The sequence below is a fragment of the Bufo bufo genome, chromosome 2 (assembly GCF_905171765.1).
Source record: "Bufo bufo chromosome 2, aBufBuf1.1, whole genome shotgun sequence".
Lineage (NCBI taxonomy): Eukaryota > Metazoa > Chordata > Amphibia > Anura > Bufonidae > Bufo > Bufo bufo.
The window spans coordinates 741,333,320-741,405,408 of record NC_053390.1 but is presented as its reverse complement, the minus strand read 5'-3'; the positions used below and the strand labels follow the sequence as shown (position 1 = coordinate 741,405,408).

At 43.8% G+C, this 72,089-nt stretch overlaps 1 protein-coding gene across 5 annotated transcripts; it reads left to right on the top strand.

Moving 5' to 3' along the window:
• The first annotated feature begins 24,029 nt into the window (after nt 1-24,029).
• On the top strand, nt 24,030-63,240 carry FAM114A1 (family with sequence similarity 114 member A1). Of its 5 annotated transcripts, none has more exons than XM_040418984.1 (14): nt 24,030-24,253; nt 31,958-32,241; nt 34,453-34,540; nt 34,966-35,073; nt 36,932-37,026; nt 39,454-39,588; nt 46,801-46,953; nt 47,034-47,157; nt 47,623-47,708; nt 55,004-55,171; nt 55,700-55,839; nt 56,728-56,800; nt 59,105-59,158; nt 61,954-63,240. In XM_040418984.1, the coding sequence occupies exons 2-14, from the start codon at nt 31,963-31,965 to the stop codon at nt 62,047-62,049; spliced, it is 1,599 nt and encodes a 532-aa protein (XP_040274918.1). In that variant the 5' UTR covers nt 24,030-24,253; nt 31,958-31,962; the 3' UTR covers nt 62,050-63,240. The 5 variants fall into 5 exon arrangements, with proteins under 5 accessions (XP_040274918.1, XP_040274916.1, XP_040274915.1 ...); XM_040418982.1 differs by having other exon boundaries at nt 31,955-32,241; XM_040418981.1 differs by lacking the exon at nt 24,030-24,253 and adding an exon at nt 24,260-24,347 and having other exon boundaries at nt 31,955-32,241.
• Nucleotides 63,241-72,089: the final 8,849 nt, after the last annotated feature.

Genomic DNA, 72,089 nt, shown 5'->3' with positions numbered 1-72,089 from the left:
GTAAAGAAAAAGGATGGTACCCTGAGACCATGTCTGGACTTCCGTGAGCTCAATCGTATTACCGTCCGTGATCCTTACCCCCTTCCTTTGATTCCGGATTTATTTAGTCAGATTGTTGGTGCCAAGGTGGTCTCTAAATTGGATCTGAGGGGGGCATTTTGAAAACCCGGTCATGCACTTTGGGTTAACCAATTAAGTTTTTCAACACTTTGTCAATGACATCTTTTATCATCTGGTGGGGAGGTTTGTCATTGTATTCTTTGATGACATACTAATTTATTCGCCTAATATGGAGACTCATCATGATCATGTGAAACAGGTGTTACAGATCCTAAGAGAGAATAAGTTGTATGCTAAGATGGAAAAGTGTGTATTTGCTGTACAGGAAGTGCAATTTCTGGGTTACCTGCTCTCATCCTCAGGTTTTCGTATGGATCCCGAGAAGGTCCGTGCCGTGTTGAACTGAGATCGACCCGAAAATCTGAAAGAGCTTATGCGGTTTTTGGGGTTTACCAACTACTACCATAAATTTATCTTGAACTATTCATCGGTGGTTAAACCTTTAACAGACATGACTAGGAAGGGTGCTGATATTTCTATCTGGTCTGATGCGGCATTACAGGCCTTTTCTCCTATTCTGGTGCAACCGGACGTTTCTCAGCCATTTATTGTTGAGGTTGACGCGTCAGAGGTTGGGGTAGGAGCAATATTGTCGCAGGGTCCTTCACCCAGTAAATGGCGCGCATGTGCATTTTTCTCTAAAAAACTTTCGACTGCTGAAAGGAATTATGATGTGGGGAATAGGGAATTGCTGGCCATTAAGTTGGCATTCGAGGAATGGCGGCATTGGTTGGAAGGAGCAATTCATCCTATTACGGTAATTACGGATCACAAGAATCTGGCCTACTTGGAGTCCGCTAAGCGACTGAACCCAAGGCAGGCCAGATGGTCATTGTTTTTCACCAGATTTAGCTTCATCGTCACTTACCGCCCTGGGGTTAAGAACGTCAAGGCGGATGCTTTGTCACGTAGCTTTCCTGGGGGGGGGTGAGTCTAATGACCCTAGTCCCATTTTATCTGAAGGGGTAGTTATTTCCGCTCTTTATCCTGATCTCGAGGCCAGGGTGTTGGAGGCACAGGAGGATGCTCTGGACTCTTGTCCTCAGGGGAAATTGTTTGTTCCCCCCGAATTACGTCACAAGGTGTTCGAGGAACATCACTGTACGGTGCTTGCTGGGCACCCTGGGAGCAGATCGACTATCGATCTCATCCCTCGCAGATTCTGGTGGCCGGGGTTGCGTAAGTGTATTGAGGACTATGTGTCAGCCTGTGGTACCTGTGCACGTGCTAAGGTGACACATACTCGGCCTTCCGGATCTCTGCTTCCATTGCCCATCCCGTCCAGACCTTGGACCCATTTGTCCATGGATTTTATCACGGATTTACCGAATTCTTCAGGAAAGACCGTGATTCTGGTGGTTGTCGATCGTTTTAGTAAAATGGCACACTTTATTGCATTACCTAGTCTACCCAATGCTAAAACTCTTGCGCAGGTGTTTGTCGACAACATTGTGAAACTACATGGCATTCCCTCTGATGTGGTGTCCGATAGAGAGACTCAGTTTGTTTCCAGATTCTGGAGAGCGTTCTGTACTCGTCTGGGTGTACAATTGTCCTTCTCTTCGGCTTTTCATCCTCAGTCGAACGGACAGACGGAGCGCACTAATCAGAATCTGGAGACTTACTTGAGATGTTTTGTTTCAGAGAATCAGGAAGAGTGGTCTTCATTTTTGTCGTTAGCTGAGTTTTCTATAAATAACCGTAGACAGGAATCCACTGATAAGTCGCAGTTTTTTGGGGCATATGGGTTCCATCCACAGTTTTGTACATTTTTTGGTGCTCATAATTCCGGCATTCCTGAGGAGGAACGATTTTCCTCTTCTTTGTCTTCTATTTGGCGGAAAATCCAAAATAACCTGGAAAAGATGGGCAACAGGTATAAGCGTGCGGCTAACAGGAGACGTATGAGTGGTCCAGACCTGAGAGTGGGTGATTCTGTGTGGGTGTCTACAAGAAACATTAAACTTAAGGTACCTTCTTGGAAGTTGGGACCAAGATTTATTGGTCCATATAAGATCACTGCCATTGTTAACCCTGTAGCCTTCCGTCTTGAACTTCCTCAGGCATTAAAAATCCATAACGTATTTCATAAATCGTTGTTAAAGAAATGTGTTGAACCTGTTGAGTTGTCCTCCTTGCCTCCCGCTCCTGTCAGGGAGAGGGTACGGACCAGAGGAGAGGATGTGGGTTCCAGCGACCGATGTTAATGCTAGTCGTCTGGTGAGAGCATTCCACAGAGCTCATCCTGATAAGGTTGGTCCTGGGTGCACGGAGGTCACCCGTAGAAGGGGGGGTACTGTCACACCAGTGACAGGTTTGAGAAGGTCTGAAAGATTATCTGCTCATTAGTGATCTGACAGCATCTTTTGGTTTCACTTTGTCTGTGTGTTTCTTGTATGTCCACACCTCCTGTTCAGGTGTGGATCATGTGACCTTTACCTCCCCCTATTTAGTTTGACTTCACCCATCACTCCTTGCTCTGGATAGCTTCATTTGGTGTTGGAAGAGCTGGAGTGTGGTTCTAGTTGAAGTCCTGATCATCCATCATCCATCATCCTTAGAAGTTAAGTGTTCCGCTTGTTGTGTTTTGTATTCCTTCCCCCCCCCCCCCCCTCTGTTGTTTACTAGTCCTCAGTGAGATGCTGGTTCCTTCACCAGGGAAGGAGCGGGTTGTCTCTGCCCTGTGATTAAGTCTAGGGTATCTGAGGGCCACCAGGGTTTTCTAGGTTACTGTGTATGGGCATCTCTACCATCAAGAGGTGCCCATACGGATAGGACTTAGGGCCAGGAGCAGGGTTTCATAGGTGGTGACCCTTTTCCTTCCCTAGCGGTGAGGCCTAGTGTCTTTTCCCTTCCGTCTTGTTGTCTTTTGGTGATCTCCCCTAGTACATCCGTGACAAGTGTATTATAGAGATCTTCAAGAACCAAGTGGGCCTGGGTCAAAAAAATGTAAAAAATAAAAAGGAAAAAAAAAAAAAATGTCTTCTTATAGCTGCACATTTATCACTGATTTAAAAAAATAAATAAATACACTAGACATGTTTGATATCACCGCATCCGTAACGACCTGATCTATTAAAGGGTCATGCTACTTTCCTCGCAAGGTGAACGCCAAAAAATAAAAACTATGAGGAAATTGAAATTTTGCCCTCACTTCCCAAAAAAGGTAATAAAAGTGATCAAAAAAGTCGTATGTATGCCAAAATGGTACCAATCAAACTGTCACTCATCCCGCAAAAGATGAGCCCCTACATGAGCCCATCGCCCAAAAAATATAAACAATATTGCTCTCAGACTATGGAGACACTAAAACATGTTTGTTTGTTTTTCTAAAATACTGTTATTGTGTTAAAGTAAAATTAAAATAAAAAAGTGTACATAGTAGGTATTTCCGCATCCGAAAGAACCTGCTCTGTAAAAATATCACATGACCTAACCCCTCAGGTGAACACTGTAAAAAAATAAAAACGGTGTAAAAAAAGCTATTATTTGTGACCTTACATCACAAAAAGTGTAGTACCAATCAAACCATCATCTCATCCCGCAAAAAATGAGGCCCTACATAAGACATTCGCCCAAAAAATATAAATAAACTATGGCTTTAAGAATAAGGAGAAACAAAAAATAATCTTTTTTTTTTCAAAAGTGCTTTATTATGTAAAACTGAAACAAACAACCAAAAAAAGTATACATATTTGGTAGTGTCGCATCCGTAATAACCTGCTCTATAAAAATACCACATTATCTAGCCTGTCAAATGAACAATATAAATAACTAAAAATAAGAACTGTGCCAAAACAGCTATTTTTTGTTACCTTGCCTCACAAAAAGTGTAACATAGAGCAACAAAAAAACATATGTACCCTAAAATAGTACCAACAAAACTGCCACCTTATCACGTAGTTTCCAAAATAGGGTCTTTTTTTGGAGTTTCTACTCTAGGGGTGAATCAGGGGGCCTTCAAATGTGACATGGCAGCTTAAAATGATCCCAGTTAGATCTGCCCTCCAAAAACCATATGGCGTTCCTTTCCTTCTGCGCCCTGCTGTGTGCCCATACAGCAGGTTACGTTTATGTTTCTGTAAACTGCAGAATTAGGGTAATAAATATTGAGTTTTGTTTGGCTGTTAACCCTTGCTTTGTTACTGGGAAAAAATGATTAAAATTGAAAATCTGCCTAAAAACTGAAATTTGGAAATTTCATCTCCATTTTCCATCAATTCTTGTGGAACACCTAAAGTTTGTAAAATCTGTTTTGAATACCTTGAGGGGTGTAGTTTCTAAAATGGGGTCACTTTTGGGTGGTTTCTATTATGTATGCCCACAAAGTGACTTCAGACCTGAACTGGTCCTTAAAAATTGGGTTTTGGAAAATGTTCTTAAAAATTTTAAGACTTGCTTCTAAATTTCTAAGCCTTCTAACATCCCAAAAAAAGAAAATGTAATTTACAAAATGACCCAAACATAAAGTAGACATATGGAAAATGTAAAGTAATAACTATTTTAGGAGGTATCACTATCTGTTTTAAAAGTAGAGAAATAGAAATTTAGAAAATTACAAATTTTTCCAAATTTTTTGTACATTTGGTATTTTTTTTATAAATAAAAATGAAATATTTTTGACTCAAATTTACCACCGTCATGAAGTACAATATGTGACGAGAAAACAATCTCAGAATGGCTTGGATAAGTAAAAGCGTTTTTTCACCACATAAAGTGACACATGTCAGATTTGCAAAAAATGGCCTGATCCTTAAGGTAAAAAATGGCTGTGTGATGAAGGGGTTAAGGATGCAGCTTATTTTGACATCCAGAAAGCAACTATTTATATATATATTTTTTTTATCACTGCATTCTGAGTCATAATTTTATTTTTATTTTTTTATTTAGAGCCATTTAAAGCTTTATTTTAGTTGTGGGGTGACATATTTTTCATTGGTGCAATTTTTTGGTAATTTTGGGGCGAAGAGACAAAAAATAACATTAGTTCACCAATTTAGTTAAAATGGAAAGTAGTGTAGGAAAGTTGGGTTGTTTGGTGGTGTTATTCCCAAGATAGTAAGGTCAGGAAGACTATCTCTTCTTAAGTTTTTGAAGTTAGGGTTAAGCCTGAGGAACATTCACATTCTGAGAGCCATAACTTTTTTATTTCTCAACTGAAATACCTTTTAAGGGCTCAATTTTTCCAGGATGACATATGTATTTCAGTTGTTACATTTTGGGATCTATATAACTCAGTGATTTATATTTATTCATTTTTATGGGGGCTAATGGGAAAGACTTCAATTCAGTTTTTTCCTGCTGTCATTTACCTTGTATTAGAAATATTATTTAGCTAGGACACATACACATTGCAAGCCTCTGTCAAACTATTGAGGTACCATGGTAATTATTGACTGCAACATCTAGGGAGTTAAACTACTGGGAACAGTTATCACCAATCCCTGGCTATTACATTGGGTTGTCGGGTATTAGTTCCAGCTGACAAACACTAGTGATTCTGCAGGTACAGCTTTTGTGCCCACACCATCACCACAATGTAACAGTACTCAAAAACTGTGAACCACTGTGTGGTTCACAAGAACAAGCCACTCAACACTTTGCACTATCAAGCCAAGTCCAGATTTTGGGCAAATTTTTTATTATCTGCAATAACCTAAGGAGGTCTGCCAGCACATGCACTACACTACTGACAGCACTTGGAAGTGGCTGGGAAGAGCAGTACAAACATACCTTTTGTAGATCTTTTCTCATCAGGAGTAGTATGAATATTATGTTTTATTCTGCAAGACTCTTCACCATTGACCATTATGGGGCTTCACTCTGAAGTGCTCTCTGCATTGAGTTGCTTCACAGCCCTCCCCTCTGAGTGACAGCTATAACATAAAACAAGGAGACCACTACAGAGGGAAGGGGCCATAACCACTTTACAGTGAAACTCTGCCCTGTGTACTTGCAAAAGCAAAATCTGAAAGAATAAAAAGTTCTTATTCACATTACTCTTGATTAGAAAAGCTCCACAAAGGTATTTTTGTACTACTCTCCCCAGCCACTTCTAAGTGGTGTCAACAGGTCACAAATGCTGCTTAAGAAAGACTGTGGGAGCCCTACTGATCTCACTAATATGGGACAAACTATGGATATGTTCTGTGACCGCTTGAGCAGTTGACCCTGACCAACTGCAGGTAAATTGCAGTATTACATGTTAGCTCCTTGGCTAATAAAGGAGGTTCTAAGTAGTAGTCATCTCAAAAAGCTTGTCTTTTGGAGAGGTTTCACTGTATTAGTGTTGCATACAGGATTGTTGTTTTGCTGAGAGAGTAAATCCAGTTATTTAGTTGATATATATTTTGTGTGGTAGGTTCCCCTCTACTCTAAAGTTACACTTACTTGGGGTCCACATTACCTGAGGCCCAAAAAGGGTAATAAGATTCCTATTTATGACAAGTAGTAGACAATGCTCACAAAGTGCAGGGGTGAAAATAAGAAGGCAAGGTTGACAAAAGGTGATGGTGAGTGAAGTTGTCATAGTGTATAACACTCTGCTGACCGAGAACTATTTTGCAAAACCACTGAGTGAGAGAATAGTTTAGTGTGCCAACTCTAGATCTAGTCACAGCTGCAGTATGAGGGATTACCCTCCTTCACCCTTCAAAAACTTTTCCAACCCAATTTCTAAAGGCTATATCTCCCTACCTATAGTAGCTTCCATCCTGATATTGCCTTAAAGCTTAGATTATCAGCTTTCAAATAATACCAAGCACACATCTCTAGCTGCTACACACCCCAAGATAAGAAGGGTTAAAGCAGCCCCCCCCCCCCCCCTTCAGCTGGCTGTAATCTCAGCTAGCGTGGAGGAGGAGAGGGGTGGCAGTAAGGGAGACAACAGGTTGCAGGGAGGAGAGAAAAAAACATCCTCTCCCATGACCCCAGGGAAAAGGTAACATGACTTTTGTGCATGTTACCTATCCCCCTTTCCTCCATCAATTAAAAAAAGCATACTTGCCTTCTGTCACACATGGAAGTCTTTTTTATCCAGAAAATGAATGAGAAGATGAGTGATTGCCCTTCTAATCACTCCTCTGCACCAAATTAGGCCATTTATTGCCATGACCCAGATGTTTACCAGAATCCAGATCACAGTGGTACATCTAACACTTGTACCCCAAACACAGAAACATCAATAAAGTTACCATTTTACACTGCTCTTCCTGTCTCTATCCTATTACACAATAAGTAGACCACTTCTCCAGTGTTAGCATTTACATACTTCAGTAATTGTGATAATGCATATAATATTAGCCCTCACACAGTTATGTCATCATAAAAATAAAAATGTTCTGAGTCTTGGAAAGCAGCGACACAAAAACAGAGTATGTTTTAAAAACAAGTGTTTCTATTGTTTAAGTAGTATAACATAAAAACCACAGACATTTGGCATTATCATTATCATGGTATCATGTTATTTGTACCACACAGTGAAAACCTTAAAAATAAAACCACAAAGTAATGTTAAAATTGTTGTTTTTTTATCTCCCCCCCTGCAAAAGAATAAAAGTTATTTACCACATTATGTGTACCCCAAAAAAATATAAAAGAAAAAATATAAATGTTTTGACTGCTGGAACACAGAGAGGGAACATTTTTTACTAGTCCTTAAAGGGGTTGTCCAAGTTAATTTGTTGTTCCTTCTCTGCTTCTAAACAAATGTAAGGGGTTTTCAGTTCACTTCCTTCATCTACAGTAGCCCCGTTCTCCTAAGTTAGCTGAGGGTCGCATGACCTGTGATGTCAGCTTCTTTCCCTGCTCTGGTAATGTTCTGTGCACAAGCCTGAGGGAGCAGGTCTGCCTCTGTGCAGGGACCGTCTCTGTGGGCTGTGCTGGTTGGAGCAACAAGCCACGCCCCCTGCACTGCCTGATCTGCTGGCTTAGCTGTCTGCCCTGTGTGTCCCCTCCCACTGGATTCTTTAGCAAAGTTTAACCCCTTCTATCATCAACAGCATAGATTCAGGGTTGGAGGCTCTTCCTCAGGTACTGAGCAGCTACAGGGTTTCCTCTTCTCCAGGCACTGAAGAGATAAATGCTGTGCACAGGATCTCCTCTCCATACTCACCCTGCAGACACAGAGCTGACAAAGACTGGAGGAGTCCTCTCCTCTGTACTCTTCTGATGGCTGTAAGGAAGTGTCTGCAGACCATTGCATAAGAACAGGCAGGGGAAGATTCTGTGTGTATCAGCAATGTCATTGCACTGTACAGCTGGGACTTGTAGTCCCACACATACAACATGTGTATCCCAGCAGTCAGACTGCAGACTTGACAATAATTTTATTCACTCCTTTTGCAGAGCAGGGGGAGGGGAATACAGTCTTTGTTGACACCCACAAATATTTATGAGGAAAACCTTAGAGATTGTTGTTACACATCCCCACAGCTCTGCAACTGCATGTAAACAAAGGGCCAGAACTAGGGAAATGAGTAAATATATTTTTTTCCCCTAAAACTTGCTTATTTATATATTGCCAACCATCAGATTTACAGTGCTTTATTTTTTTTACATAACTTGGACAACCCCTTTAAGAATAGAATTAGTTGTGTCATTAAGGGGTTAAAATGCACTTCAGGGACTTGAGTTGTGCAGCAACTAGATTTTCTTCTGACATAAATTCAAAATCTACAATAAAAAAGTGACATTTTTGGGAGGGATTTTTCCAATTTTAACAGTTGGGTTAATGCGCTGTGTAACGCACACGAAATATGATTTAGTTTCTGTAAAGGTGATAATAGTTTAGAGTCTCTTAGTTACGGTATTGCTAAATCTTGACCTTGACGAAAATCATTGTGAAAACCTTTGTCAAATAGAAAACAATGTGTTATTTTATATGGTGCATACCAACCCTGGCCAAACACTGAAGCTATGCCAACATCTGCAATAACAGTCTCATGACCTCACACACACCCAGTTCCCTTTGGCTCTGAACCATCAAACACTGGCAAATGACAGTGCAATATTGATCAAAGTAAATGAAGAGGAACAAATAGCTAAATGTTAAGAACGGTTTATTAAATGTTCGCAAGTGCAATCATATATACAAACATGTGAAGCTTGATATGTCACTACTTATTATCCCTGTGCAGTGATATCACTACTTATTATCCCTGTGCTCTGACATCACTACTTATTATCCCTGTGCTGTGACATCACTACTTATTATCCCTGTGCTCTGACATCACTACTTATTATCCCTGTGCTGTGACATCACTACTTATTATCCCTGTGCTGTGACATCACTACTTATTATCCCTGTGCAGTGACATCACTACTTATTATCCCTGTGCTCTGACATCACTACTTATTATCCCTGTGCAGTGACATCACTACTTATTATCCCTGTGCTCTGACATCACTACTTATTATCCCTGTGCTGTGACATCACTACTTATTATCCCTGTGCTGTGACATCACTACTTATTATTCCTGTGCTGTGACAGCACTACTTATTATCCCTGTGCTGTGACATCACTACTTATTATCCCTGTGCCGTGACATCACTACTTATTATCCCTGTGCCGTGACGTCACCACTTATTATCCCTGTGCTTTGATATCACTACTTATTATCCCTGTGCAGTGACAGCACTACTTATTATCCCTGTGCTGTGACATCACTACTTATTATCCCTGTGCCGTGACGTCACTACATATTATCCCTGTGCCGTGACGTCACCACTTATTATCCCTGTGCTTTGATATCACTACTTATTATCCCTGTGCAGTGACATCACTACTTATTATCCCTGTGCAGTGAAATCACTACTTATTATTCCTGTGCTGTGACATCACTACTTATTATCCCTGTGCTGTGACATCACTACTTATTATCCCTGTGCTGTGACATCACCACTTATTAGCCCTGTGCTTTGATATCACTACTTATTATCCCTGTGCAGTGACATCACTACTTATTATTCCTGTGCTGTGACATCACTACTTATTATCCCTGTGCTGTGACATCACTACTTATTATCCCTGTGCTGTGACATCACCACTTATTAGCCCTGTGCTTTGATATCACTACTTATTATCCCTGTGCAGTGACATCACTACTTATTATCCCTGTGCAGTGAAATCACTACTTATTATTCCTGTGCTGTGACATCACTACTTATTATCCCTGTGCTGTGACATCACTACTTATTATCCCTGTGCTGTGACATCACTGCTTATTATCCCTGTGCAGTGAAATCACTACTTATTATTCCTGTGCTGTGACATCACTACTTATTATCCCTGTGATGTGACATCACTACTTATTATCCCTGTGCAGTGACATCACTACATATAATCCCTGTGCTTTGATATCACTACTTATTATCCCTGTGATGTGACATCACTACTTGTTATCCATGTGCAGTGACATCACTACATATTATCCCTGTGCTGTGACGTCACCACTTATTATCCCTGTGCTGTGACGTCACCACTTATTATCCCTGTGCTGTGACATCACTACATATTATCCCTGTGCTTTGACATCACTACCTATTATCCCTGTGCAGTGACATCACTACATATTATCCCTGTGCTGTGCCATCACTACATATTATCCCTGTGCAGTGACATCACCACTTATTATCCCTGTGCTGTGACATCACTACATATTATCACTGTGCTGTGACGTCACCACTTATTATTCCTGTGCTGTGACATCACCACTTATTATCCCTGTGCAGTGACATCACTACATATTATCCCTGTGCTGTGACATCACTACTTATAATCCCTGTGCTGTGACATCACTACTTATTATTCCAGTGCAGTGACATCACCACTTATTATCCCTGTGCTTTGACGTCACTACTTATTATCCCTGTGCTTTCACATCACTACATATTATCCCTGTGCTGTGTCATCAATAATTACTAATCTATCCTGAGACATCTCTACGTAGATAATTCCTATACATTCAGCTCAGATGGGGCAGATTTATGAAAGTCTCTGAAATTAAAATTGTCATTGTTACCCATAGCAACCAATCACACTGCAGCTTTTATTTTTCAAGAGAACCACGAAAAATTTAAGTTGAGCTGTAATTAGTTGCTATGGGCAAAAAAGAAGTTCTTCATTTTTTTTTTAATAGTGTTTATTTAACATTTTGCATAAAAATACAACACTCCCATGGGGAGAACAAGGAAGAGAACAAACTTCCATGATACAACACTCACATCAGCAAGTCCGTTATTCACGTATATCTTGACCATAAAAGACATATAAATGGCTATAGTACAAAGTGTCACTGTTGTCTCTAAGAGGCTTCTAGAACTTGCTCCACCCATACACTCACACATACATACAGTGGGTGATACATTTGCCACCGTTAATGACTCAAGTCGTGCCTTCAGCTTGGACCCAAAGGCCCCAAATATCATCAAATCGGTCAGACAATCCCCTCGCCTCATATGTCAATTTATACATTTGCAGGTCGTTATTTATAAGGAGTACCCATTGGGCCACTGTAGGACACTTGGGCGGTTTCCAGTTCAAAAGTATATTTTTCCTCCCATAAAACATCAACAGTCTTAACAGTATTCTATTGTATTTAGAAGGGGTGGCTTCAGAAACTAACCCTAGTAGGCATATTACAGGATTACAAATCCCTGGGAGCCCTAACCTAGCATTGATAAAATTACAAATTCCCTTCCAGTATGTCTTTATCACCGGGCATAACCACACCATATGGAAGAAAGAGCCCCTCGCCTCTCCACATCTATCACAACCCGGACTCGGTAATTGTCGCATCTGATAGAGACGCAGTGGGGTCAAGTACACTCTGTGCATCCACTTCACTTGGATGAGCTGATCTCTCGCACTTATAACCGACGACCTCCATCTCAGACGCCATTCCTCCAAATGAGAATCCTCCAATTCTGGAATATCCTCAGCCCATTTAGCAAAGGAACGCTTAATAGGAGATTCTTGCATTTTAACAATTTCAACATAAAAGGAGGAGATAGGTTTGCAAGGGATTTTCCTCCTAGCTATTGACTCTAATGGGCCGCATTCTAAATTTAGGGATAGGGCTCTAAATTGTTTCTCGCAGGCATGTCTCAGTTGGAGGAAGCGATAAAAACTCGTCTGGGGTAACTGGAACTCAGCTCGCAGGCTCTCAAAGGAACGGAAGGTTCCTTCCTGAAACAGTTGTGTTAGATATTTAAGGCCCTTCCTAGGCCAGAACTCAAAGTCAGGAAGATGCAAGAGCTCTGGGAGAAGCTTGTTACGCCATAGTGGGATATAAGGGGACCAGGTGCCACCCTCCAGGCTTTCCGTATGTATCTCCACAAACCTCACCCAGGCCTCGCTAACTGTTGCCATAGAGTCCGTATACGTCCCCAGTCCTACGGGTTTCCTCCCCCTGTATACCAGATTAGTTAGCGCTTCATATGAACCAGCCAGCGCCGCCTCTAGTACCACCGCAGGGTTATTGGCATCCGCCCTAATCCACCAAGATGCATACATTAGGCGCGTGGCTATATAATAAATATACATATCTGGTAGCTGCAAGCCCCCCTGAGTGTAGGAGGCCTTCAGCGTCTTTCTCGCTAGTCTGGGGGACCGATGGAGCCACAAGAAACGGGAAAAGGATCTATCTAAAATATCAAAATGTGACTTAGGGATCCTCACTGGGGCTGCTCTATAAATATACAGAAGTTTGGGTAGTAGCACCATCTTGATAATATTAGTTCTCCCCACCAAGGTCAGCGGAAGATTCTCCCAGGCTTCCAGCTTACGCGTGATGTATTCCATGGTGGGCCTCAAGTTCAATTGACAGAACTGTCTAGGGTCCCTATGGATATATATCCCTAAGTAGAGAAATTTATCTACCACTCTCAGGGGAGATATCGGGGAAATATCCACCTCTTCATCCATGTCTATTACACATAAACTAGACTTGGCCCAATTAACCCGTAAACCCGAGTATTTCCCATATCCATCCACTACATCTAGCAGGGTTTCTAAGGAGGGGCCAGGGTCCGCCAAGTAGACTAACAGGTCATCTGCGTATAATGATACCTTCTCCTGAATCCCCGCTACCGTCCACCCCTCTATCAAAGAGCTGTTATTGATTAATTGTGTCAAGGGTTCCATTATCAGGGCGAACAACAATGGGGACAAAGGGCACCCCTGTCTAGTGCCTCTATGCAACCTAAAGGGCCGGGATATGACTCCATTCACTCTAATCCGTGCTATAGGTGTCTGGTATAACAATTGAACCCACTTGACAAAAGAGGAAGGAAAACCAAGACGGAACATTGTCTCCCAAATAAAATTCCACTCCACAGAGTCAAAGGCCTTCTCATTATCTAGGGACGCCAAGACTCTTGAACCCGCATTATCGTGTCTAACCTGCAAATTAGTGAATAGTCTCCTAAGATTTATATCAGTCGTCTTCCCGGGCATAAAACCAGATTGGTCCGGGTCAATAACAGACAGTATCACCTCGCCAAGACGCTTAGCCAGGACTTTAGCCAAGATTTTCGCGTCCGTGTTTAGGAGGGAAATCGGCCTGTATGATGCACACTGATCCGGAGGCTTCCCGACTTTGTGAATAACTACGACAGTCGCTTCCCCAAAGGAAGAAGGCAACTTCCCGGACTCACACGCATACTCAAAAAGTCCGAGTAAGCGTGTAGATTGTAAATTAACGTCTAACCTGTACCATTCAATCGGGAAGCCGTCCGGTCCAGGTGACTTCCCAGGAGCCATGTCCTCGATTGCTGCCCTTACTTCTCCAACATCAATAGGTCTCCCTAGATATCTATTATCAGCCGCAGCCAAAGGAGAAAGAGGAATGGATTGAAGGAATGAACGGATCCCATCTGGGGAGGAGGTGGACTTAGAACTGTATAAGTCAGTATAAAACTGAACAAACTGTTCACAAATGTCCTCGGGTCTATAAACCTTCAAGCCATCCCTGCAGGTAATGTGTGGGACTACCGTCTGCTGCGTCTCAGTCTTAGCCAGGAAAGCCAAGGCTCTCCCATTTTTGTCGCCGTCTGCAAAGACCAGGCGCCTCTGGAATAGCAATCTCTTCTGGGTGTACTCTGTGAGATGCAAGGTAAGTTTCCTTTGTGCCTCATCCCATGAAATACGGTTCTCATCATTAGGGTCAGCGATGAAGGTCTGCTCCTTATCTACTACCTCGTTTTCTAATTTAACTCTGGTGGCGCTTAGCTCTTTTCTGTAAGAAGCAATTGCCTGAATCAACGTACCACGCAGGACAACTTTAAATGCCTCCCACTCCACCAGAGGGTTGGTAGAGCCCTCATTGAGTTCCCAATAATCTTTCATCCCCTGCTGCACCGCCCAAACCACCGGCTGCACCTCAAGCCATTTGCTATTCAGTCTCCATTGCCTTTCGGCAGGTGTAAGCGGCTGTCTCAGAACCACCAACAGGGGGGCATGGTCAGAAATGCCTCTTGGCAAGTATTCCGTGGCTACTAGCGAGGGTAGCAGCTCCCTACTGAGAAACGCTAAATCAATCCGGGAGAGTGCTGCATAGGAAGCCGAATAGCAAGAGTATTGTCTAATATCCGGGTGCATATATCTCCAACCCTCTGTTAGGGCAAACACCTCTGCCCAGGAATTCAACGCATCAGTATGTGACCCCCCAGGACGAAGCCTATCCATTGTCCGGTCCAACACCGCATTATAATCCCCAAGTACAATCAGAGGCACCGGAGGCAGCGCTGCCACTCGCTTCATAATTTCATCCAACACATCCCTCTGAAAAGGGGGGGGGACATATACTCCTATCACCACGTACTCGATGCCCCTGATTGCAGCATGAAGGATCACAAAACGTCCCATCATATCAGTCTGAACAGAGCAGGAACGAAAGGGAAGGGATTTCGCCACCAGAATTGACACACCTCTCGCTCTGGAAGTATATACCGCATGGTAGGCTGCTCCCACCCAAGGCTTTTTCAACGCTAGGAGCTTCCTCCCCTGCAGATGTGTCTCCTGCAATATCAACATATCGGGGTTATGTTTCTTTATAAAATTAAAGACCAGTGATCTCTTAATTTTATCATTTAGTCCCCTGACATTCCAGGAGACAAACCGACAGATAGCCATTACGGCGGAATGTCAAAGTTATACCATCCGAGGAAAATGCACCACCCAAGCCATACAAACACACAATCACACCCATACATCAAGAATACAGTGAGAACAACCCAACATGCCCAGAACAGCGGACAAATCCCCCCACCCTGCCCAGATAACCCCAACGTATCCAAGCTTGAGTTTCCCATGAACAATTTCTTCTCTAATAGATCAGGACGGGGAGGCCCGTATTGCCACCCACCACTCTAGGTAAACCCAAGAACTGAACCTAGGCAGTAGGGCAATACAATTTTAGCACAAACAGCTCCCCATATAAAGTGACCATCCGCAACCTAAAATAAGACTCTCAGAACATAAGTCCCGTTATACTCAGCCCCTGCGATCAAGCCAGTCAGACGCTTCCTCTGGGGAGGTGAAGAATTTCACCACTTCACCATCCTGGATTCTGAGACGTGCTGGATACATCATGGCATAAACCAGGCCTTTCTCCCGCAGCCGAACTCTCACAGCCGTGAACTGTCTGCGTTGTTTCTGCACCTCTGTAGAAAAGTCCGGGTAGAAGGAAATCCGGACGTTGTCCAAATGAATGTCCTTCATACGACGGGCCGTAGCCAGGATAGCGTCCCTGTCTCTATAATTTAACACCTTAAAGATAAAAGGACGTGGCGGGGCTCCAGGGGGCAGAGGACGGGTAGGGATCCTGTGCGCCCTCTCCACTGCAAAAGTCCCTGATAGGGTAATTGGGTTCAGGAGTTGCTTGATGAGACGCTCCGTAAATTCCTCAGGGGAAGGGCCCTCTGCTCTCTCCGGTAAGCCCATAATCCTAATATTATTTCTCCTGTTTCGGTTTTCAGCGTCCTCCACTTTTGCCGCCAGGGTTTTAACTTGGTTTTGCAAATCACGGATCACCGAATCCTCACGTTGGACCGTATCCTCCACCTCTCCCAGCCTCCTCTCCACCTCAGTTGTCCTCTCACGGATCTTGTCAATATCCTGTCTGAGGAGAGTTAAGTCGGCCTGTACATGGTCAATTTTGACCGTGAGTGTCGTTTGGCAGCTGGTAATGGCCGCCATGATTTTGGCAAGGTCTACCTCCGGACGCTCAGCAGAAGTTCCAGAGTTGTGGCCATCTGTCTGGCTCATATTGTCAAGCATCAATTTGGGAGGGATAGCAGGCCCAGAGGTACCCGTTTTTCGGCCCATAAAAGCTTCAGCAACCAGCTTGTGGCTTAATATAAGTGCCAAGTCTCTCTCTGCTGAGGATAACGCAGACACAGTGACCCCAACTAGTGTCACACCGCCCCAGGTGAATCCCTATAACGGCAGAGTAGATGAAGAAGTTCTCTACCTGGGTAACGGCCTATAAGGGGAGAGGTATAGCCCCCTGCAGCTCCGCAGCCAATATGGCGCCCGCAGCGCCTAATGTCCCGGGGTCACAGGTTCGCCGTCCGGTCAAGGATAGAGTGAAATGAACCCACCGGATTAACGTTCCAGATCCCGCTTGGCCTCTGAAGTAGGTAGGTATGGCAGGGAACCTCCTCTCACCAGTTCCCCCACCGATCGATCCGGCCAGCCGGCAGGAATGGCGTCAGGAAGTGCCGTCTGGTAAGTAGGCCCAGACCCAGGGCTCTTTATCCAGCAGTCACCGCAGGGCACCGGGACAGGTAAAACTTACTGGGGGCACTCACAGAGGTTCACTGAGGGTCTTTAGGCAGAAATTCACAGTTTATCCAAGCGGATGGTCAGGATTCAAACAGGATAGAATCGGAGCTGAAGCGATCAGCGTCTTCACTCCATGCCGGTCAGGCCACGCCAGAAGTTCTTCATTTAGAAAGGTTCCTAAATCTTCCCAGATGTGTGTAATGACTATTTCTTAGGACCTCTCACCGTTTATGATCTATATATTGTGACATCACTGTGTTTATTATTCCAGAGGTAAGATATCACTGTGTGCTTTGTCGGCCCGTCCTCTTCCCCTCCCCTTTTTTAGACCTGGCGTGAGCGGGGAATAGTAACAGATTGCACCAGAAATAACCTTTGCGCTGCAGTCTGAGACAGATGTACACCAGGAAACTGTTGTATATCCCTTAGTAAATGACCCCCTATGTATTACTCATATTGAAAATCTGGGACTACTCGGGCACCATCCTCTGGTGTCTGTTCCTGTCCTGCATTGATGACCACATGCATGTGACGGCTGCAGCCAATCATTGTCCGCTGATTATTTGCAGGAGTTACCTGCAGGTAGTCACAACCTCATCAGTGCAGGACGGCAACAAAGACGGGCGGAAGTACTGGAGTAACAGTTCTTTTGTTATTTTATCAAATCCCCTGCTATTTGCTAGATGTAAAGTGTCCAGACAACTCCTTTAATGCACCGTGTAAAGGTGTTCATACAAGTTTTCCACCTCTCCCCTTTGACAATCCATTCACTGGCTACCCATTGCCCAGTGAGTTCAGTTCAAAAAATTAACAACGCCATAGCACCATCAATGACCTATTCCCTCCATACGTCTCTGACCTTATCTCTTGATGCCACCACACATGCAAATTCTGGTTCTCACAAGACCTCAGTCTCTGCTCTCCTCGTCTGTTCCTCACAAAATCATCTCCCATACACTAAACCTCGCTATCCCCTCACACCAGACTCTTTCCCCTTCCAAACATTCATAAGCATCCTGAGAACCCCCTCTTGAGAAACCTTCTACAACTTACAGGACCCCTGCTGCCACTAAACTACCACCTGAGCAGCTTCTGCCCTCACCTACTGTCCTCTTCCCCCTTCCCTTGGTCCTCTCCCTTCGTCACTCATTTAGTGAACGAGCTGGATACTGAAGTCTGCTGTTCGCATCCTTATGTCTGTTCCACAAACTATAGAATGTGTCCGATTCTGGTCTGCAAAATGCGGACCATGGACTAACTGAAGTCAAGGGGTCCATAAAAAATGCAAATGGCACATGGACAGCATTTTACAGAAGGCATGTGCAGGAGGCCTTAGTGACCCAGTGATGTCTAACCTCCGGCATTCCAGGTGTGGTGAAACTACGACTCCCAGCATGCTTCATTCATTTCTATGGAGTTCTGAGAACAGCCAAGCAAGTGTGCATCTTGGGAGTTGTAGTTTTACCACAGCTGGAGTGCCGGAGGTTAGCCATCATAGCCTTAGGCCTCTTGTACACGTTTACGTTTTTAGTTTACGTTCCGTTTTTTGCGTTCCGTATATGGAACCGCAAAAAAAACGAAAGGTTCTCCGTATGCCTTCCGTTTCTGTATTTCCGTTCAAAGATAGAACATGTCCTATTATTGTCCGCATAACAGACAAGGATAGTACTGTTCTATCAGGGGCCAGCTGTTCCGTTCCGCAAAAAATGGAATGTACACGGACGTCATCCGTATTTTTTGCGGATCAGTTTTTAGCGGACTGCAAAATACTGAAAAAGCGATACGGTCTTGTGCAAGAGGCCTTCGGGCTGGTTCACACTAAGGTTTTTTGCGTTCCGCATACGGTCAGTATACAGAACCATTCATTTCAATGGGTCCGCAAAAAAAACTGAAGTGTCTCCGTGTGTATTCCATTTCCGTACTGCAAAAAGATAGAATATGTCCTATTATTGTCTGCAAATCACGGTCCTTGGCTCCATTCAAGTCAATGGGTCCGCAAAAAAAACGGAATACATACGGAATGCAGCCGTATATTATCCGTTTTTCTTCCGTTTTTGCGGAACCACCTGTTCTTCAGGTTTAGGCCAGCCCACTTTTGCCATGTGTTTCTTGTTTACAAATATTGGCAGAGCACATGACCTGGAAAGTCCCTGAGGCCTTTAGTAGCTGCATGTCAGAAAAGTGAAGATGGATGTGGAGAAGCTAATCACATAGATCCAAGAAAGACCCCAAATCTGGGACACCCGGTGTGACGGTTACCATGACCGTGTAGCCAAGGAGCGGGCATGGGAGGAGGTGGCGCAACATATGATGCCCAGCCAATGGGAGAATTTAAAAAAGCAGCGTGACTAAGGCTCCATTCAGCGTGACTAAGGCTGCAAATTGGCGATCCGCAACACACCCACCCGGCACCCCTATAGAAATGCTGCGGACAAGAATAGGACATGTTCTATCTTTTGCGGAGCTGCGGACCCGAAGATCGGGGCCGCGCTCCGCAAATGCGGATGCTGACAGCACACTGTGTGCTGTCCGCATCCATTCCATCCCCATAGAAAATGAATGGGTCCGCACCCGTTCCGCAAAATTGCGGAACGGATGCGGACCCATTTGCGGACGTGTGAATGGAGCCTTAGGTAAGACTACCCGTGCTTAAGTTTTTTTTTTGTTAAAGTATATTTCAGTGTACATTTTATGCAGCAGCATAGCTATAGGGCCCTTGCAGATATGTGTTGGTCATGCTGCAAGTCTGCAGCGCAGCTCCCGGCCTGACCTCCCAGCGCTGCCGGGGGTCACATAGCATTATATTGATTTATGATGCCATGTTAACCCTTTACAGTTCTGGAATGTAACACTGGCAGCATTATGTCTGTGTTATCCAATACATTCCAGAACTGTTAGGCCCCTTTCACACGAGCGAGTTTTCCGCGCATTGAACGTGAACGCACAGCACCCGCACTGAATCCTGACCCATTCATTTCAATAGGTCTGTGTACATGAGCGTTGTTTTTCACGCATCAGTTCTGCGTTGCGTGAAAAACGCAGCATGTTCTATATTCTGTGCTTTTCACGCAGCCCTGGCCCAATAGAAGTGAATGGGGCTGCGTGAAAAACGCATTGCATCCGCAAGCAAGTGCGGGTGTGATGCGTTTTTCACTGATGGTTGCTAGGAGATGTTGTTTGTAAACCTTCAGTTTTTTATCACGCGCGTGAAAAACACATCAAAACGCATTGCACTCGCGCAGAAAAAACTGAACAACTAAACGCAATCGCAGACAAAACTGAATGAACTTGCTTGCAAAACAGTGCGAGTTTCACTGAACGCACCCTGAACGCATCCGGATCTAATCCGTCACGCTCGTGTGAAAGAGGTCTTAAGGTATACATTAGATCATAAATCAATATAATGCTATGTGAACCCTGGCAGCGCTGGGAGTTCAGGCCGGGCGCTGCGCTGTAGACTCGCTCGTCTGCAGAGGCCCTATAGCTACGCTGCTGCACATTGGGGAAGCAGGCCTATTGTGCAATTATCAGCACAACTATGAAGGGGGACATCCAGGGGTGTATACCTTTTTTGCAAAGAAGTACCTCCCCCTCAGTACTTGTTTGGATATTAAACGTGTAAAATAGCAGAATTTGTAGGAAGTTTATGTTGTATCTTATACACTACTCACTTTTTGTCTCTATTGTAAAGCATATCAGTGATTTCTTACGTAATTGAATACTATGTTTAGTTGCAGCTAGTGTTGAGCGAACTTCTGTTTTAAATTCGGCGTCTAAAGTTCGGCTTCCGGTTAGCGGAGGATCCCGATATGGATTCCGAATTCCGTTGTGGTCCGTGGTAGCGGAATCAATAATGGCCGATTATTAATTCCGCTACCACGGACCACAACGGAATTCGGAATCCATATCGGGATTCTCCGCTAACCGGAAGCCGAACTTTAGACGCCGAACTTAAAACAGAAGTTCGCTCAACACTAGTTGCAGCAAGTTACATGTACATGCTTCCAAAGTATATAAGGTCAGCCCCCAGTAATGTAGACGTTTTTTCAAAATCTACTGTGCCATTCTAGTATTTTATATTATGAAGTAATATTCTTTATTTGGAAATATGTATATTATAATTAATTTTTTTTGTATGTTGTGTTTTAACAGTTCAAAGAGTAAAGACAAAATGGCAATTATGTCGTGACCAATTTCACCGTGAATTAATCCTAGCAAAGGGTCATAGTGGTGATGGCGGTTTGCGTAAAAAAACATATGTATACCCGGCAGCTACAATTTCTGCAGATCATTTTGGAATTAAGATCATTATGGACCAAATATGAATCCCACCTAATACCGTGCGGATACCGCTGGATCAGGGATAAGCAACCAAGCACAGTCAAAAAGAGAGGAAAAACACGTGTATCCGCAAACCGAGGATGCATCTATAACAAAGTTCAACTATACTAGATCCATAGAAGCATAAACCCATATACGGGAGGAAAGATAATAAAACCACTGACTGTGAACTAACAAAATACTACAATGGCCAGAGTCCAGATGACATCATTGTCTGCCAAGAACTACGTCCATCTGCCACGGTAACGATCCCTCAAGGCTGGTAAAGTAATCACCATAGAGGTCTCGAAATGCAAGTCCTGCAGATCCAGGCCGTCCATGACGAGTCTGTTCCAATCCTGTGGAAGAAGAATAGGTACCAGACTCCTCTAAACCAGTATCTAAGGGAGCATCATGAATCCTGACGAAGTTATGCAGGATCACACAAGCTTTAATAACAAGGGTGGCATTGTCTGGCGACATCCGTAAGGATGACAGGAATACTCTCCACTTATTGGTGAGTATTCCAAACGCACACTCCACATAACGACGGGCTCTAGTCAGCCGATAGTTAAATATGCGTCGCCTGTCATCCAGATTGTGTCTGGGGAAGGGTCGCATGACATGTGGGGGCAAAGCAAACCCTTCATCAGCCACAATTACAAATGGAGCCGGAGGACCCGCAGAACCTGGCAGCAATGTGGGCTCTGGGAGGGCAAGTTGGTTGGCATTAAAGAGGACCTTTCATGGGTCCGTCCGAACATTGTTTCTCCCTGGGCGTTCCTTCTCCCAGGCTGTAGCGCTGTCCAATCGCAGCACAGAGCTCACAGCCAGAGAGAAAAAAACTCCCAGGCTATGAGCTCTGCGCTGCTACAGCCAGGGAGAAGGAACGCCCAGGGAGAAACACGCGTCCTGCGGGCGGCCGGGTTAATCCTCCTGGACGCATCTACGGAACAGAAAAACAGAACAGAATCAAAAAACGGAACAACGGATCCGTGAAAACCGGTCCGCAAAACACTGAAAAAGCCATACGGTCGTGTGAACAAGCCCTAAGAATGAGCCGTCGCGTAGAAGTGAATGGGACAGCTTAGGTATAAATACATCTCCTTGCCGCTGCAATGTCGATGGCGAGCAGTTAAATAATGAAGGGAAGGCAGCACTGGCACGGTGCGTGGCTTTCTCTTTAACCAGCTAATTGGCGGGGGGTGCTGAGTGTCGGACCCCCATTAATCTCATCAATATTAAAATCGAAAAACCCTGTCATAGGTACAGTATGTAGTGGGAATCAAACCCAAGACTTTTGCGACTTTTTACACTGTCCTTGCCACTTGGGAGAGGTAGGGGTGTGACGGGGGTCGGGCTCTGGCAAATTTACTATCATTTACAGTACGCCTGAAAACAGGCATAAAAAAGGACAAAAAATTACTCCAGTCAGCCATTTTTACTCCAGGTGCACGGACTGCCTGAGGTGCACCTAATTTATGAAGAGGCACACACCTCATCATAAATTAGGCAAAGGACAAGACTGGTGTAAAAGGCCTTTTATTGTAAATGACCCCCATTCTGTTACATCAGAGGAACAGAAAAACAGGGATAATATGTATCTGTATAATCCTCACCAGTGATGGCCAGTTCGCAGTGTTCGCCAATGAACACATGCGGGCTGCCATCTTAACTCGTAAGTCCGGCGATGCAGAGGTAAGCCCTTACTTGTGCCTGCTCCGCGAGCCGGTCTGAAACAAATGCGGTCACCGGAAGCAGGCATTTCCGAGAACAGCCGCCGGGGGCCTTCATCGGGCTGTTCTCGGAACTGCCTGCTCCCAGTGACCGCATTTGTTTCAGACCGGCTCGCGGCGCAGGCACAGGTAAGGACTTACCTGTGCATCGCCGGACTTGGGAGTTAAGATGGCAGCCCGCATGTGTTCGCGGGCGAACACTGCTCCTCACTACTTTACTTTTTGTCCACTCCATTAAGGTTTTGATGTTTTTGGCAGAAGAAAGTGTCCTGTCTTGGAGACTTTTCTTTCCCCCAGAAATAACGGAAACGTGACAGACAATAATGGAAAGTGTTCGTTTTGTATCGTCATTCAAATGTTTTCTGTTCTTCTCTTCTTCTGATGCAACAGAAGAACAGACAAGTCAATTCTAGAGTGAACAAGCCCTAAACCAGGGGTCAGCAACCAACTGTTATAAAACTACAACTCCCAACAGGCTCCATTCACTTCTATGGGAGTTTTAAGAACAGCTGAGCACGATGGGAATTCAGCTTCACAACAGCTGTTCCAAAGCTTGCTGATCCCTGCCCTAAACAGGCTACACCAGAGCAGATGCAAGGGGCAACTCCATTGTAGACACAGCCGGACCCTCCGCCAAATGCAGAACTTACAGGGGGCCCCCCCCCCCCCCCAAAAAAAAACTACATAAAATCAATGTATCATTCCCAAAATACTAAAATCTACCAGTAATAAAGAGAGGTATAGCGCCCTCTGCTGTGCACAGGACTTACAGCATCCTACCCAAACAAAACTAAAACCAATACTTGAGGAAAGCGTGTATATCAGCTCCCTCTAGCGGAGATATAACATACAGCAGCTTTCCAGACACTGGAGAAAAACATATACATCAGCTCCCTCTGCTGGATACAAAACGTGCTGCATCTTTCCAGACACTGGAGAAAAGTATATGCATCCGCGCCCTCTAGCGGAAACAAAACGTGCAGCATCCTTCAAATTAAATCCAACACTGGAGGAAAACCTATATATGTCAGCGCCCTCTGCTGGACAAAAACTTGCAGCGGTCTACCCAACAATCTTCAATCTATATAGCATGAAGTATACATAGACCGGAAAAATGGGAAAATCCCTGACAGATGGCGGTGAGAAGCTATGACTCCTCATTCTGCTGTGCTGGACCATACGTATCCCCGGTCAGTGCGCTGTGCTGACTCCGTGCTGTAGGAGTCAGTGTACGTGGCAGTAAGGGAGGAGTGAGAGGAGCACATCCCTGGAAGGAGGAAGAGCTGAGCGGTAAGGAGTTTTCTGTCCTGGTAATTTCCACAGGAGCTGCTGCCGGTCCAATGGCCTCACTTCCATGCACTTGTGGTGATGTTAGCGCCATACGGTATGTGGTTATGTCGCGTTGTTTCTCCATACACAAATAGTGATAGTACAGTGACACTGACTTCCATCAGGGCTCCTGTTCCCAGGGCTGAATACAGCAGCGCAGTTCTCTGGTCTGTAGATTGAGGCAGATTGGGGCGCACACAACTGTGATTTATTGCAGTAGCCTTTAAATTATTAAAACGGATCTAGCGGCAGTTCACAAATGCTGCCAGGAGGTGGCGCTATTTCATTACAAATCTGCCTCTAGGTCCTAACAGGGAGTGTGGTGTAAACACTAGAGGGCGCTAGCAGCATAGAGGAGAGTCGCCCCTGACGCACACACGGCTCTGGGCTCCAGTGCGGGCCATAATGGCTGCACTGTGTAGTCCTGGGAGAGTGCACATTATGGCCGGTCTAATTATCATCAGGGTGCATGTGTACATGGCCTCATGCACACGGCCGTTCCGTTTTTTGCGGTCCGCCAAACACGAAAGCCGCCCGTGTGCCTTCCGCAATTTGCGTAACGGAACAGGCCGCCCCATTGTAGAAATGGCTATTCTTGTCCAAAAAAAAAACCCGACAAGAATAGGACATGTTATTATTTTTTTTGCGGGGCCACGGAACGGAGCAACGGATGTGGACTGCACACGGAGTGCTGTTCGCATCTTTTGCGGCCCCATTGAAGTGAATGGGTCCGCACCCGAGCCGCAAAAACTGCGGCTCGGATGCGGACCAGAACAACGGTCGTGTGCATGAGGCCTAAATGTGTATCTAGTTTCATTTGCAGTTTTAGGTTAAAAAAAAATATTACCGTTTATTAAAATTGCATGTCACGTGATAACGCACAGAGAACTAAACTATATTTGATTTGCAATAAATTGAACATTCATTTCAGGGGGAGATTTATCAAAACTGGTGAGGTGGAAAACTGGCTTAGCTGTCCATAGCAACCAATCAGATTCCCCCTTTCATTTCCCAAAGGAGCTCTGAAAAAAATGAAAGGGGAAATCTGGTTGCTATGGGCAACTAAACCGGTTTTGATAAATCTCCTTCAGGGCTCATTCACAGGACCGCACCATGTTTTACGGATCCGCAAAACACGGATGCCGCCTGTATGCGTTCCGCAATTTGGAATGGAGCAATGGATGCGGACAGCACACGGTGTACGGTCTGCATTTTTTGCGGCCTCATTGAAATTAATGGGTCCTAAACGGTTGTGTGAATGAGACCTCACTGTTTAATTGGCGGCTTACTATGACAGGCCTGCAGCGAATACATTGTACTACTGCTGGACATTGATCAAAACTGGTGTAAAGTAGAACTGGCTTAGTTGCCCCTAGCAACCAATCAGATTCCACCTTTCATTTTGCACAGCTCCTTTGGAAAATGAAAGGTGGGATCTGATTGGTTGCTATGGGCAACTAAGCCCATTTTACTTTTTGCCAGTTTTGATAAATCTCCCCCACTGTGTGTGGAAATTGGCCTGTGGTGAAATCCACAGCATGTCGATTTGTGTCTGTGGAGTCCACCTCAAAATCCGCACATAACACATTCGAAGAGCGAAGACGCCAAAAAATCTGCATAAAAATCAGCGCAGAAATTCTGTTTGGAAACCTGCAAACGTGTGCAAGTAGCTTTAGGGTCAGCCATACAGCATTGGGAATGTCAGCTGGAGAGCCACTGTCACTGCATGCTGGGAGTTGTAGTCTTGAAACAGATTACAGTCTATATCCTGGATTAACAGCTGTCAATATCCATGTGAATAGAAGTAATGAGACCAATAGCATTCCCAGGCGACCTGTATCTATTGCCGAACTACAGGTACCAGCATGTCCTGCCAGTGTCTATTACACCTAGAACCATCATGGCTGAGGACTGTCCGCAGCCACAGACAGGATTTATAGACCGCTATTCCTCTAGTGCCTGGAAGTGTGCCCAGAGATTTTTTTTTTTTTTCAATAACTTTATCAGTCGCTATTGTAGACCCAAGGGTGGAGAGCTTGGCTATTAACCCTATGGCGTCTGAACCAGATTGAGTCATTTTCCAGTACAGTTATTTAACCCTTTTAGCAGACAGAACACAGACCTTGTAAAAAGCTAGAACTAGTCTGACAAATACTGAGGGGGGCGGCGAGGCGTTGCCCTGACTCCACAAGGTGGCTAATAGTGTCCAGCGTGGGCAGGGTTAAGAGGAGAAGCATACAGCGTGGCAGTGTGCAGCTGCTTGTGATGACACATCTGGCTGTGGACAGGTAGGTGAATGTAGGTTACGCTTCTCTGACCATCACAAATGTAGAGGACTGCGGGTAAAAAGGGAAGATTAGTTACTTTATGAAAGTTTTCAAAGTTTCATCAAGTTTTACACGTCCACAGAGACGAGCAGCGGGCGACATGTATTATATCAGCTGGAACTGAAGCCTGTGTTATACAGTGGTGCACTATAAATACAGATAGATATACAGATGTAGCAGAGCCGAGTGTGTCATGTTATCGTGATATAACACCTATAGATTTACATGTACCCCACCGAACTCAATCACAGTGCACGATTAAATAGCTTTGCACAATCAGCGCTGCTACATCTGTATATTCATTTAAGGGTCTTTCTCTGTAATTGGTCTTAATGCTCCCTACACATACACATATACACACATATATACACACACACACATTCATACACATATATATATACACACACATATACACACATATATACACACACACACATTCATACACATATATATACATACACATACATATACATATACACACATATACATACACACACATTCATACACACACATACATATACACACACACATACATATACACATAAAAAATGCAGAGAAGGAAGAATTCAGACCGTTCCAAGTGGCGCTGATGCAGAAAGGACTCTGTACTCTAATGTTACCAAATTGGTAATCTTTTATTCAAAGTCGACGCGTTTCAGGGGAGAACGGCTCCCTTCATCAGGACAATAAAACTTCTACTACGGAGTCCTTTCTGCATCAGCGCCACTCGGAACGGTCTGAATTCTTCCTTCTCTGCATTTTTCTTTATCCCACTAACCGTGACTCACGGAAAAGGGCACAGACCTGCGCAGGAGACGCAGATTTCCCCGCAAGCTGGATGCGAAAAATCCAGCAAGGTGATTCATAGGTGTTGTGACTCATCACAACCCTATCTGGTAAGCTAAATCAGTGTATTTATATTATCAATACTTGTAAGGTTCTACACACGAGGTGCTGCCTCCTCTCCCTTCTTTTTTCTTCTTTTATATACATATACACATATACACACACACACACACACACACACACATATATACATATACACACACACATACATACATATACACACACACATACATACACAGCGAAACCGCTCACATTTTTCCACTTATGCTATTATAGCAGGTTTGTTAGTGATTTTTTTTTTTTTTTTTTTAAACAGTGAATTTTTTTTCCTGTAGAGATGAAAATGCTAGGAAAAAAATGCCAAAGCTTTGACATGCCGCATTTTTTAAAAGAGAGACCCAGAAAAAAAGCAACCTAATTAACAAAAACACCAGCAGAAAAAACACTTGTGTGCCCTGCTTTTTTTTTTTTTCCCATGGGTTTTCAGCTGACATCTGGAGCTGATGTTTTTACAACAAAAAAACACACCAAAAAACACAAAAGTGCAGAAAAATGCCACAAATTACCACTATGGAAACCCCCCTAATAAAGACACAGTGAGGGTCATTTACAAAGACCAGCTTTTTACGCCAGTCTTTGTTTCTCCTTTGCGCTGTTGGAGGGTACTCCTATTTTTTGACAAGCAGTGCGCCTTTTTTTTTTTCATTTTCGTCCCGTTTTTTGTGTTCCGTATACGGAACCATTCATTTCAATGGATCTGCAAAAAAAACAGAAGGTACTCCGCATGCCTTCCGTTTCCGTATTTCTGTTCCGTTCAAACATAGAACATGTCCTATTATTGTCCGCATAACGGATAAGCATACTATTGTTCTATTAGGGGCCAGATGTTCTGTTCCCGCAAAAAACGGAATGCACACGGCCGTTATATGTATTTTTGCGTATACATTTTTTGTGGACCGCAAAATACTGAAAAAGACATACGGTCGTGTGCAGGAGGCCTTAGGCGCATCCTCCTGCTGTATGCACCTATCGTGAAAAACTACTCCACTCCCTGAGATGAGTGGTTTTTCGAAACTACTTTTTCCCCCCTAAAGCCTCATGCAGACGTCCGTGGAACACGGTCCGTGAGATACTGGACTGGCATTGCTGGAGCGCAATAGGTCATTGGTTGCTATGATGCCGTGCGCTTCGTGCCGCCGCTGCTGTACAGTAATACACTCGTATAGATCATACGAGTGTATTACTGTACGGCAGCGGCACAAAGAGAGCGGCGTCATAGCAACCGATGACGCCGTGCGCTCCTGCAATGCCAGTCCGGTATCTCACGGACCGTGTTCCTCGGACGTCTTCATGAGGCTTAAAACTGTAAGTAAGTATGTCAAGGCCGATGCCTCGACCTGGGCCCTGACACCCGTTCACCACTCCCAAATGGTAAGGATGGCAGAAAAGCGCCTGTCGGGCAAAATATTGTTACACAGGTGTTAAAGAAGTCACTAGTCTTGCAACTTTTTTCACCAAAAAGTGGCGTGTCGCACTTTGTAAATCACCCTGCGTCAGAAAATACAGAGGAGAGGAGAATACTTCTCATTATCCCTAGATATACTTGTGTGCACTGAGCTATATAATGCAAACATGGTTTCCTCGCGGTTCAGCGCTCGCCAAGCAATGTGATACCACTGTAAACATCGCTCCCCTTGTCCTGTTTGCGGAAGCGGGTGACTTACTGATCATAACAGATCAGTTTTAAAGGTTCGCGTGTAGCAGATACACTGCAGATTTGCCTCTATGAATTTGCATATGGCATATCCGCAGGGTTTTGCAGTGCCAGCAGATTGGATAAGATTTTGGGAAATCTCATCCTCACACTGCAAAAAATTCGCAATGTAAATTGCAGTATATCCTCAGCAGGTCGATTTGTTCTAGTGGTAGGCACAGTGGCCAGAGCACTCACCTTGTCCCTTCTATCCATTCTATAGCATCTCATACCCCTTGGTGTCCTCCTGCTTCCTCATGACTGAGTAGAGCTGCTCTGCTTGTCTTCTTTCCAGTGTCCTACTGCCCCTACTCCTGCTACCCGTAGGGTGCTCATGTGCCCCCTCTAGCTCTGAAAGGACTATCATGCACATCTTAGAGCTCCCCATCCAATAGCTGCCCACCTTAGTGTACTAAAGGGAACTTTGGGAAGCTGCACGAGCAATAGATTTCATTTTTCTATTGTCCTGCAAAGGTGCGCCGTTATCCTGTTTGCCTGACTGTATACCGAATTCTGTCTTTTTCTAGATTTGACCTGACCACTGCCTGTCCCTCATTCTGACTTTTGAACTGTCTACTTGACTCCACAAACACTGCCTGCCTGGCATAGGTCTGTCCCTGATTACAGTTTTGCCCCCCCATCCCTCAGTGCTTTGTACTGTTGTCTTTTGATCCCAACCAGTCAGCTGTCACTGAATGGAGACTACTCAAGGAGGTAGTGTCCTGGTGGTGTCCCCCTGTAGCGAAGTCTAGATCCCTGTATAGGAGTTAAAGGGTGAAGACCAGGGGACTGCAAGGATAATTCCCTTAGGAGTAGCCCCAAGCCAAATCAGTTCAGTGGCACAATGCATCCACATCCTTTTCTGTAACACAGTTTATGCTGTGGATCTCCACTATGGATGAATGTGTTCTATAATGCATATTGTCCTATATGTCATGTCCTCATTACCTACAGCATCAGGCTGGCTCAGTGGTTAGCACTGGTGTTTTGCAGCGCTGGGGCCCTAGGTTTGAATCTGACCAAGGACAACCTCTGCATGGAGTTTGTATGTTCTCCCTGTGTTTGTGTGGGTTTCCTCCTACACGACGAACACATACTGATAGGGAGCTTAGATTGTGAGCCCCATGGGGGACAGATTGATGCTAATGTCTGTAAAGCGCTGAGGAATATAGTAGCGCTATATAAGTGAGTAAAATAAATAAAAATAAGTGAAGACGGTGGTTAGGTGGAGGACACAGAATAGTATAATTATGTCTCTCTGTATGGTGCCTTCATGACGCTTTGTATTGTCCCATAGAAATAATACTTCTGAGAGAGAATACATTTGTGCTAAGTGATCTCTTAGGGAAGGCAGCGGTCACACTAAGTTTTTTCCAGAAGAGCAAAAATTCTCCTCTTACCATTTTTGAGGAGTATTTTTACCCCAGGAGGAGTATAAAAGTTGCAGTAATTCAGATACATAATATGTCGTAAACATGACAAGCATTAGCACATTGAATACATGTAAAGTGGCCTAAGGGTGCATTCACACGACCGTAAGGTGTTTTGCGGTCCGCAAAACACGGATACCGGCCGTGTGCGTTCCGCAATTTGCGGCCCACACATGGCCAGCGCTATATAGAGAATGCCTAAGCTTGTCTGCGGTTGCGGACAAGAATAGGACATGCTCTATCTTTTTTGCGGGGTCACGGAACGGAACAACGGATGCAGACAGCACACAGTGTGCTGTCCACATCTTTTGCGGTCCCATTGAAATGAATGCGGAACAGATGCGGATCCATTTGTACGGTCCTGTGAATGCACCCTAAATGGGAGGAAATGCTCAACACCAAACACTGTAGCGTTTTTATAATCGGGGGAGCAATTCCTCCGCAAGTGATCCAATAATATGCGACGATCATACTGGGGTTGAGCATTTCCTCCCATTTATTAATGATCTCATGGGGGACATATTATGTTGCAAAATATATGTTTAAAAAATATGTAAAAGAAATGAAAGAAAATTATTAAATAACAGAAAAAATAAAACGCCCACAGCAACAAAAATTGTCACCATAGTGCATGCCAAACTATACATATTATATATCAATACCTATATTAGCCGACCTATGAGGGCCACATACATCAAACTTCTACAACCAAAATACGTATACCCAAAAATCATTCATAATTTAAATTTATCATAAATTTATACATTCTTTATTTCATTATTATATAAAAAAGATAGAAAAGAGTCTACAAAACATTGGTGAAACAAATAAGTGAGGGACCACTGGAAAAGGCTAGTAATAATTATATCCACCTTGGAAAAGGCAAACACCAGATAGTAATATAATAACACCTACCCACTACCAAAAAGGTAGGCCCAAATACAAAAAAAGTCTTACCAGTTGTCCAAAAATGAGACCAAAACTATTATATATCAAAACGACCAACACAAATAAAGGAACTCCTTTTAATCATTTATTTTGGTGTCCGTTTGCATATTTGAAGAATGACTTTTTTGCAGTAGCAATCATTTCTCCCCTACTTTGCATCAGCGCCGATGAAGGTGAAAATACAGCCTGCAGACCAAAGAAGGTTGTGCACCCCTGTCCTAATGGATACGCAAAATGGATACACTGTGTAATGTAAAATGCAGGGAACAAGTGGGCGGAGCATGACACAGGGATTTGAAGAAGAGTAAAAAATAATTCCATTCAGTATTTTGAGTCTTCGTTATATTTCTCTTCCCAGAAGTCAAAATGTCAAGTGAAGAAGGTAAAGCAGAAGCCGAGACCACTGGCACTGAGCTAGAGAAACCTGCAGCCCCTGTACTGGGCAGTAATGAGGAGTCTGGGCCTGAAGACAGTCCTCAAAATATAGAACTACACAAGGTCCCAGAGCCAGAACCAACACAGAAGTCTGAAGAGCAAGTATCTGAAGAGGAGAAACCACAACCAGGCCATGAGGAATGCAGTGACACTGTGAACCTAGACCCGGCGTCTGACTCCAAGGCTGATGAAGAAGAGCATGCACACCTAGTATGTATACCTCCTGTCAAACCTGGTCCTCTTGTATAACTCTTGTATGGTATATTGACATGCCTAAGGCCGGGTTCAGACCTGAGCGTTTTACAGCGCGTTCAAACGCGCTGTAAAACGCTCAACACATGAAAACCAATGCTTCCCTATGGCCCTGGTTCTCACTTGAGCGTTTTACAGCGCGTTTGAACGCGCTGAAAAACGCCCTACGCTCAAACAAGTTCTTGAGCTTCTTTGGGGCGTTTTGACGCGCGTTTGTGGCCATAGGACACTGCAGTCAATCACACACTATTGGGGTTACTATTGCAAAAAACACGCATAAAAACGCGCATATAAAATGCGCTCAGGTCTGAACCCAGCCTAAAGGGTACTTTCACACTAGCGTTTTTCTTTTCTGGCACTGAGTTCTGTCAAAAGGGCTCAATGCCAGAAAAAAGAACTGATCAGTTTTATCCCCATGCATTCTGGATGGAGAGCAATCTGTTCAGGATGCATCAGGACGTCTTCAGTTCAGTCATTTTGACTGATCAGGCAAAAGATAAAACCGCAGAATGCTACGGTTTTATCTCCGGCAAAAAAAAAAACTGAAGACTTGCCTGAATGCCGGATCCGGCATTTTTTTCTATAGGAATGGATTAATGCCGGATCCGGCATTCAAAATACTGGAATGCTGGATCCGTCCTTCCAGTTTGCGCATGCGCAGACCGAAAAAAAAGGTGAAAAAAATTAATGCCGGATCTGTTTTGCCAGATGACACCGGAAAAGCTGATCCGGCATTTCAATGCATTTTTTTGACTGATCAGGCATTTTTAAGACTGATCAGGATCCTGATCAGTCTTACTAATGCCATCAGTTGGCATACGTTTTGCCGGATCCGGCAGGCAGTTCTGGTGACGGAACTGCTTGCCGGATTACTCTGCCGCAAGTGTGAAAGTAGCCTTAGATTTGTTGGAAAAATTTCCTCTATTGAAGATCAGTAGTGCAAACCTCATTGAGTTTCTGCAGCAAATCTGCTACTTGTGAATATACCTTTAATTCGGTTGTCTCAAGAAGACACATGAATGGCATAGGGTAGTGCCCCCAGGATCCCCTGAATGAGCTAGAATGAGGAGTCGCTGTATAAGATCCGTGTCTGTTCTGACAGACTTGAGCTTTCCTTGTACTACATGGACAACTATTCCTCTAAGTGGTTGGCATGTAGTACTAAGTACTCCATACTATATATAATACCTGTAAGGGGTGTTGTAGGAGAAATTATCTGTGGCTTCCTCTGTCAAACACTTCTATTTACCAGGGGCACCAAGAGCGCGACCCAGGTTATTGCTACAAGTCCTGTTGCTGGGCTCTGTTCCTGCAATCTCAAGCTGTGCTTGTATTACATGGGCGGCCATTCATCTAAATAACCATAATTTAACACTTTATTTTCCACGTAGCGTGCGCTGCAGTGGGAGTGTCTGGCTAGCTACAGATTCCCCAGGCAAAGTTATCTGCTTTCTAGGGGTACCAGAAGTGGGACGTGCGGAAATCACTGTGGTGGACACGTTCAAGTTCTGAGTTTTCTGGTATCCAACTAAGGCTGGGTGATAAACATTCAACTGGAATATTGTGACATGACTGGAATATGTAAATACACCTTAAAGGGTTGTCCGATTTATATGGAAATCTCCCCACAGGCTTAAATTAATTAAAATAATAAAAGAAAATACAGTCACCAATTAACCCCTGCTGTTTACAGTCCTCACCTTTGGTCACAGTTTAGAGGTAGGAGTGGCGATGTAGCCTTGTATGGCACGTGACCGCTCCAGCCGATCACTGGACTCTGTGGTTTTATGTGAAATACCACTGAGGCCAGTGATTGGCTGCTGTGCTCACGTGCGTTTACATCACTTCTGCATCCTTTAAACACCAAGGTGGGGACCAGAGAGGCAGCACTGGAAACAGTGGTTTACGTGGTGAGTATATGTTTTGTTATTATTGTAATTCATTTAGGGTTTTAAGTAGATTTTCATATAAGTCGGACATCACTTTTAAGGCCTTGTTCTCACACATGTATAGTTTAGATGCAGTTTTTGCAAGTTTCTTATTACCTGTTTAGGAATATTTATCCAAAGACTCTACTGTATGTTAACCATACGGTATTTGTGCCGTGGTGAGTCTTTTCTTCTTTGCAAAGTTCAGCTTCTTCAGGAGAATGTCCTGTTTATGTTTAAGGATTCAGAGGCTTCTGCTAAGGAGAGCACATGGAGCACGTGGGGAACATGGGGCAAGTCTCTTCTGTCATCAGCCAGTGCAACCGTAGGTGAGTACACCTAACAGTATAGCAATGGAAAGCTTGCCACCGGCATCATATCTTCCTAGACTCCAGCCACCAGAGGAACATCTAGTCAGGCTTCTGTCAGGGGAACAATAGGATTGGACAGGTTAAAGTCAATATGTCCCATATGTTTCCCTGATGACAGATATGGCAGACAGTCTTATTATTGAAAGAGATCTGTCAACAGAAATCTCCATTTATGGCCCATTTAATGCCCCTCTTTCCTTCTTGGAATTCTGGGATATAAATCAGGAACATTTTTGAATATGCAAAGGCTTTATCGTAGGTTTATGGCTTAAAAAAGTCAAAAGATTTGGTGCAAATGACATTTCATCTTTTGTGCTGCTGTTGCTAATTCTGTAAAAAAAATAATTATGGCATCCTCATAAACGTAATCTCTGTCTAACCAGGACATGGGATATCTGCAGTGAAGGAAAAAGCAGGAGCCACATTAAGAGTCAGAACTTCAGAGTCTGAGGAAAGTGGAGAGGTCAGAGCATCTGAAGCCGAAGAAGAAGGTGAATATTCATTTCATAATCTGATCTATTCTCTACAAAATCAGGACAACTGATGGACACTAAATGGGTTATCAGGTCATCAATATCAGATCAGTAGGGGTCTGACTCCCGGCACCCCCACGATCTGTTCTGCAGTAGCTCCAGCACCAGAACTACACCGATCTGTTCACTGCATAGTGGATGGAGCTGGTTATTGCAGCGGTCAGACCTAAAGTGATAGCATATTCTTTGAGATGCTTTGAGACCCTTTTAACCCTACTCCTATACTCATTCTTGACCTGTTCATTGTACTGTAAGGCCCACTGCTCCTCAGGGGTCCATTACAGATTACACAATTGATATTGGTTCAGTAGTTTCCATAACATTCAGTGATATAGGAGCTGATGGGAGAATACTTACTGTAACCAGACTACACTTGACTAATCCTGGTTTGTGCACTGTATAGTATCTTTCTCTGTTACAGATGGGTTGGCTGTTTAGAATCCTACTGGAGGGTATCTTCTGCTTGCATGCACAGAGATGTAAATCTAGGACCGATTGATATGGTATCTCTTGGTATTATAGATTTATGAAGTAATGCATGTGCTCTTACAGGAGATTCATAAACCAGTATGGACCCTCTTAGCTTAGGTCATTTTGTGTTTGTGTATATTGTTGAGTGGTGGGCATAGAAGGCACATTTGCACCCACTAGTTTACCTAGAACATAAAATATATGACAAAATTATGTACCAAGTATATTCATTTCTCCTGTTGCACATGTCGATTTTGTTGAGGATTCTCCATGGATTTGTAGCAAAATCTGCCAGTAGGTTTTTCTGCAATTCATGGACCCGTGCATACAAGAAAGCTTTGATACATTGTATCTTAAAGAGACTCTGACTTTGACCATGCTAAACTGCTGACAGCACTAGTTAGGGGCTGGAAAGAGCAGTACAAACATACATTTTGTGGCGTAGTTATTATCAGAGGTGGTGTGACTATCATATTTTCTTCTGCTGGGTACTTCTCCTGTAAGTGCTCTGGAAGCAGAGCCTCACTGTAAACTGCCTCACAGTCCCTCCCCTATGCTCTGAGTGACAGCTGTAGCATCTAACCAAGAGAACAGTACAGCCACCACTCAGAGGGGAGGGATTGTGAAGCAGCACAGAGACCACTAATGAGTGAAGCTCCGCCTCCTTAACACTGGCAGGATAAAAGTTCATATTTACACTACTCCTGATAATACAAGCTCTACAAAAGGTGTGTTTGTACTGTACTCTCTGGCCCCTTCCTAGTGCTGTCACCAGATTAGTAGATTAGAAGTGATATTGTGTGAAATGTCTTTATATGCAGTAGTATTAATATTACCCTTCACCAGAAGGGCCAGACCCTGAGAAAGATCCCCAAACCATTATTTCCCTCAAACAGTGTTTACAGTGTGCACTCCGGTAAGTAGCATTCCCCAGGCATCCACCAAACCATATTGGTCCATAAACAGGAGCGGTGCTCATATGCTTTTAGACATACTGTATAGGGAGAGAGATTTATCAAAACTGGTGTCAGATTCCACCTTTTTATTTTTCAGAGCTTTTTTGGAAAATGAAAGGATCAATCTGATTGGTTGCTATAGGCAACTAAACCAATTTTTCTTTAGACCAGTTTTGATAAATCTCCCCCATAGTGTTCACCACCGCTGCTTTTTGTACCAGTGCAGGCCATAATTTCACTGGAATCACAGACTTGATGGCACTATATTGAATGCCATTCTTCACCTTATGACAACTTTTGCAAATTTGATTTAAAAAATAGTCAGACTAAAATAATTGGCTTAGGGGCGTACAGTTCTTAATATACTCTCTCTCTCTGTTCACTGACAGTATCGGCAGAAAAAGGTGACAGCCCAGCAGAGCCCACTTCACCTACTGCAGGTCGTGGTGTATTTTCAGCTTTAACTAATGTTGTACAGAACACGGTAAGTTGTTATGTCCTGGACCTTGCGACAGATAATTTTCCTTCAGTCCCCGTGTGTAGGATCATGTACGCTGATGATTCTCAGGGATAGGTGACATGTGTATGCAGTTTGCTTCTGTTGAGAGTCTTACAAGTGGTAGCCGCCATTGTAATAAAGCATAGGTGTGATCCTCTATTCCAGCTGACTAGTGAGTCTCGCATCTTATAAATTAATAGGGATCCCAAGTCAGGTTGGGATCCCTATTACTAAAAAAAACAAAAACTTATGGATAGGCCATCAATATTAGATTGATTCATGTCCAATCTTTAAAGCGGTTATCCTGCTTTGTAACATTGATGACCTAACCTCTGGATGGGCCAAAATATTAAATCGGGGGGCATTCTGTCTCTTGGCACCCCCACAAGTTGGCTGCTTGAAGGGCCGAGCACTTCAGCCTCTTCATTGTTCACATTGCTCTCTGCGATGTTCGTGCTCAGAACGCTGTATTTTTTTTTTTTTTAGCTTTATTTTTCCTTTTAGATCTTACGATAAAGAAAATAAATCAATAAAAAAAGGACAACACAATATAGAAAGTTCAACCTCCCTCCCCCCTATTCCCTCCCACCAACTGGGGGCTGTTCTGAGCATTGCAGCCTACAGTAGTTCCATACACTTGGATGGGGCAACGGTGCCCCGATCTCCTTCAAGGGTATTATAAGGGTACCTGCACACAAGTGCAGATTTCAAAACAGAAATTCTGCACACATTTTTGTGATGTTTCCTCACCAAATCTGCACCAAAAATCACGTGTCGCTTGCTATTTTTGTTGCAGATTAGATGAGGTTTTCCCACAGATCTCACCCTCCCATTGAATGGGGTGCACCAAAAATTGCACAAACAATTGACAAGTTTAAAATCCACATGGCAGGTCAATTTCCGCACATGTACATGAAATTTGTCTAATATAATACACTTTGCTAGTATTATATTGCACAATGTTTTTTCCACACGAGAATCCGCATGGAAAAAACATCCGTAATCTGCCCGTAGGTAGTTTAAAGGGGTTATCCCATCATAATGATCACTGTTAAATCTGTTAATGATTTGACAGTGATCATTTTTGTAAATATACTTTATTAACAAATTCCCACCGATTAGGAGAAAATTCATCCCGACTTACCTTATTGTTGTGACTCGGTCTCCCCTGGTTACGACCACCGCTCTTCCGCAAGATCCCGATGGTCGCGCTTGCCCAGAAGACTTCTTCTTTTCTCCCGGCCGGGCCACTCGCTGTCCTGAACGCGCACGCTGCCGCGCATGCGCGACGGTGACTTCTTCCCGGCCAGAATAGTACAGAGCTGCGAACGCGCACGCCGGCTCTGTACTATACTGGCCAGAAATAAGTCACATTGCGCATGCGCGGCAGCGTGCGCGTTCAGTCCAGCGCGCGGCCCGGCCGGGAGAAGACTTTAATCAAGATGAAGCCCGCCCCCAGCCAGAATCCAGGAAGTGAACGCGCGGTGGCAGCAGGTAAGTATGAAACTGCTAAGTGGGATAACCCCTTTAAGTATCGGAGAAATGGAGATCCAATCACTATAAACATATCGTAGTAAATTAATCAGCAAAATAGGCGATTAATGGTTGCTGTCAGTAGTGGCGTATTGCAGCAACCTATGACGCAGTCATTTAGGCAGGACAAAACAAGCAAGCGACATTACCATGTATCCCTAGCCTAACTACAGGTAATCTGCTATGAATACAATTAGTGTCATATGTAGTACTGAAGATGTGTAAATACAGTAAATCCCTGCCATGGAAATTCCCTGAGGTCCTTAGGTACCTTTCACACTTGCGGCAGAGGATTCCGGCAGGCAGTTCCGTCGCCGGAACTGCCTGCCGGATCCAGCAATCCGGATGAAAACAGATGCATTTGTCAGACGGATCCGGATGCGGATCCATCTGACAAATGCAATGCAATACCGGATCCGTCTTTCCGGTTGTCATCCGGAAAAACGGATCCTGTATTTATCTTTTTAACATTTTTAGAGGTCTGCGCATGCACAGACCGCAAAACCAGATCCGTTTTTTCCGGAACACTTGGGGCCGGATCTGGCATTAATGCATTTCAATGGAAAATAATGCCAGATCCAGCATTCCAGCAAGTTGCGGTATTTTCTCCGGCCAAAAAGCTTAAGAGGGAATGAAATGATGCATCCTGAACGGAATGCTCTCCATCCAGAATGCATTAGGATAAAACTGATCAATTTTTTTCCGGTATTCAGCCCCTGTGACGGAACTCAATACCGAAAAATAAAAACGCTAGTGTGAAAGTACCCTTAATTATCTTATTATTTTAGTTATTTAGTTGTATTCCTTTTTTTTATTATTTATTTTTTTATTGCTGTATGTGACAGTCCAGTTACCCTTAGTTGTTCCCATATTCTGTAGGGTAAATCTGTTTTAAGTGGCGGCCTCGATGCCCTGGAGTTTATTGGAAAAAAGACAATGAATGTACTGGCCGAAAGTGACCCAGGATTTAAGAAAACTAAGACTCTTATGCAGAAGACGGCATCTTTATCTCAGGTAATGACACAAGAGCTTCAGAAAACACATCATGAGGCTTTGTAATGTACAGTGGATATAAAAAGTCTACACACCCCTGCTAAAATGTCAGGTTTCTGTGCTGTAAAAAAATGAGACAAAGATAAATCATTTCAGAACTTTTTCCACCTTTTAATGTGACCTATAAACTGTACAACTCAATTGAAAAACAAACGGAAATCTTTTATGTGGAGGGAAGAAAACAAAAAAACTAAAATAATGTGGTTGCATAAGTGTTCACACCCTCTTATAACTTGGGATGCAGCTGTGTTCAGAATTAAGCAATCACTTTCAAAATCATGTTAAATAGGAGTCAGCATACACCTGCCATCATTTAAAGTGCCTCTGATAACCCCAAATAAAGTTCTGCTGCTCTAGTTGGTCTTTCCTAAAAATTTTCTTAGTCGCATTCCACAGCAAAAGCCAATGGTCTCATTGTTAAAAGGTATCAGTCAGGAGAAGGGCACAAAAGAATTTCCAAGGCATTAGATATACCATGGAACATCAAGTGGAGACAGTCATCATCAAGTGGAGAAAATATGGCACAACAGTGACATTACCAAGAACTGGACGTCCCTCCAAAATTGATGAAAAGACGAGAAGAAAACTGGTCTGGGAGGCTACCAAGAGGCCTACAGCAACATTAAAGGAGCTGCAGGAATATCTGGCAAGTACTGGCTGTGTGGTACATGTGACAACAATCTCCCGTATTCTTCATATGTCTGGGCTATGGGGTAGAGTGGCAAGACGAAAGCCTTTTCTTACGAAGAAAAACATCCAAGCCAGGCTACATTTTGCAAAAACACATCTGAAGTCTCCCAAAAGCATGTGGGAAAAGGTGTTATGGTCTGATGAAACCAAGGTTGAACTTTTTGGCCATAATTCCAAAAGATATGTTTGGTGCAAAAACAACACTGCACATCACCACAAGAACACCATACCTACAGTGAAGCATGGTGGTGGCAGCATCATGCCAAGGGGCTGTTTTTCTTCAGCTGGAACTAGGGCCTAAGTTAAGCTAGAGGGAATTATGAACAGTTCCAAATACCAGTCAATATTGGCACAAAACCATCAGGCTTCTGCCAGAAAGCTGAACATGAAGAGGAACTTCATCTTTCAGCATGACAACGACCCAAAGCATACATCCAAATCAACAAAGGAATGGTTTCCCCAGAAGAATATACAAGTTTTGGAATGGCCCAGCCAGAGCCTAGACCTGCATCTGATTGAAAATCTGTGGGGTGATCTGAGAAGGGCTGTGCCCAGGAGATGCCCTCGCAATCTGACAGATTTGGAGTGTTTTTGCAAAGAAGATTGGGCAAATCTTGCCAAGTCAAAATGTGCCATGCTGATAGACTCATAGCCAAAAAGACTGAATGCTGTAATAACATCAAAGGGTGCTTCAACAAAGTATTAGTTTAAGGGTGTGCACACTTATGCAACCACATTATTTTAGTTTTTTTGTTTTCTTCCCTCCACCTAAAAGATTTCAGTTTGTTTTTCAATTGAGTTGTACAGTTTATAGGTCACATTAAAGGTGGAAAAATTCTGAAATGATTTATCTTTGTCTCATTTTTTTACATCACAGAAACCTGACATTTTAACAGGGGTGTGTAGACTTTTTATATCCACTGTATATGCTTTGGACAAGCCCTTACCATATGTCTTATTAGGTTGTGGTGAGCTTGCTGATAATGATTCCCTATCCAGGACCCTTCTATTAGCTAGAGCTAAAGCCAGTCATGAACATTAGTTCTAGGTTGGTCAAACCTGCCAATTTTTGGTAAGTTCAGCTAACCATCTAATGTGTATGGTGTCCTTCTAGCTCTTCCCCATATGTAAGGGCTGGAGGAGATCACTGTCTGCCAACAGTTATGGCAGGAAGTGCCTTGGACTACCAAATGCACAGTAGACATCAGGTAGTCTGGGAAGTGATGTGGCCATCTTAGATAACAGAAGAGGAGAATAGTCGGATCTGCAGCTGAAAAGGAGGGCACCATGCAAGTGTTCTGTTCGTTCCCCAGTTAATGGAGGGTCACTTTAATAAAGAATAGATGATTACTTACCCGACAGATCTAGGGCTGCCACTCCATTTTTTCCAGTTGCATAAGTAATGTCACGTCAACACGTGACTTCTGCAGCCAGTCACTAGCCTCTTTGGGTGCACCACTGAGGCCAGTGACTGAATGCAGCAGTCAAGGATTGTTGATGTGACATCACCGCCTGGTAAAGAGAGCTCGGCCAGGTGAACCAGAGAGTCAGCATGGGATCTGTCAGGTAAGTACTACAAATTCTTTATTGAAGGGAGATCCCAAAGGTTGTCCAGTTCTTTCTTTAAACTGGACAACCCCTTTAAGAGTTTCATCCTTTTGGTTCTGCAGAATCAATATATATTGGAGCCTATTAATTTGAATGGAAGATGTGCAATAATGACTTGCGGAGTGGTCCCCACAGTCATGTTAATTGACATTAGGGATGCTAGATCCCCTGTGATCAGTTTCCCTCCCGGGTACCCACATTGTGAAGGGCTCTCCAAACTTGGTAATTAAGCATGCATCAGAATCTTTAAATGGGTTTTCCAGGAATATAACATTTATGGCCTGCCAGTAGCAATGTATGATTGGTGGGGATTTGACTCCTATAACCCCACAATTAGCCCCTGGACTGCTGCATACCCTTTACACCTTTTGTGGCTGTGCCTGGAAATGCATCTCAGTCCCATTCCCTTGCTTTCAGCTTCAGAACCAGGTGCAGGCACTATGATATGTGTGGCCCTGTGTCTGGTAAACACTCTTTGAAACACTGCTGCTCATTAATTCAGTGGGACTGCCATGCTGTTGTTTTCTTATCCTGACTATAGGCCCTCAATATTATAATCCTAGAAAAGCCCTTTGAATAGAAATATTTTACTCTACAGTGCATCTGGAAAGTTTTCAGAACCTTCCACTGCTTTCACATTTTGTTATGTTGCGGCCCCTGCTAATGTCCCCATCATTCTGCACTCAATATCCCATAATGAAAAAGTGAAAACAGAATGTCAGAAATCTGCTTATTTATTGAAAAGGAAATTCTTATTCAGACCCTTTACTCAGGACTTGCTCACCTTTAGCAGCGATTACAGCTTTCAGTCTTCTTGGGTATGATGTCACAAGATTTGCAAACTTGGATTTGGGGATTTTCAGCCATTCTTCTCTGCAGGTCCTCTCATGCTCTGTCAGGTTGGATGGGGACCATAGGTGGACAGACATTTTCAGGTCTCTCCAGACCTGTTCTATTGGGACTTGACCCAAGCCACTCTTGTGTTGTCTTGGTTGTCTGCCTATCTAAGTCCTCTTTCACACGAGCGTCACGTTTTGGCTCCGGAGGCGTCCCGGTTGCAATGCGGCAAACCCGCGCGAGTAGGTACCCAATTGCAGTCAGTTTTGACTGCGATTGCGTTCCGTTGTTCAGTTTTTATCGCGCGGGTGCAATGTGTTTTGCACGCGCATGATAAAAAACTGAATGTGGTACCCAGACCCGAACTTCTTCACAGAAGTTCAGGTTTGGGTTCAAGGTTGTGTAGATTGTATTATTTTCCCTTATAACATGGTTATAAGGGTGCACTTTTTGTGAGACAAGGTAACAAGAAATAGCTTTTTTGGCACCGTTTAGTTTTTTATTTATTTACAACATTTATCTGACAGGTTAGATCATGTGGTATTTTTATAGAGCAGGTTGTCACGGACGCGGCGATACCTAATATGTATACAATTCTTTTATTTATGTAAGTTTTACACAATGATTTCATTTTTGAAAACTAAAAAAATCATGTTTTAGTGTCTCCATAGTCTGAGAGCCATAGTTTTTTCAGTTTTTGGCCGATTATCTTAGGTAGGGGTCTAATTTTTTGTGGGATGAGATGACGGTTTGATTGGCACTATTTTGATCGCTTGCTATTACACATTTTGTGACGTAAGATGACAAAAAATGGCTTTTTTTACACCGTTTTTATTTTTATTTTTTTACGGTGTTCACATGAGGGGTTAGGTCATGTGATATTTTTATAGAGCCGGTCGATACGGACGCGGCGATACCTAATATGTATACTTTTTTTTATTTATGTAAGTTTTACACAATGATTTAATTTTTGGAAAAAAAAAATCATGTTTTAGTGTTTCCATAGTCTAAGAGCCATAGTTTTTTCAGTTTTTGGGCGATTATCTTGGGTAGGGTATAATTTTTGCGGGATGAGATGACTGTTTGTTTGATTGGCGCTATTTTGGGGTGCATATGACTTTTTGATCGCTTGCTATTACACTTTTTGTGATGTAAGGTGACAAAAGATTGTTTATTTAGCACAGTTTTTATTTTTTATGGTGTTCATCTGAGGGGTTAGGTCATGTGATATTATTATAGAGCTGGTCGATACGGACGCGGCGATACCTAATATGTATACTTTTTTTAATTTATGTAAGTTTTACACAATAATAATTTTTGAAACAAAAAAAAAAATCATGTTATAGTGTCTCCATAGTCTGAGACCATAGTTTTTTTTTATTTTTTGAGCCATTCTTTCATGTAGGGGCTCATTTTTGGCGGGATGAGGTGACGGTTTTATTTTTTATTTTTATGGCGTTCACTGTGCGGGAAAAGTAACATGACCGTTTTATAGATCAGGTCGTTACGGACGCGGCGATACTTAATATGTGTAGTGTATTTTTTTTTATTTTTTTTTTATTCAGTGATAAATAAATGTGTTTTTTTTTATCTTTACTTTTTTCACTTTTTATTTTATTTTTTGGACCCAGACCCACTTGGTTCTTGAAGATCCAGTGGGTCTGATGTGTGTATAATACACTACAGTACACTATATAGTGTATTGTACTGTATTTTACTTACACTTTGTCTGAACAGATCTATGCCTTTAGCACAGATCTGTTCAGCACCATGGACAGCAGGATGCCATGGGAACCTTCCCCGTCTGCCACAACTGAGCAGACTGGGAAGGGGAAGGAGGGGGGCTCCCTCCCTCTGCTGTGACCCCATCCTGTCTGGGGGCTGCAAAGGCACAGCAGCCCCCCGAGGGGAGGGAGGGAGCCTGACTGTTTACCTTTTCCATACAGCGGTCCGTACGGACCGCGGTGTGGAAAGGGTTAAACGGCTGACATCACAGCACAGATGTCAGCCGTTTATACCAGAGTGTCAGCAATGTGCTGACACTCTGGTTTACCCACTGGACACCATTGAATATTCAAGAGGAGGCGGACGGGGGATCGCGATCCTGCCTGCCGCACCTCACGCCTCCCGCACCGCCTGCAACCCCCTTCCCCCCCCTGCACCACCCGCCGGCATAAAATCATTCAGGGGTGCAGGGGGGGGGGGGGTGAAAAAATCTTTATTTTGGGCAGAAACTGCAGAGAGCGCTGCAAACCGCAGGTCTGAATTGACAGCAGGTCTGAGTTTGCTGCAATCGCCGATACGGGGGGGGTCACATGACCCCCCCGGCGTTGTGACAGGATGCCCGCTGATTTCAGCGGGCATCCTGTTCCGATTAACCCCCGCCGCAATCGCGTTTTAAACCCATGACGTACTGGTACGTCATGTGTCCTTAAAGGGAACCTGTCATGTGGATATTTGATTATAATCTAAGTAATTATATACAATCATTAACTACTAAAAAGTACTTAGATGTATTCACCTACTGGTGTGACAGATGGTTACCTCATAATATACACACAAAGATGCCGCATGCTAATGAGCTGATTTGAGTCCAGCATGATGTCATTGAGTCCAGCGTATATTTAATTCAGAGCTATAGCCACTCCCCTGCCCACCTGCTGCTGATTCATATGGAAATTCAGCAGCAGGTGGGCGGGGAGAGTCAGCTCATAAATATTCATGACTCATCATTATCAGCTGGAGCTTTTCAATACAAGATGTTGGCAGATTGACTGGGTCAATTAACGAAAGTAACCCAGCATTTTGTTAAGAGAATCAGTCACTTATTTATGTTGCCCTTAGTTAGGACACCATAAAACTGGTGACAGGTTCCCTTTAAGGACTCGGGAAACATGCCGTACCGGTACGTCATGTGTCCTTAAGGGGTTAAAGCCCAGATTGCAGGGATACTGCACTGATGGTTGACTTCTGAAAGTGTCTCCCATTTGCACACAGGATGTTGGAAGATCTGCCAGAGTAACCATTTGGGTTCTTGATCACTTCTCTTACCAAGGCCCTTCTCCCCTGATTACTTAGCTTGGTGGAGCAGCCAGCTCTAGGAAGAATCCTGGTTGTTCCAAACTTCTTCCTTTTAGGAATTATGGAGGCCACTGTGCTCTTCGGAACTTTCAGTGCAGCAGAATTTTTTATCTTGACTTGACGCAAGGAGGCTGCTGCCCCATTGACTTCAAGCATGACTAGTTTGACTAGAGAAGCGCGCCGGCAGGGGATAAAAGAACGTTGTCTGAGCTTTAGCCGCCTCGGCCTTCAGGTCGAAAATTATCGTCGTAAACAGGCTGCTGGCTACTGTCAGGTACTGCTGGCGGCTTGGGATGGTTTTTGGAGGTGACAGGTTCCCTTTAAAACTTTACTTTTATTTAATTCACATAGTAAAATGACAAAAGGTGAAAAAAAGGGTTAAAACTCTCAGTAGTGACACAGACTATTGTCAGTTAGCTTAGATGCTACTCATCTCTTATGTCAGCTAAGTGTAGCAAATCCAATTACTGTAGCATCGGCAGCTTCACGCTGCCACCGGCGCTGCTACCCCTATGGTGTCATAATTGCCTACAATCTATCTCTCCTCTAAGTATATAAGCCGTCTGTTTCTCTAACTGTGCTAAAAATTACTCCAAACTCTGCAGAATACCTTTCAAGTGTCATAGCAAAGGGTCTGAATACTTGCAAAATTTTAGTTTGTCCTTTCTAAAATTCTGTTTTCACTTTCTCATTATAGGCTACTGAGTGCATAATGATGGGGGACAACTTGATTTTATTTTAATTTAGCACAAGGTGACGGAATCTGAAGATTTTCCAAATGCACTGTATATTCACAAATAGTGTATCGCAAGACTTGAAAACGCAATTCTTGCAAGTGATGATCTACTGTTGTGCATTATAAGCGGAGATGGCACTTGTGAGTGCGGTATCCTAAGTGAACACTGATAATACAGTACAGTGTGTGTGGAAGTTAACAAACTTGTGTTGTCATTGCAGATGCTGAGGGAAGCTAAAGAAAAAGAGAAGCGGAGGCTTGCCGAGCAAGTGTCAGATGAGAGGACAGCGCACTTTGGTCTGTTATTTGATGAGTACCAGGGACTGTCCCATCTGGAAGCTTTGGAAATACTCTCCAACGAAAGTGAGACAAAGGTAATATACAAAGGAGATTGGACTTTTTATTGTGGACATTATACAATTTCATATCTGAAGGTCACCAATCTTCACTGCAGGTCCAATCTTATTTATCATCTCTGGAAGGTGAAACATTGGAAACATTAAAAGCAGATCTTATTGCAATCAAGGATATATTTCTTCAGAAGGATTTTGTCAATGAAGAGGAAATCAATGCTAAAGGTAGCCTTACGTTCAGTTGTCTAGTTTTGCTGTAAACTGTTCCACTAAAATATTAAAGAAGTTATGTGACATCTGCGTTTTTGTTGGATCCGTCATGCATCAGCAAAAACGCTTCTGTCATGATAATACACCCGTCTGCATCCGTTATGAACGGATCTGGTTGTATCATCTCTAAAATGGCCAAGACGGATCCGTCTCTCAAACTATTGTAAGTCAATAGGGGACGGATCCGTTTTCTTTTGTGTCAGACAAAATGCATCTGGCACCATTGACTTACATTGTGAGTCACGACGGATCCGTCTTGATCAGTTTCTCAGGACGCACTCAGCTTCCAGCGCTTTTTGTGTGCGTCATGGGAACGCAATGAAACGGAACAGAATGCATTCTGGTGCACTCCGTTCCCTTCAGTTCCGTTTTTTTTCATCATTAATTACAATAGTGAATTTCCTCTATTAATCTGTACAGGTGAAGAGATTGAAGAGTTTACGAGGATGCTCACTGAATTACTGTTTGAACTGCATGTTGCTGCTACCCCAGACAAGCTCAATAAGGTATTACCTACACTCCAAGGTTTAAAGCTCCAGACATCATATAGTACATGATATAACCAGCCCTGTACCTCACATGGATCCAGAGATCTCCCCATTCATTGCTGCAATTGCTCTGCCAGACTTATTTCAAGCTGGACGCTTATAGGGCGTGTCCTTTCTCAGGGGTCATGTCCTTTGTCCTGCAGCTAGTTGTAGTCGAAGGAGAGAACTGAGCATCTGCCTCCATCTCAGTGAGCAGGACAGAGCGATTAGAAAAAGAGCAAACAGCAGGTGGCGCTATACAAATAGATTTCATTAAATAACTTAGTGGCTATATTAACTTAACCACCTCCGGACCGCCTAACGCAGGATCGCGTTCCGGAGGTGGCAGCGCTGCGCACAGTCACGCATATACGCGTCATCTCGCGAGACGCGAGATTTCCTGTGAACGCGCGCACACAGGCGCGCGCGCTCACAGGAACGGAAGGTAAGAGAGTTGATCTCCAGCCTGCCAGCGGCGATCGTTCGCTGGCAGGCTGGAGATGTGTTTTTTTTAACCCCTAACAGGTATATTAGACGCTGTTTTGATAACAGCGTCTAATATACCTGCTACCTGGTCCTCTGGTGGTCCCATTTGTTTGGATCGACCACCAGAGGACACAGGTAGCTCAGTAAAGTAGCACCAAGCACCACTACACTACACTACACCCCCCCCCCCCATCACTTATTAACCCCTTATTAGCCCCTGATCACCCCTAATCACCCCTGATCACCCCATATAGACTCCCTGATCACCCCCCTGTCATTGATTACCCCCCTGTCATTGATCAACCCCCTGTAAAGCTCCATTCAGACGTCCGCATGATTTTTACGGATCCACTGATAGATGGATCGGATCCGCAAAACGCATCCGGACGTCTGAATGAAGCCTTACAGGGGCATGATCAATGACTGTGGTGATCACCCCATATAGACTCCCTGATCACCCCCCTGTCATTGATTACCCCCCTGTCATTGATTACCCCCCTGTAAAGCTCCATTCAGATGTCCGCATGATTTTTACGGATGCACTGATACATGGATCGGATCCGCAAAACGCATCCGGTCGTCTGAATGAAGCCTTACAGGGGCATGATCAATGACTGTGGTGATCACCCCCCTGTCATTGATCACCCCCCTGTAAAGCTCCATTCAGATGTCCGCATGATTTTTACGGATGCACTGATAGATGGATCGGATCCGCAAAACGCATCCGGACGTCTGAATGAAGCCTTACAGGGGCATGATCAATGACTGTGGTGATCACCCCATATAGACTCCCTGATCACCCCCCTGTCATTGATTACCCCCCTGTCATTGATTACCCCCCTGTAAAGCTCCATTCAGATGTCCGCATGATTTTTACGGATGCACTGATAGATGGATCGGATCCGCAAAACGCATCCGGACGTCTGAATGAAGCCTTACAGGGGCATGATCAATGACTGTGGTTATCACCCCATATAGACTCCCTGATCACCCCCCTGTAAAGCTCCATTCAGATGTCCGCATGATTTTTACGGATGCACTGATACATGGATCGGATCCGCAAAACGCATCCGGTCGTCTGAATGAAGCCTTACAGGGGCATGATCAATGACTGTGGTGATCACCCCCCTGTCATTGATTACCCCCCTGTAAAGCTCCATTCAGATGTCCGCATGATTTTTACGGATGCACTGATAGATGGATCCGATCCGCAAAACGCATCCGGACGTCTGAATGAAGCCTTACAGGGGCATGATCAATGACTGTGGTGATCACCCCATATAGACTCCCTGATCACCCCCCTGTCATTGATCACCCCCCTGTCATTGATTACCCCCCTGTAAAGCTCCATTCAGATGTCCGCATGATTTTTACGGATGCACTGATAGATGGATCGGATCCGCAAAACGCATCCGGACGTCTGAATGAAGCCTTACAGGGGCATGATCAATGACTGTGGTGATCACCCCATATAGACTCCCTGATCACCCCCCTGTCATTGATCACCCCCCTGTCATTGATTACCCCCCTGTAAAGCTCCATTCAGATGTCCGCATGATTTTTACGGATGCACTGATAGATGGATCGGATCCGCAAAACGCATCCGGACGTCTGAATGAAGCCTTACACGGGCGTGATCAATGACTGTGGTTATCACCCCATATAGACTCCCTGATCACCCCCCTGTCATTGATCACCCCCCTGTCATTGATCACCCCCCCTGTCATTGATCACCCCCCCTGTCATTGATCACCCCTCTGTAAGGCTCCATTCAGATATTTTTTTGGCCCAAGTTAGCAGAATTTTTTTTTTTTTTTTCTTACAAAGTCTCATATTCCACTAACTTGTGTCAAAAAATAAAATCTCACATGAACTCACCATACCCCTCACGGAATCCAAATGCGTAAAATTTTTTAGACATTTATATTCCAGACTTCTTCTCACGCTTTAGGGCCCCTAGAATGCCAGGGCAGTATAAATACCCCACATGTGACCCCATTTCGGAAAGAAGACACCCCCAGGTATTCCGTGAGGGGCATATTGAGTCCATGAAAGATTGAAATTTTTGTCCCAAGTTAGCGGAACGGGAGACTTTGTGAGAAAAAAATTAAAAATATCAATTTCCGCTAACTTGTGCCAAAAAAAAAAAATTTCTATGAACTCGCCATGCCCCTCATTGAATACCTTGGGGTGTCTTCTTTCCAAAATGGGGTCACATGTGGGGTATTTATACTGCCCTGGCATTCTAGGGGCCCCAAAGCGTGAGAAGAAGTCTGGTATCCAAATGTCTAAAAATGCCCTCCTAAAAGGAATTTGGGCACCTTTGCGCATCTAGGCTGCAAAAAAGTGTCACACATCTGGTATCGCCGTACTCAGGAGAAGTTGGGGAATGTGTTTTGGGGTGTCATTTTACATATACCCATGCTGGGTGAGAGAAATATCTTGGTCAAATGCCAACTTTGTATAAAAAAATGGGAAAAGTTGTCTTTTGCCAAGATATTTCTCTCACCCAGCATGGGTATATGTAAAATGACACCCCAAAACACATTCCCCAACTTCTCCTGAATACGGCGATACCACATGTGTGACACTTTTTTGCAGCCTAGGTGGGCAAAGGGGCCCATATTCCAAAGAGCACCTTTAGGATTTCACAGGTCATTTACCTACTTACCACACATTAGGGCCCCTGGAAAATGCCAGGGCAGTATAACTACCCCACAAGTGACCCCATTTTGGAAAGAAGACACCCCAAGGTATTCCGTGAGGGGCATGGCGAGTTCCTAGAATTTTTTATTTTTTGTCACAAGTTAGTGGAAAATGCTTATTTTTTTTTTTTTTTTTTTTTCATACAAAGTCTCATATTCCACTAACTTGTGACAAAAAATAAAAACTTCCATGAACTCACTTTGCCCATCAGCGAATACCTTGGGGTCTCTTCTTTCCAAAATGGGGTCACTTGTGGGGTAGTTATACTGCCCTGGCATTCTAGGGGCCCAAATGTGTGGTAAGGAGTTTGAAATCAAATTCTGTAAAAAATGACCTGTGAAATCCGAAAGGTGCTCTTTTGAATATGGGCCCCTTTGCCCACCTCGGCTGCAAAAAAGTGTCACACATCTGGTATCTCCGTAATCGGGAGAAGTTGGGGAATGTGTTTTGGGGTGTCATTTTACATATACCCATGCTGGGTAAGAGAAATATCTTGGCAAAAGACAACTTTTCCCATTTTTTTATACAAAGTTGGCATTTGACCAAGATATTTATCTCACCCAGCATGGGTATATGTAAAAAGACACCCCAAAACACATTCCTCAACTTCTCCTGAATACAGAGATACCAGATGTGTGACACTTTTTTGCAGCCTAGGTGGGCAAAGGGGCCCACATTCCAAAGAGCACCTTTCGGATTTCACAGGTCATTTACCTACTTACCACACATTTGGGCCCCTAGAATGCCAGGGCAGTATAACTACCCCACAAGTGACCCCATTTTGGAAAGAAGAGACCCCAAGGTATTCGCTGATGGGCATAGTGAGTTCATGGAAGTTTTTATTTTTTGTCACAAGTTTGTGGAATATGAGACTTTGTATGAAAAAAAAAAAAAAAAAAAAAAATCATCATTTTCCACTAACTTGTGACAAAAAATAAAAAATTCTAGGAACTCGCCATGCCCCTCACGGAATACCTTGGGGTGTCTTCTTTCCAAAATGGGGTCACTTGTGGGGTAGTTATACTGCCCTGGTATTCTAGGGGCCCAAATGTGTGGTAAGGAGTTTGAAATCAAATTCAGGAAAAAATGAGGAGTGAAATCCGAAAGGTGCTCTTTGGAATATGGGCCCCTTTGCCCACCTAGGCTGCAAAAAAGTGTCACACATCTGGTATCCCCGTACTCAGGAGAAGTTGAGGAATGTGTTTTGGGGTGTCTTTTTACATATACCCATGCTGGGTGAGATAAATATCTTGGTCAAATGACAACTTTGTATAAAAAAATGGGAAAAGTTGTCTTTTGCCAAGATATTTCTCTCACCCAGCATGGGTATATATAAAATGACACCCCAAAACACATTCCCCACCTTCTCCTGAGTACGGAGATACCAGATGTGTGACACTTTTTTGCAGCCTAGGTGGGCAAAGGGGCCCATATTCCAAAGAGCACCTTTCGGATTTCACAGGTCATTTTTTACAGAATTTGATTTCAAACTCCTTACCACACATTTGGGCCCCTAGAATGCCAGGGCAGTATAACTACCCCACAAGTGACCCCATTTTGGAAAGAAGAGACCCCAAGGTATTCGCTGATGGGCATAGTGAGTTCATAGAAGTTTTTATTTTTTGTCACAAGTTAGTGGAATATGAGACTTTGTAAGGAAAAAAAAAAAAAAAAAAAAAATCATCATTTTCCGCTAACTTGTGACAAAAAATAAAAAGTTCTATGAACTCACTATGCCCATCAGCGAATACCTTAGGGTGTGTACTTTCAGAAATGGGGTCATTTGTGGGGTGTTTGTACTGTCTGGGCATTGTAGAACCTCAGGAAACATGACAGGTGCTCAGAAAGTCAGAGCTGCTTCAAAAAGCGGAAATTCACATTTTTGTACCATAGTTTGTAAACGCTATAACTTTTACCCAAACCATTTTTTTTTTACCCAAACATTTTTTTTTTATCAAAGACATGTAGAACTATAAATTTAGAGCAAAATTTCTATATGGATGTCGTTTTTTTTGCAAAATTTTACAACTGAAAGTGAAAAATGTCATTTTTTTGCAAAAAAAACGTTAAATTTCGATTAATAACAAAAAAAGTAAAAATGTCAGCAGCAATGAAATACCACCAAATGAAAGCTCTATTAGTGAGAAGAAAAGGAGGTAAAATTCATTTGGGTGGTAAGTTGCATGACCGAGCAATAAACGGTGAAAGTAGTGTAGGTCAGAAGTGTAAAAAGTGGCCTGGTCTTTCAGGGTGTTTAAGCACTGGGGGCTGAGGTGGTTAAGCAACTACAAAAGTATTCAGATCCAGGTGCTGGTTTGAAAACCTTAGAATATTTTTTGTGGGATAACCCCTTTAAGGGGACTTTCCATTGTACTGTACCATTTTGATGCAGGTTTTTTTTTTTTTTTTTTTTTTAGCAGTTTTTAAAGCCAAAATTATGGATGGCATAGACTTCAAAAACTGCATCAAAACAAGTGTGAAGGTGCCCTCATTATAATTTACATGCACTTATGTTACAGTGAGGCCATCCGGTGCCCCAGTGCCCCTAAATGTGATGAAATAATAAAAGAACAGATACTTCCCACTTAACCCCCCACCGTTTTCAGAGCTGCTTCCGGCTTCTGTTTACAGGCTGTATATGGCACGCGACCCTTGAGGTTGATTGGCTGCAGCGATCACGTGCCCTAGACAGCTGACGCCAGTGACTGGCTGTAGTGGTCACAAGTCGAATACAGCTTTGTGATGCTGCAGCCTGTAAACGGAAACATATTGATGGGACATGCCATAAATGGCAGGTGTGGTCACACTTCCGTGACCTTCTCCTGTCTCCAGAATAGAGCCTCTAATGTGAATGGAGCTCACACCGTGCTTTTTTGTTGCATACTGTACGGTTCATTCAGTCTGCTCTCAGCTATTTTCAGAAGTCCCCTAGCAGTGAATGGACAGTGGTCTCCATTTACTTTGGGGCCCTAATCTGGAGATAGGAGAGGGTCTGATATTTATGGCATATCCTACTGATATGCAATCAATGCCCCAGATGGGAATACCCCTTTAAAGTAACTTTTTCCTGGTTGCTTATTCCTTATAAGGCCTCATGCACAAAGAAAATACAGAGATGTACTACTCATTATGTGTTTACTGAAAGGGGTTTTACCATCACAGACAATGGGGACATATCGCTAGGATATACCCCCATTGTCTGAAAAATGTGGGTCCCACCTCTGGGACCCCACACCTACACGGAGAATGGAGAGGGGAAAGTAGTGGAGGGCACACTGCACATGTGCAGCCACCCTCCATTCATTTCTATGGAGCCGCCGAAAATAGCCAAGCGCTGGCTATTTCTGTCGGCCCCATAGAAATAAATGGGAGTGGGGTGCACTCATGCGCAGTGCACTCCCATTTACTTGTATGGGAGCAACACTTGGTGGTGGCCGGACACCGGGAAACCCGGCCACGACTCTCCCCACTCCGTTCTCGTTGTCCACCTCTCGGACCTGCACCTGTCAATCACATGAAAATTTAAAGTCAGGTCCAGTTACAAACTACAATGAAACCTCTTTGAGATGACCACCCAGACTTGCATTGGAAAGTGCTGAAAGAGGCGTTTTTTTTGGTTTTTTTTTATAAACGTTTCACTGCATATTGTTTAAAAAAAAAAAAAAGCTCTGTACTATATCATGTTCTGCAGGACATGTACTACGCATGCTGCAGAATGTTTTTGTAAATGATGATATCGTAATGGGTCAGTTCCTATCAGTAAGTGGTTGGCACAAAAGATGGACCTTACTACAAATCTGATCTGTCCGAAACTACTTCAGTACCATTCATCTGGTATAACATCTGGTTCTGATATTAGAAGGTGACCTGTTTAGCTGAGAGGCATCACACGGCGCACAAGTCACAGGGTTGACCACATGGTGCCTTTTGGCCAGTTACCCTGAGAGGTGATGTAGCTACCGCATTATGTAGATAGCAAGCGGTATGTGATAAAGATAAATCTATGATTTTTGCACATATAAGTATTTGGACAGGGTTTGAAAAGGGTTGTAATTGCAGTCTTTCCTATGCATCATATTTAGGCAATGAAGAAGGCTCATGACTGGTTGTCAGAAGAGCACCTGTACTCAGAAGAACAGCCAGAGAAGATGGCCATCAATGTTCAGGAGGTAGAAGAAGTTGTGAAGGATAGCCCAAGTGAGGCCAGCGAAGAAGGCAAAGCTGAGGTTAAGAAGGAGCTCAGCTCTGAAGTAAGTTTATCATGTACCTGTCTAATTTTCTTCAATGGAATATAAATATTCTAGTTTTATGAGAACTGTAGAGAGCCAAAATAAATCAATGGAACCCTGTGGTGATGGATGACACTGTATGGCATCCGATTAACGTACACATCATGTATCTACATCAAACGTGGGAGAAAAACATACAAAAACAACCTAACTTTACACCAATCTTGGGCTGGCCCTGCCCCTACCTCTAAGCCCCACTTCTTTTCTTAATACTTTGCAAAGTGGCAACAAGCACAGAAATTCTCAAACAATCATGTGCAAATGTGGCATGCGTCATAATTTGTGACATGAAATCTGGGCCAATGAGTTATTTTTGCAGAAGCCAAAAGTCAAAGTGCGCTGGTCATCTAATTTTGGTTCAGTAGAACCATGGGTGTCTATGTAACTGATGTTAAGATGCTTATTACAAAAAATGCAAAATATAAAAAGTAAGACCTGATTTGTCGAATAATATGAAAATGATACTGATTTCTTGCTCATTTCTTCCAGGATATATACATGAGATCTGTTGAAAATCTGGCAGAAATTACAGCACGCTGCATCGAGCAGCTACATAAGGTGGCGGAGCTCATACTACATGGACAAGATGTGGAAAAACCAGTGAAAGACCAAGCTATTGTCTTAGCCAAGTGAGTATGCAATGCTATACAACTGCTTATATTCATTTAGTATTGTTCCATTAATGCCATCTTGGGCACCCACATTCATGAAGGAGGTGCAGATGGAGCTTCGGTATACTAGACCATTGTTTACTATATCGATCAAAGGGATAAAAGCTAAGTACACCGACGTTATTATATATTATAAGATATATTCAATGTATTCAGCTCCTCAGATTTTGGAACCCTTAGGCTGGGTCTCCATTGGATGGCTGTAGCCTCGCTCATCCTTGAATTTGTGGGTTAATGGAGGTATTACCTTCAAATTCAACCAGCTATTGACCACATTGGGTTGGTGAAGTTGCGGTCGCCTCATGGATCTAGCCTTATTCCCTTTTATACTGCAGATTATAAATGAATTTGCCAAGGATGTCACCTGTTTGTTGTGTAGAGACATCTACAACTGTGGTCAAGAAACGATACGTGAGATTGTATTGATTTGCTTACAAATGCTTGTATGATAGCTGCATGAATTGCCGTCATGTAACACAAAGCATACCCATGGCTTCTGTGCAGCCCCAGGTCACCCCAAAAATATTTTTGGGAGGCTGAAATTGATCTGTTGTCCTGTTGCTTTGCTGCCTGGTGGAAATTAAAAAGCTACATTTTAAAAGATTACTGGTGCTTTGGTTATCTTTACATATTGAAGGAACAACAACCTCTACAGTCACTGTGTAGGCCCAGACTTACATGTGCCATGCTCAGTGAGGGGGTAGCTGAGCCTAGGTCCACCACATGAACAAGAGTATATTGCACTCCCCATGCTCTGGCGATGATACATTTCTTAGTTATTTTTTTTGGTATAAGGGTGGAGGGCTTACCTCACATGATTTTTCTTTTTTTGTTTTAATACTTTAGACTTACAATTGCTATGTGTAAAGAAGTATCCTCCCTGTCAACAAGCTTTTCTGAAACTTTAACCTCTGCTGGGGTAAGTATTCTGGTTGGTAATTATTCTATACTTTATTTTTCGCCCTATAAGATGCAGTGGCCCATAAGACGCACCTAGGTTTTAGAGGAGGACAATAAGAATTTTTTTTTTTTTTATTAGACCTCAGATCAGACCAGCAATCAGACCCCCAATGTTAATCAGACCTCAACTCACAGCCCCAATCAGACATCAGGCCCCAATGTTGATAAGACCCTCAATCAGATCTCAGATCAGACCCCAATTGGGGGGAAAATATGGTATAAATATATATATATACACTGCATAAAAAAATAAAGGGAACACAAAAATAACACATCCTAGATCTGAGTTAATTAAATATTCTTCTGAAATACTTTGTTCTTTACATAGTTGAATGTGCTAACAACAAAATCACACAAAAATAAAAAATGGATATCAAATTTTTCAACCCATGGAGGTCTGGATTTGGAGTCACACTCAAAATTAAAGTGGAAAAACACACTACAGGCTGATCCAACTTTGATGTAATGTCCTTAAAACACGTCAAAATGAGGCTCAGTAGTGTGTGTGTGGCCTCCACGTGCCTGTATGACCTCCCTACAACGCCTGTGCATGCTCCTGATGAGGTGGCGGACGGTCTCCTGAGGGATCTCCTCCTAGACCTGGACTAAAGCATCTGCCAACTCCTGGACAGTCTGTGGTGCAACGTGACGTTGGTGGATAGAGCAAGACATGATGTCCCAGATGTGCTCAATTGGATTCAGGTCTGGGAAACGGGCGGACCAGTCCATAGCATCAATGCCTTCGTCTTGCAGGAACTGCTGACACACTCCAGCCACATGAGGTCTAGCATTGTCTTGCATTAGGAGGAACCCAGGGCCAACCGCACCAGCATATGGTCTCACAAGGGGTCTGAGGATCTCATCTCGGTACCTAATGGCAGTCAGGCTACCTCTGGCGAGCACATGGAGGGCTGTGCGGCCCTCCAAAGAAATGCCACCCCACACCATTACTGACCCAATGCCAAATCGGTCATGCTGGAGGATGTTGCAGGCAGCAGAACGTTCTCCACGGCATCTCCAGACTCTGTCACGTCTGTCACATGTGCTCAGTGTGAACCTGCTTTCATCTGTGAAGAGCACAGGGCGCCAGTGGCGAATTTGCCAATCTTGGTGTTCTCTGGCAAATGCCAAACGTCCTGCATGGTGTTGGGCTGTAAGCACAACCCCCACCTGTGGACGTCGGGCCCTCATATCACCCTCATGGAGTCTGTTTCTGACCGTTTGAGCAGACACATGCACATTTGTGGCCTGCTGGAGGTCATTTTGCAGGGCTCTCGCAGTGCTCCTCCTGTTCCTCCTTGCACAAAGGTGGAGGTAGCGGTCCTGCTGCTGGGTTGTTGCCCTCCTACGGCCTCCTCCACGTCTCTTGATGTACTGGCCTGTCTCCTGGTAGCGCCTCCATGCTCTGGACACTACGCTGACAGACACAGCAAACCTTCTTGCCACAGCTCGCATTGATGTGCCATCCTGGATAAGCTGCACTACCTGAGCCACTTGTGTGGGTTGTAGACTCCGTCTCATGCTACCACTAGAGTGAAAGCACCGCCAGCATTCAAAAGTGACCAAAACATCAGCCAGGAAGCATAGGAACTGAGAAGTGGTCTGTGGTTACCACCTGCAGAACCACTCCTTTATTGGGGGTGTCTTGCTAATTTCCTAAAATTTCCCCCTGTTGTCTATCCCATTTGCACAACAGCATGTGAAATTGATTGTCACTCAGTGTTGCTTCCTAAGTGGACAGTTTGATTTCACAGAAGTGTGATTGACTTGGAGTTACACTGTGTTGTTTAAGTGTTCCCTTTATTTTTTTGAGCAGTGTATATATATATATATATATATATATATATAAGAGAGAAAGCAATCTCCTAATATATTACGACCACTTATTGCAGCACACAGTATATGTAGGTGTGCAAACATTTGACAAAGGGCAGGGAATGTGATGAAAACTCTACCTACCTGTACCTCTGGTGGTTTTGTTATCTTGACTTGCTGTACATGTACATGTGACTGCTGCAGCCAATCACTGTCTTCAGCGGTCTCATGCCATACATTGAGGCACAATTGCTGTCAGCAGTAAAATGGTCATGTACAGCAAGTCATTACTGCAGGTAAGTAAGCAGAGACCACCGGAGGAGTGTTGTTGGTGCAGCAAGGGATTGAACAGGCACCAAATTTTTGTATATCCCAGACAACCCCTTTAATATGTGTACGGTATTGCAGATACGTACTGGAAGCTAAAAAAATTATCTCTTCTTTACAGAGCAAGTTGAAGGCCGAAGTATTGAACCCGATGGTCAGCAGTATACAGCTGGAGGTAACATGCTCTACCTTTTTTCCAATACTAACCATTCTATAGACAAATGAAACCACAGTTTACAAGGGTTTTCCCGCTTTATCTGCTTTCCAGAAGATAAGTCCTTAAAGGGAATCTGTCACCAGGAAATTGACAGTTAAATCGGTTTTCATGAGTGATGATCAATCCTCAGGATAGATCCTCAATATCTGATTGCTGGAGGTCTGACTCCCAGCACCTCCACCCCATCAGTCTCCTTGCAGCTTACCAAGCACAGGCTGTACATTGTTTAGCGCTTGTGCTTGGTATCGCAGGTCAGCACTATTCACTTCAATGGGACTGAGCTGCACCTAGGTCATGTGATCGATGAACGTTATGTCACTGGCCTAGGGTAAGTTGAAAGGAGGCCACAGCGCTCACTGCAATGCCGCAGTCTCTTCAAGCCGCTGGGAGGACACAAGGCAGGAGTATTTTGGCAGGGTGCAAGGTAAGAGTGTGGATGCAGGTATGATGGCCGGCGTACGGTAATGGAGAGAGTTACCAGGTAGTAGTACTTCCAGCGATATCCAGCCACAGTTCAAAGCAAATCACAGTGCAGTTCTTTCTCAATAGCAATATATGGATAGCAGCTACGATGGGAGTTGTGGTATTCCTTCTCTCTCTCTCTCTTTCTAAAGTCTCTCTCTCTGCAGAACCTTAAGCATGCAATTAGGTTCTGGATATATGTTCTGTAATTCCCAGGCTAGAGGGGTGCAAAATTAAGATGTGGCTGGCCAAACAGTCTCAAAGTGGGAAAGGGTGCGTTAGCAATGTTCCCTCTCACTGTGGAAAAGTCTACATCAGCCTTAAAGAGAACCTGTCATTACAACATGCAGTGCAATCTGCAGGCAGCATGTTATAGAGCAGGAGGAGCTGAGCAGATTGATGTGTAGTTTTGTGGGAAAAGATTCAGTAAAACCTATAATTTATACATTTATATCTCTTCTTCTTTCACTTCCTGTGAATACCTATTGGTACAGGAAAGAGGTGTTACTCACAGCTTTATTTTGTGACCCAAAACTCATTTTGTCGCAGAGAATGTCATTTTGTAGAATTCTAGAAAATAAATTTTGTGTCACAAAACGCACTGGAAACAAATAGCACCCCATAGTTCACAGGAGGTAGAAAAAGCAGATATATCAATTACAGATTTTACTCAGTCTTTTGCTACAAAACTAGATATCAATCTGCTCAGCTCCTCCTGCTCTATAACATGGTGTTTTCAGATTGCATTGCATTTTGTGGTGACAAGACCTTTTTAAATGTGCACATGTAGGAGGAGCAAGCACATGTAGATCCTCTCTCTTTCTCAGCTAAGTGAGGTTATTTAGCAGATCGGACACGTCAATTTTGTGGTAAAAAAAGTCACAAGTCATGGCAACTGAAACTTTTTCTGCAACATTTCATGTTTCTCACCACTTTTCACAGTGGTCTATGTTTTCATAAATTTGGTGCGGGCACACACAGCCAGGAGTAAAACTGACACAAAACCTCAAATTGTAAATGACCCCCAAATTCTCTACTGATCAGGGGTGGAATCAGGTACATCTCCTAGCAACCTAAAGGGGCTGAGTCGAGGTTGTTAAATCTGGCCTATCCATACAATAATATTTAGTATGCAATTACAACAAATCAGAAAATTTCAATTAACCAAATAACAATATGAAAATGAACCCTTTCAGTTACTCTCTTCTGGGGTAGTTACACATTTCCCTTAAAGTTTGGTTGATGCTATCAGGGTCGCTCCCTTGTGAGTTTCAAATTTACACAACTTGTAACAAATTCATTAAAGTTGTTGTCTGGGTGTTTAATATTGATGACCTATCCTCAGTAGAGGTGTGACTCGCACCCCCAGCGATCAGTCCATTGAAGAGGCCGCAGCGCTCATGCGGCCTCTTCCTAGGCCAGTGACATGATGTTCATTGGTCACATGGCCTAGCCACAGCTTGGTCACATTCAAGTTAAAGGGCTTCTGTCACCCCCAAAACACTTTTTTTTTTTTGGGCTTGTTAAAATCCTTATTTAACGACTATTCCCTATATAGGGCTCTTACCTTTGTCTGTGGCTTCGCTTCCTTAAAAATCGATCTTTTAAAATATGCAAATCACTTCACTACCAGCAAGTAGGGCGTCTACTTGCTGGTAGCCGCTGCAAAAAAACGCCCCCTCCTCCTGTTGATTGACAGGGCCAGCGAGCGCTCTCCTCCTCCGGCTGGCCCTGTCAGCATTTCAAATCCCTCGCCTGTCTTCATTCGGCGCAGGCGCTCTGAGAGAAGGAGGTTCGCCTCCTCAGCACTCTCTGTGCGCCACCGCCGATGACTTCACCGAAAGAGAAGAAAAAAAAGTGTTTTGGGGGTGACAGAAGCCCTTTTAAGGGGGCTGAGCAGCAATAGCAATCACAGCTGCTATCCAGCGGATGGCGCTGTGCTTGGTAAACTGTGAGTAGGCCTTGGCAGTTCTTCAAGCTGATCAGTTGAGCGTCAGACCCCCACCGATCAGGTATTGATGACCAATCCTGAGGAAAGGTCATGAATGTTAGGCACCCAGAAAACCTCTTTTATTTGGCATGGAACATTTTGCCCAATTTAGAAACATCATGGCCATGTACTCCAGTATTTTGTACCGAAAAGTGATGCATTTCTTGAATAAATTGTAGATTTATGTACAATCTTTTACGCTTTTTCCTAATTTACATCTGTCATAGGAGACAAAACTGTTTGCACATTTTGCGTCAGTGGTAAGATAAAATATTAATAATTGTATTTCTTTATTCCACAGGGGAACAACAGCACGACCTACATCCAGGACGCTTTCCGGCTCCTTCTCCCTATTCTTCAGTTCTCCCACATTCAGGCTACCTCTTCTAAAGCATAGCAGCTTTTCTGTTCCAATCTGAGCTCATATGCAGCACAGCTAGATTATGGTATTTGGACGAAGCCCTATCAGTCCTGAGTTAGCGGACATTGTTATACCCAATCATTGGCCTTCTAAAGTGCAGGTCAGAAAAGTGAGCCCTGCCCTCTTGACTCTTTAGAAACTGGAAGAGTCCCTTTAGTCAGTAAGAGTTAAAAGAAGTCACATTTCTGCAGAATGGTGGAGTGGAGATACTGTAAGAAGTTCACTTTTCTTATTCCCTGACTGGCAGTTTGTAAAATTATTTAGTGGATGCAGATATGCAGATTGTCCCATTTCAAGAACTTATCCCCTGTCTACCGGATAGAGGATAAGTGCCTTATCTGTGGAGGTCTGACTGCTGGGGCCCCCGATCACGAGAATGGTAGCCTGTGCTCCGGTATCTCTTGGAGTGCCATAAAAATGAATGGAGCGGCATACACACACGTGTCTCAGTCGCTCTATTCAAACAGGGGAATGAAGGCCCCATTCTAGTGATCAAGGTTGGGAACCCAGCTGTTGGACCCGTGCCGATCAGACACTTATTTTTGTAATGGGACAACCCCTTTAAGCTTTGGGGTATTGAACAGATAACATAATCCCATGGGAAACTGACCAGCTGACAAGTTCCCTTTAACAAGCAGGTTTTAAGTGTACAAAGATACAGCTATGCTACCTGTCCACTGGGAACAGGTGCAGGGTCTGGCACATGCACATTTGCACAGTGTATAAAGTTTAACCCAATGGGGGAGATTTACTAATCAAAATGTGCCAGAATTCTGGTGCAATTTGTGGCATATATGCTTTACACCACATTTATTAGATGTTTTAGAGGTGTTTTTGGCTTGTCCAAAAACGGGACTGGGCTTATCAGGAACACAAGTGGCTTGTTCGAAAGGAGTGTAACTTAAAGGGTTTATCCCATGAATAATGTAAAAAAATCTGAGATCATATAGTCTATGCCAATGACTTTCTAACAAAGCTATAACCAGCCCTGTACCTCACATGGATCTAGAGACCTCCTCATTCATTCATTCCTCTGCAAAATTTATATTAAGCTGATAACTCAAGGGGAGTGTCTTTTCTGCTGCAGCTAAGGGGGCGTGTCCATGCTCTGCCAATCACAGCTCAGGAGGCAGTTAAAGGATGAAACTGAGCATGTGCAGCCATCTTAATGAGCCAGTCAAAGAAATAAGAAATTAAGTGGCGCTATACAGATACATTTTATTGAATAACTCAGTGGCTATACAAAATTTTTAATTACATGCAATTACAAAAGTGTTCAGATCCAGGTGCTGGTTTGAAAACTGTAGAATATTTTTTGTGGGACAACCCCTCTAAGATGACAGTGTGCACCAAAATTATGGTGCAAAGTGCAGCCAGTAACGAGTGGTATAACTTAGACTGGGCAGACTAAAGATGCACCAAATGTATCATCCAGGATCAGCCACTTAGATAAAGCTGGCAGGTCTTGGATTAGAAAATCTGCCCCAGTGTTTTAGAGTAGGTTTTCCAGAGTTAATAGTCTCTAATTATTTAAAGTTATTTTCTGCTTAAGAAGCTATTATAATGATTAACAGATTGCTATAAAAATAGGAACTGTGGTGTCATAGGAAAAGTCACAGAAATACAAAAAGGTTATTCATACCATTAAAGGGGTTCTCCAGAAATGAATTAAAATGGTCGCCAGAAACCTGTCCTAGTATGTGAGCAGGTCTGGTTGCCTCCACTTGTACAGCTGTCTAGTGGGGTGACTGGGCATGGCCTCACTACATACTGCACTGCTGTACAATAGATGGTAATGATGTGATCCATTCTATGATATGCCATCATGGCTGAGCAGCCTGATAGGAACAGTCACCAATATGTAGTATATGTCACATTCTAGGACAGGTTGCTGGCAGCCATTTTAAATCATTCTCGGAGAACCCCTTTTGGGGTATTCCAGCTTTTAGATATTGATAACCTCTACTCCACAAAGGTCATCATTATCAGATCAGTGGGGGTCAGACACCTGCTGTTTGCAACAGTCGTTAGCACCAAAACCTGAACGGTGGATGGAGCCAGTAGCAGAAGCCTGCTCAGATCCAATTCAAGTCCTCTGTTTAGTTTCCAGCACTGGTGGCTGCCGTAAACAGCCGATCAGTGGGGGGTGGCAAATGTCAAACTTTCACCAATCTGATATTGATTACCTATCCAGAGGATAGGTTATCAGTATCTAAAAGCTGGAATCGCTTTAATGCTCAAAGTTTCCATTGGTCCCCTGACACGTTCTCACCCCATGTGTCTTTACCTCCCATGATACAGCCACAATTGTTTCTGTCTGTTTGCAGATGTAGGTTTGTCTAAGTGTTTAAAGGGAACTTGTCATCAACTTTACGCTGACATCACTGAGGGCAGCCTAAAATAGTGACAGAAATGCTGATGTCAGCGGTGTGTCGCTCATGAGCTAAAAGTAAGTGGCTGCCAAGAACCAGCATCATCATCATTGCAGCCCAGGCCTTGAAAAGAGTCAAATCTACTTGAGAAGAGTCCTGGTTATTCATAACCTCCTTCTCTCTCGCCCATCTGCTGATGATTGGCAGTTCTCTTTTAGAGAGAAAACTAGGTATTAGACTGTCAGTCATCAGCAGATGGGCGGGAGAGCAGGAATTTATGAATAACCAGGACTCTTCTCAGGTGGCTGTGACTCTTTTCCAGGCCCAGTCTGCAATGATTGTGATGTTGGTTCTTGGCAACCACTTACTTTTAACTTATAAATGACAGCCCTCTGAAATCATCTCACACCTGTCTCTACTTTATTCTGCTGTTAGTATGGACAGCATAAAGTTGATGACAGGTTCCCTTTAAATATTTGTCCAGTGAATGACTATTAAATGAACCTGGTCGTATGATTTCACCAGTAGACATTCACTGTTTGTTTGCATCCAAGAGCCCCTTTACACTGGCCAAACATCAGCCAGATAATTGCTGACAAGCGTTAGTAGGAATGCTCATTAGCGATTATCTACTAGAGCGAAGGTGCCGCTGAATAACCGATGAATGAGCGAAACACTTGTTCATTGGGGAATTGGATCTTTCATGCAGTCACCTTAATCATTGTTTACCGGCAGCAGATTGTGCCTCTAAACAGCCTCTGCTGCCAGCAAACCATGATTCTGTATGGGGACAAGGCATGGCTCCATCCTGTACAGTGGAGGAGATTGCTTAATGTAAATGCAATGGTCTCCTGCACTGACGAGCAGGTGGCTGTCAGAAAAGAACACTTCTTTCCCGACAATCGCCTGCTAAATCTATCAGCGTAAAGGGGCCTTAAGGTAAAAGGTTTTCTTGGATATCGCAATGATGGCCTGTCCTTAGGATAAGCGATCATTGTGTACTGCCAGGACTCACACCAGCGCAGCGGTGCTCTTGCCCCATCACTGCAGTACCTGGCACAGCAGCGGCCATATGTGGCTATACCAGTTTCTGCAGCTTTCCCTGAATTGGCTGCAGTACCAGGCACAGCCACTTTTGTATGTATGCTGGTGTGAAGGGTCCATGGTGCCCCACCTCTGCTCATCGTTGGGACCTCCACAATCATACATTGATGCACGGCCTAAGCTTATGAGATTCCTGACTTAAACAGCTGTAGAACACAGATGCATTCATATCTAAATACCTTATGGATGAAATAATTGTTTTGATTGGTATGAGAATTTATAAGAAATTAATATTGCTGAATACATATAATAAATATCCTTCCCAGCATGGACCGTGTGCTCAGTTTACAGCTAGTCTGATGACAGGGTCAAACTGACCCACAGGAGCTGTAGACTTACAAGGGTCAGCAACCTCCAGTTGGTGTGAAGCTAGTACTATTAGCATGCATCTTCTTTGATCTGTAATAGAAGTGAATGGGGCATGCTGGGAGTTTCACAACAGCTGCCGTGCCGCAGGTTGCTGACCCCTTGCTTTAGAGTGCCACAGATGTGTTCCCTTTTTTATTTTATTTCAGAAATTGTGGACCAGAATCCAATTTTCTGTGGCTTTTCTCATGAAGAATAAAATGTATATAAAGAGTCCTTCTGTTTCATTGTATGTAAACCCTTTATACCTGCGATGGATATAGTTCTCATGTAGATCTATGTGCATGTTTAGAGGTATACGTCATACATACATCGTATTCAACCTTTTATCCATAACGCTTTCTAATTTGGGATAATAGATCACTGATGAACCCTGTGAATAATTGCAGCTGTATCTATTGACTGCCATGTAGGACATTTTCAGGGATTTATTGATCCAAAACCATTTTTATCCCCTGACTGGTTCATTTTCAGACATACGAGATTATCATTTCTGATCATCGGTTACAGTGAAGTTAAAGAGGTTTTCCAAAATTTTGATATTGGTGACCTTCTTCTTTCTGGATCAATATCAGATTGGCATAGGTCAGACACCCGGGACCCCCAACGATCAACTGTTTGAGGAGGCTGCCGCCTCCTCGTAGCTTACTAAAACAGCATTGTTCATTTGACAGTGGCTGCGCTTGATATTGCCGCTCAGCCGCATTCACTTGAATGGGACTGAGCTACACCTAGGCCACATGATCGATGAACATCACGGCACTGATCTAGGAAGAGGCCACGGCACTCACCAGAGCACAATGGTCTGTTCAAACAGCTAAGCGGCTGGGGTGCCCGTCAATCTGATATTGATCTTTTTATCTAAATAGGTCTAGAATTCTTTATAAGCGCCGGTGCTCTGTTATTGGTTATAAAGAGCTCCAAATTGTCACACAGCTGTAGTTATATGATACATTTCTCTCTGCTTATAACCACCACTAGGTGGAGCTCTCTACATAGAGATTCACAGAAATATTGTTCAGTTGGTATTTTAAGTCACTAAGAAATAATACCTCACCCCTGGCGATTCTTCCCAGGTCTCTCGTCTTTAATTCCTGGTCCCCCTTGATTCAAGGATCATAACCAGTCATCCATTTACTGGCTACAGAGGTGACCCATCTCGTCCAGTTTTCAGACTTTCCATAACCCAGGGCAAAGATTCAGCAAAAACAGAGTGGTTTGTTGGTAACACCCCAGCACCCAGTTAGCCATGTCCCTGGATTAGCAAACAGTCACATCCATCCTGTGATTCCTGTTCACACCTGCACTGGAAAGTGAAAGCTGGCATCTGATTGGTTGCTATCACTCTTTGCCAGAATAATTTTTATACATGAGGAACATAGGAACGTGAGGAAAGATAAAAAAAAAAATTTTTAGCACCTCAATACATTTATGCCTGCTGTGTCCTTTCAATAGGGAGCATCATTTTTGTTTTGCAGTAGACAGTATTTTCCAATGTGACAGTATACTGCAGCAGGAAGTCATCACGCTTGGATATGGAACAAGAAAGGAAGGAAAATTACAGAGGGATTTGGAAACTACGATTACTTAAAGGGAATCTGTCACCTATTTTGACCATATAAAACCGTTATCATAGCAATGTGCAATAAAGTACCTTCATTCCAGCATGTGTCTTCTTTCTTTTATTCAACTTTTCATTCAGATGAAAAAGCGATTTTTCTGATATGCAAATTAAGTCTCCAGGTGCCCAGAGGGGCGTTATTACTCTGCTCTAGTTCCCAGTAACGCCCCCCTGCAGTGCCCAGCCCGCCTTTCTCCCAAGCCCAGCACGCCTCCTAAGAAATAAATGTACTCCCACAGACGAACGGCGCCGCCCCCTCCACTACGTCATTTAATTTATTCACTGCACCTTCCTTGCTTCCTCCTCTCTTAGCCTCCGAAATCCTGCGCAGGCGCAGTATCGCTAAGTGCCTGTACGATACTCCTTCTCCAGAGGGCAACAGCGCTCTGATTACGTCACTGGGCTCGGCGCATGCCCAGTGACACTATTGAGGCTGTTGCCCTCAGGAGCAGGAGTATCGTACAGGCGCAGGCACTTAGCGATACTGCGCCTGCGCGGGATTTCGGAGGCTAAGAGATGAGGAAGCAAGGAAGGTGCAGTGAATAAATTAAATGACGTGGTGGAGGGGGCGGCGCCGTTCGGCAAGGATGTAGGAGTACATTTATTTCTTAGGAGGCGTGCTGGGCTTGGAAGAAGGGCGGGCTGGGCACTGCAGGGGGGCGTTACTGGGCAGAGTAATAACGCCCCTCTGGGCACCTGGAGACTTCTTTTGCATATCAGAAAAATCGCTTTTTCATCTGAATGAAAAGTTGAATAAAAGAAACAGGACACATGCAGGAATGAAGGTACTTTATTGCACATTGCTATGTTAACGGTTTTATATGGTCAAAATAGGTGACAGATTCCCTTTAACAACCAAGATGACACAATAAGCATATACAACATACAACTCCTTAAGCCTTTAGTGACCAGCCTGTTTTGGGCCTTAATGACCAGGAGATGTTTTTCATTTTGGGATACACACAACTTACTAATTAACTTTTATTAACTCTTTCTGGGAGGGACATGGAAAAAATGGCAATACCACCACTGAGTTTTTATGTTATAAATTTTGTGGTGTTCATTTTTCGGCATAAACAAAATATGTGTATATATATATATTCTTTAAACATTTTACTTTTGCATAATAGAAAATGTTTTTGCATCGCCGCATCCCAACACCCATAACTTTTTTTATTTTCTTTTTTTTATTGCTTTTTATTCCATTTTCAGCGGTTAAACCTTACAGGACATAAATTATCACACATGGGCCTTTAAGTGCTCCCCTACAGTCCCTGTCTCCCTTCTGGCTCCTCCAGCTTCCATCTCCAGGATTCCTCCCAGGTTCCCCCTCCAGATTCCTTCTATATGACCTATGCATGGGTCTTTTAGCCCTGAAAACTATGGGGCACATTTATTAAGACCGGTGTTTTAGAAGCCAAGCCCTGCACTGGCGGTGGATCTTCCGCAGTTATATAGAGGCGCTGGCCTCTACATAACTTTAGTGGATCCGCCACTGCTTTTAAATGTAAGACAGCTTCCTAGCTGGGTTTCATTTCGACCATTTATGCTTGATATAGGCATATTTCTGTTTAATAAATGACCCCCTATGTACCCCCTCTTTGTCAACGCCCCACGTCTGTTAGGGTGTATTCTAACAAATGTGGTTTGGTTCAGCATCCGAGCCTCATATTTTTCCGGCTCGGATGCAGATTCATTCACTTCAATGGGGCTGCAAAAGGTGTGCTGCTTGCTTCAGTTGCTCCGTTCCATCGCGGCGCCAAAATTATGAATTATGTTCTATTCTTGTCTGTTTTGCGGACAAAAATAGGCATTTCTATAATGGGCCCGCCTGTTCCGCAAACTGCGGAAAACACACGGGCAGCATCCATGTTATGCGGACCGCAAAACACAGCACGTTCGTGTGCCTGCCCCCCCCCATACAATATGAGAAAACAGAATCTTGGTCAACCAGTTATTTTAGCATTTTATGTTTGCCCTTATTTGCACATCTCATGTGCCTTTTGTTCACTCTCTATCGGCATATGTAAGAGATACAGGATACTCAAAGACCTTTATTGTGAGAATCTGAGTAAAACAAAAGAGCTAGATAAATACTAATGAAGTGTATATTATTCAGACATACACCCACATGCCAGCGTCTCATTCTCTGATTCACACAAATAAAATACCTCATAAGATATAAAATATAACGCAATATAAGGCGTATATTATTTCTAAAACCTGTATTTCTTACATCTCCCTCCAGAGGGCACAGAACTCTCAGAAGACTGACCCCTCTATTAGGCCTCTTTCACACGGGCGTTGCGGGAAAATGCGCGATTTTTCAGCGCGAGTGCAAAACATTGTAATGCGTTTTGCACTCGCGTGAGAAAAATCGTGCATGTTTGGTACCCAAACCCGAACTTCTTCACAGAAGTTCGGGCTTGGGATCGGTGTTCTGTAGATTTGTATTATTTTCCCTTATAACATAGTTATAAGGGAAAATAATAGCATTCTGAATACAGAATGCATAGTAAAATAGCGCTGGAGGGGTTAAAAAAATAATAATAATTTAACTCACCTTAATCCACTTGATCGCGCAGCCGGCATCTCTTCTGTCTTCTTTCTTTGCTGTGTGCAGGAACAGGACCTGTGGTGATGTCACTCCGGTCATCACATGGTCCATCACCATGGTAAAAGACAGGATCCACAATAGGTGATTGTCAGAGCTTATCTATTCTTTCCTTGTACAATGACCTCTGCAGAGCATGCCTTGAAACCTCTCCCATAGAAGTCAATGAAGTCCCCTCCTGACCATTGTGTCTATGGCCCATGGGGCTGCCGTAAAGCAATTTTCTTAATACTTTCTAAATGCTGTTGAGAACAACTCAGGCAAGATGGCCGCCCCCATAATCATGTTCAGGAAATTGAATTTAAAAAACTACAATCAGAAAATAAAAACACCGCCCAGGGCCACCAACATCCTCATCCCCCTAATACAGACAAGCCACTGACTCTGTGTAAGACTACAACTCTCAGCATGGCTTACTTGGAGTTGTAGTCTCACAAGAGAAACAGGCTGTGAGTGACCATTGCAATATGCTGTTGGCTACCAGTTTACAGGCTGTGAATGTGAAAACTGCTGAGACTTCTAGTTTTTCAGGAATCTCTAATCCACTGCACGCAGTCTAGCCCAGTAGCTGTCCCCCTCTTACCACTGATAATGACCGGCCACTTCGTTCGTGTCTCCAGTAGTCACTTTGTGGAGAGTTCACTTTCTCGGGTCACATCACTAGCTGTCTGCACTGACAGCTGGAGGCACCCATCACAGTGCATGTGCGCTGCTCTCACTACACCTCTCGCTGCCATATTTGATCAGGACAACAAACCTTAGACACTGACACCGTGCAGTGGCTTCTCCATGAAGTTAGCTTCTGCAGGAGATCAGGAAGCAGCGAGTACAGAGCCCAGGTAGCGCTGCATTCACCACTTCCCGATCCTCCTGTACTAATGAGCACTTCCATAATGGAAGCTCTTATTAGTTTTCACCCCATAAAACGCACTGATATTTACCCCCCACTTTGGGGGGGGGGGGGGGGGGAGTACTGTATGTCTTATAGCATACCTCCCAACCATCCCGGATCCGGTGGGACAGTCCCGGATTACAGTGGCTGTCCCAGTACAGAAGAGCTATGTCCCGCTTTCTGGCAGCTGTCTCTGCGTCCATAGGAAGCAGAGACAGTTGCCTGTATTATGATGAAGCAGAGAGCCGTTGCCGGCATAGACTCCATGCTTCATCATTCCCTCCCCCCCCTGCAGGCTCTCCACACCTCTAGTCTGTGGGGAAGCGGGGCTGGCCGGCAGTCAGCCTCGGCTCCGCCTCCTTCACAGGCTAGAGCAGACGATGTCCTGCTGCTGCTAGGAATCGTTAATTTCTAACGATAATTTGTTTTCCCTTAGTCCTAACAGCAGCACAGATGGGGTTAACTGCCCCCTGTGGCCTGGTAGGACCGGCGGAATTTTTAATGAGCCCAAGAACCAATAACAAAAGTTACCACTCCCTCAAAAGGAGGGAACTGCCCCCCAGCTACCGTGTTTTCAGCAAGCATACGTACTTAGGGTGGGAAATTTGTGTGCTGCTGTTAAGACTAAGGGAAAACAAATTATCGTTAGAAATTAACGATTCCCTTACGTCCTACCAGCAGCACAGATGGGGAGATAACAAGAAGAACCCCTAGGGAGGGCCTTCCTGCCTGGCAGAATCAAGAATAGTCTGCCCAAAGGCCGAAAACTCCGCAAACTTAGCACCGACTCTGTAGTGCGAGATAAAGGTTGATTCGGAGCTCCAGGAAGCCGATTTGCAGATTAGCTCTAAGGGAAGTTGATTTCTTTCTGCCACTGAGGTTGAAACGGCCCTAGTAGAATGGGCCTTAACGAACTCTGGAGGGTCCAGAGATTGAGACAGAAAAGACTCCCTAATGGCTTCCCTGATCCAGCGACTAATGGAAACCTTAGACGCTTTACGGCCTTTAGATTTACCGGCAAACAGGATGAAGAGATTCTCATCTATC

What these genes read in the sequence shown, in the direction of transcription:
- FAM114A1 (XM_040418981.1), top strand. An exon ending in AAGAAGAGCATGCACACCTA is followed by an intron (nt 32,242 to 34,452) that starts GTATGTATACCT and finishes TTTATGTTTAAG; the next exon opens with GATTCAGAGGCTTCTGCTAA. An exon ending in CCAACGAAAGTGAGACAAAG is followed by an intron (nt 46,954 to 47,033) that starts GTAATATACAAA and finishes TCTTCACTGCAG; the next exon opens with GTCCAATCTTATTTATCATC.